A 71,087-nucleotide genomic window follows, 5' to 3' on the forward strand; every position below is an offset into this window, starting at 1 on the left:
AAGTGTGTGAGTGTGTTACTCTTTTGAATTGTGTGCGTGTCTACCAAGGGCATCATTTATCCAGCAGCCTAGAGGCAAAAACAACCTGCTGCCAGTATTGATGGTTGGTCCTGCAGCACCTGTGTGGATTGGGTTCAGAGGTCACCAGTCACAGGCAATCAGGAGTAAATGGAGCCTGTGTAACACTAGACAAACGGCTAAGAGCTTCAGAACAAAGCCAAGGCCGCCGTCGTGTGTGTGTGTGTGTGTGTGTGTGTGTGTATCACTACAATAGTCAGACTCCTTATTTCACTCAACCTTAGCCACCGTAACAGGATTAATTCTTGTTTATTTCCCAAGTGTCTGACCTTCCTGATGATCCCTTTATACTTAATTCTCCTCATTATTGCAAACCTCAACAAAAAAAAGTCCCATCTTTTCTCTTTTTGTTTCTTACTAAATAAAATGACTGCAGGGTGAGCAACTCAGAAGCCAAAACACATTCCCAATCCTTTTATCCCCTTAGTAAGGTTTAACACTCCCAGCTCCTACAGTCAGCCTCGTCCCCTGTTCATCCACAGACTAATCCAACGCAGTTTTATTGTCTTATTGACTCCCTGAGCCTGAATGCCAAGAATCATAACAGCTTGTGGGAAGCGTCACAAGGGCAAGCTGGCGAATTCGGAATCTCTGAGCGGGACGAGTTGAGAGCGGGGGGGGGCCTTGCTTGAGGAGGAAGACACATATCAAAGAGGTATTAAACGCACCGATCCGTCGTGCCTTAACTCACTCTTACATCATCATAAACCATCATCCAATTTACCAGCACTGTCAGAGAGGAACCATAATACATTTGCATAATGCAGCGTCTTCACTATGTTAATTCTCAACTGGACCATATGCAAGGCATTTCTTTTGTTTATGCTTATTCTACCTCTCTTTTGTGCGTGCACGAGAGCATTACACCATGCTAGCAGGTCGATGACTGTGGAGGATTATGGAGGTAAATGAGGCTCTCCAAAGCCCTCCAAGCTCTCCACAAAGCGGTGCAGCCATACCGCAGGGGATCACAGGAAGAGCAATAGAAACACATTACTGCCAAAATCACATTGCTACTGAGGGGTGTAAGTTACCCGGGAATGGATGGAGCACACAGTGGGAGAGGTGGTGGTGGTGGGGGGTGAGACTCAGCCTTTCTGCAATTTGCTTTTACATTTGTGATCTCTTTTTAATTTCTGGCTGTGTGAATTATGGAAGATGACTTGATCAAATTCTGCCCGGGCTGGATTCTGATGCAGAGCAGCACACTCTGACTGTAGACCTGTGTCTGCCTTTGTAAGTTCAAGCACTCCCTCAGACTCTCTAAAACTGTTTTATATCATCAATCTGTGGCTTTTAGTGACATTGTAAATTATATTGTAAATATATGCTAATGCTAAACTCACTAACAGGTCCATGTACCATTTTAATTTATGACACACTACCGCAAACTAACTACATCCAATCAACATTAGCTTTACACTGTGTGCATTACTAATTACTATATTAACATGCTAAAAGTCTAAGCAATAATAATAACCATGGCAAACATTAAACTATTAACTTACATGTTAGTTTTCTCATTTTGATTCAAATGCCTGTTACCATACTCATATTTAATGTCACACAGCCTAACAGAGCTGTTAGCAAAGTGGTAGATGAAATGCGTTATTGAAACCATGCAATACCAGCTTTTATCAAAGCTATGCTATGGCTGATGTTACAACAGGAAACCTCACACCTACACTATAAAGTGTAGTAAATAAGTAAAGTAGAGAGGCGCATTCTAAGGGTGTGGAGGTTTTGATATTGAATAAACTCACAACTCAACATGGGGAGTCAAGAGAGAATTTTTTATTTTTAATGTCCTTGATGTCATATTTTTTGGTTTGTTTTATGGCCCACAAATGTACTGTTTGGTTCAGTCTCACTTCTCTTATCAACCCTGATTAGAGCAACAGCAGGCAGCTGTTTTCAATGACAAGGTTCTGATAAACCCATCGTACACTCCCGTGCCCAGCACCAACCAGCAGACAAAGTTAAACACTAACTGATGAACAAAGGTTTGAGCATTTAACAGCTAAAAACACGGATGTTTTGTTGAAGAAGGCAAATATTGGAGCTGCATTCATGAGTTGGAGACCAACACAACATCAATGTAGTAATTGCTCAATATCGGCGGGTTGTATGTTTAAGCCACTTTTTATTACCATATCAATTTCTAAGGTGACCCTGAGATATTTGGATTGGGAAGGTTTGTGAATTGGGACAGATAATTTGGAGCAAGGTTTTTCTACAGCACATGGGTTTGCAAAGACTGACCCCTGGTGGTTTAACTACGCTATTAAAAGGCAGCATATCAAGCGCATACCGTCCCACAAACTAAGAAGACAACCCAGCCAATTTGGTGCGCTTCTCAGGTCAGAAAACATAACAAGCTTAGTTTCCCTTGCTCTGTCACATGTTGGCTCGTTAGAATGTATCGCCCCCTCCTATGGGAATCTCCACATCTGAGAGCTACCTTTGCAAATGTGTCCCATATTTTGTATTTCTCACAAGCAAATCAGAGTAGACTGGAAAAGTAAATGTGTTTTCAATAGTAAAGCATAATAATAATAATAATCATAATCATAATAACCTTTATTTGTATAGCACCTTTCATACAAGTGCAGTTCAGTTTAAAGTGCTTCACAGTCGACATCTAACAGAACATTTGATATTACATACAGTACAGTTAACAGTACAAGACATAAAAAACAAAGTAAATATAGCATAGAGTAGACATGTAAAAAAAAATACATTGAGATTAAAGGTACAATGATGAAATTGTGTATTAAAAGGAGGATTCAACACACAATCAGGTGACAGGTTAAAATGCATCGGAAGGCAGGGAGCAGGAGTTTGCTTCCTAAAAGGCTAAATTGTACAAATATGTTTTTGTTTGTTTTCTATTGAGCAGGCTTCCCTGATGACTGTAGGTATTTTGTTTTGTTTGTAAACTAATTTGGTCACCATCAGAGCAGCAGTTAATGCTAAGTGCTCTAAGTTGCAGTACAACTAATGTCCTTATTACACTCTAGCTCTACCAAACACACACACAAAAAACAGGTTTTACTTAAAGGTATATGTTTCCAAGTTGCTCTTCATCTAATTTGTGTCTTGTAATAATTTGGGTTTTAAGAAAGCATAACATCATGCACACAAAGAAATGTCGAGGTGATTTTATTAAGAGCTTATTCTTAAAGTGGTCATAACAACAAGTTAGGATCTTGTTTCCAGCAATGCTTCTGGAATTGAAAAGTATAAATATTTTTAAATGATTGTAGTGCCATCTGTTGGAAACCTAGGTTCATTACAGTAGCACCCTATCAGGGATAAACCATGCATATTTAATACATTTGCCTTGAATATTTTTCTATGTTTTCCATCTTTTGGATCAGCCATTGATTTCCTTTCTTTCCTTTTCTTTTCTTTTCCTGTATTTTGTCCATGTGTGATATGTGTATTGAGATCCCACCTGGAACAGGTCATGATTGGCATGATATCAAAACGTTCCTGAATAGGTGACCATAAGAAGTTGTTGAGTAAAAGTTGTTCAGATGCCATGATGTTCTGAGGGATATATGACCAAACACAATACAAAACACAAAACTCTAAACACACACACATGTGATCTTAATTAAATAAAAAGAGATGAATCAGGGATCATGAGAAACATGTAAAATGGTGATACAAGTTTAGTAATATTGACTTACTTAGTGTTTGGCTATACGCATCACAGTGTTGGTTACTAACTCACTATGCTTCCTTGTTAATATATTATCTGACTTAGTGTTTAACAAAACAAAACATAGATCAAAACTCAGCCTGATAGTAGGTCACATATCCATTTCTCTTTGGTCAGGAAATGAAAGGTCCAACCCCAAAATTAGTTTGTACATTATACTGGCATTAAACTGACTGCAATTTAACCTGTTTCATTGCTAAAGATACTCAGTTACACATAGGCCTACTCTTTGTGTTTTACGAGCCAGTTAAATTGATGGAATGCCAATACAATTAAAAACAAATATCTGTCAATAAAATAGGAAGGCAAGCAACATTGTGAACAGAGCTGTAATGAAAACTCATATTTTGAATGTGTTGGGACCATGCTGTTCTAAATGAACCCATTTAATTGAAATACAAAAACAACACGACCAATTGTTCTTTAACAAAAAAAAAAATCTGAATACTTAGAAGCTTTCTCTTTTTCCTCTACTGTGTTACACAGCCTTTTAACATAAAATGAGTAAAGGAGTAAGAAAGATGAGTAGAAGAAACCAAGTCCTGCATGCTGTAATGAAGCAGATGTGGTGACACAATTAGGGACACGTGTTATAGTGTTTCTCCACGGACCTGTGGGTGGGACCTAAGAGTTCTGTTTTGCTGTTGTGATTCATTCATAGCTGTGTAGTAGCAGGCTGCTAAGTGTGTGCTTGTGTGCGAGTTAAATGGAGAATAAAGTTTGGAGTTCCATATTAAACACACCGCCTCCGACTCCCATTCATCTGCTCCACACAGGGATACTTCAGAAAGGATGATGAAGATTAGATTAAATCTGAACAGAATGAATAAAGATTTCTTCTGAGGATTCTCATGTTTTATCACTACTGCATCTGCACTCACACATTTCTGTGTTCGTCCTCTGGTGTGGTGGTAAGCTCACACGTTAATACAACTGTATACTCTTTTGTCAGTTTGCAGAAAACTATGATAGTTGGTCCACCTTTTGTCCAGTGTGAGGGCTGAATAACATGATCACTTGTGCCTATTGCAATGCAAGTAGCCCTAGTAAAATGATTATAATCAGGCTTTTTTCCCTCAAACACAAAGATAGATTAAAACGATGACTATAACTAAATGTATTATGTCAACAAATTTCACTTAACTGTCTAAGGTAAGTTGAAAGCAATAACATTGCGTTTAAATAAAGAATGATAGGTGCAACATAATATTACTGCTTTCAACTAATCTAATACAGTTATGTGAATTTTGTTTACATAATACATTTAATTAAAATCAATGTTTCAGTTTTTTCAAATAGAGACTCAAAGTAGAAATACCTGCTGCTTAATTTTTAAGCATACTTTTGTTTAATCTGTCACTTGAAAGCCAATATTATAGAAGTGCAATACCGAATCACAGTACTACTACTAACCCTTTAACATTAAAACATGTGCCTTAAAAACACACGCTATTATGTTTGTCTCTACTTAAAATAATAGCCTAACCTAAAATAGTAGAGATCTCGTTAAACATGCATTTAAGTTGATGAAAAACAATGAAGAGTATGCTTTTTTTCAACCATGCTGCCTTTATTACCCATAATGCAATCCTATCATAGTATAGCCTAGTTTAGCTTCTAGCCTGCAGCAGAGATGACTAATTTGACTTCCTTAAATCCCAACAATCAGAAGTTCCCTATGTATAAACTTATAAAGCAAACTTTGCCTTAGAATTATTGGTAGCATGTTTTATTATTAAAGCGACAGTCAGACATCACATCAGTCCTCACCTCCTGTAGCACACGGTCATGTTTATAATCGTTTCCCCTTTAAAATATGTTTGGGAAGCGTCGATGCTGTTCTGTCCAGAGCTATGAGGAGGGGGAGAGAGGGGAGGGGGAGATAGTTCAGAATGACATATGCACAGGCAGATGATACCACACGTTTCTACCATGTAGACGCAGACAGACACACAGACACACACTCACACACACACATACTCAGCTTCATCTTCAAACTTGAATCCAGCATGTATCCTGCGCTGCTCTGACTGCACACACCGGCTGACGTGTTCGGATTTTTCTGCAGAGATAAACAAAAACATAAACGCAGGTAAGCATGTCACTCAGTTTTGGGCTCCTATTGCATCCTTTATTCTCCCCGCATCAATTATTCATGTCAGGTCTTTTTCGGGGAGGAACTTTCGATCTTGCAGCGTCAGATTACATTGACAGTTATGATGTATTATTTTACAGATAAGCATAATAGTAAAGGGTTTGCATGCCACGCAGTAGGCAGCTGTAAACAAACATAGCAGACATGCGGCTGGCTATCAGCACCAAGGACAGAACACCAGAGGCTGCTGCGTAGGTAAAAACCAGATGCAGAACTGCCAATACAGCACGCACACATGTGTCCTCTGTGATTTACAGGCAATAAAATCAGTCTATCAACGAGAGCATGTTTAAAGATTCAGAGCCAAAATCATAATCTCTTCTGCGTTGAGCTGTGAGATTGCTTTTTTTCTTTTCTGTTTACCTAGAAACCACAAGGTATGAGTTGGGTGTTTTCCTCTGTCAGACTTAAATACATGTTAACTCAGGACGGGAATACATCTAAAATACATAATCTATCATATTATCGTAAGGAGAATGACTACAAAGATGAGCTTTTAAAGATGTGTCAGGTTTTTCTGTGGCCCAAATTCATTTCAAAGGGCTTCAGAATACACAGAGCTCTTGAGGTGCTCCAGATTTGTACATCCGTTGGGCTTCTGCACTCATTATATTGACAAAACTAGCTCTTCTGTCTCTGTCCGCCACTAAACAGGTCAGTATTGTGCAGGGAAAAGATGTATCCGACAAAGCTCTGTAGATTCTTATCTCTGGCTATCCAGGTAGTTTTTTTTATTTTATATTGGGATATTGAAGATGGAGATGTACCTTGCAGTGCCCACAGAATTTAATATTTGGATAAATAGAGATTACAGCCAAATCTTTAACATACAAAATGGCTTGTTACTCTGGATAATGCGTGTAAGTAAGATTATATAATCAGTGGAGGCATCAATATTAGAGGCAGTGGTGAAGAAAACAACCTAAATTATTGTCTAGTGTGCATGTATTTTAATCTACCACTAAGAAACTGAGGCTGCACTGATAATAAGAAGTCTTCTTCATTAAGAAACCAATATCAGTGAACTCACAATTCCATTTAGAGCACATTTTTCAGCCTATGACGATGAAACATCTTAAAAGCTTTTTAATTATATCAGAACTAGATGGTACAACACCCCATTCAAGTGAAAGAGCAGCATTCTCTTTGTGACTAGTCCAGAAGGGAGAACTGTAAACTTGAAGGTTTTTCTTTAATTTGTCTTTATTTTCTATTCAGTTTGCCAGTTCAAAAATCCTAAAAAGTAGACCATGACCTGGTTACAGGATGAGCTTTGAAACTTGAGCTCCCTTTTTTTGGTTCACTGTCTTGAATGAGGCTCTAGCACTGTGAATCAGCTGTTCATGTTATTATCATTTACACAGCCTTCAGTCTGTTCAAGATATTAATTGGAGATTCTCTAAAGGACAATGAATTTGCCTCTGAAAATGAAAACATCAGGCTCCATTTTCTGCTTTGTCATTTTCAAGGGCTGAAGCAGAGCTAGTATTTGTTTCTGTGCCTAGTTTCTTAATGCCGAAACCTGTATCTTTTAAATTCCTACAGTATTTTTCTTTAATCATGTTGTATTATATTTGCTAAATAGATTCATCAATGATTGAAACATGGACTGTGATACCTTTTTCTTTTTTTACAGAAAATGGCTGCTGCAGGTATCCTTTTCACTTTGTGGATCACCACTGTGTTTACCACTGGACTCGGATGCCCTGAACTCTGTACCTGCACAGATAAATATGGCTGCCACTTTGCTGTATGCTCCTACAAAGACTTGACTGAGGTACCAGACGGTTTGCCTGCTAATGTGACGACTGTGAGTCTGTCCGCTAACAAGATCAGTGTGATACCGTTGGGGAGCTTTGACAATGTCACTCGGGTGACGTCGCTGTGGATGGCCAACAATGAGATCGTCACAATCGAAGAAGGGACTCTCGAGCCTTTGGTTCATCTGCGTAACTTTGACATCAGCCACAATCGAATCGTAGACTTCCCTTGGGAGGATCTGCAGAACCTCACAGGCCTGCAGCTGCTGAAGATGAACCACAACAAGATGGTCCACCTGCCGAGGGATGCCTTCTCCAACCTCAAAGACCTGAATTCACTCCGACTCAACAACAACAATTTTATGACGATAATTGATGGGACGTTTGATGGTTTGGTGTCTTTGTCCTACTTGCAGATTTATAAAAATCCTTTTGCATGCACCTGCTCCCTCGACTGGCTCAGAGACTGGATTTCAAAGGCTATGATCACGGTACCGGAGCAGAATTTAATCACTTGTGCAACTCCACCCAAACTTAGAGGGGAAGTGATTGGAAAGTTGCCTGAGTCAAAGTGCACAAGCCCGAATGTAACATTAAGAATCAAGCCAAATGTTCACAACAAGACTTTCTACGAGGGCGTTGCGTTAGTCTTGACTTGTGAGTTCACAGGAAATCCAAAGCCTCTGGTCATGTGGAATATTCAAAGCAAAAGCCAGAGGCAAGAGTTGGTTTTGTCCTTCACTGAGGATGACTCAGCAGAATCAAAGGAGGACTCCATGCTGTCCTATAATCCTGTCAAAGTCTTTAACAATGGCACTCTTATCATTTCACACATCAGGAAAGAAGATGGCGGGAACTACAGCTGCTCTGCCACAAATGAGTTTGGAAGAAGCGAGGCTTTGATGTCAGTGGACGTGGTGGCTTTTCCTAAACCAACACCAACTAAACTTATTACCACAACACCAGTTTTTACTAAAACGCACCCAGCTATACGCCACATAACAGGCAAACCATTGTTTTTGGATTCTGTGCATATCAAGAGAAAAGACTTCATTAAAGTAGTACCTACTTTCCCACCCACTGTGGAGATCAAGTCTTCTGAGGAGTCAACAACGTCCCCATCACATGCTAGTAAATGTGGCTTGACTGCTAACACAAGATACATTTCTAGTCATGTCTTTAATGGGAGTGTGGAAGATATCAAGCAGTACACATTTGACTTTGGAGTCATTGCATTAGGAGTGTCGGAAACAGAAGCAGCAGTGCGACTCAATCCTCTTCTCATACCGAGAGACATCAACCAATCCCCCAACACCGCCCCAATGTCTAATGAGAGTTTCCACAATGTCAGTGAAAAGCATCATGGCCTTTCTGCTGCTGGTAAAACAGTCTACTCAAATGGCTTGTATCTGTGCGTTGCTGCTGATCTCAAACACTCGGCCGTGCAGTGGTCGAGAATCAAAGACGGCATCTACACGTATCTGTTCAGTGGTTTACGTCCCGACACAAACTACTCCCTGTGTCTGACCTACAGAGGGGAGGATTGTGAGGTCCAGGTTCTGTTCAGCACCAGGAGGAGGGTGCCTAACCTGCTCATCATCATCTCCGTCAGCATCTGCCTCCTGACAGTGTCCACAGTGCCTCTCCTTGGAGCGACATGCTTCCACCTGGTGTACAAATACCGCAGCAAGACCTACAAGCTGATCCTGAAGGCAAAAGACCAGTATCACATGGAGAGGAACCTCGCCCCTAACTTCAGGGCATCTCAAACCGAGTCACGGAGGAAGATTAATGGAAGCCAGCTGGACGAAGAGGAGGGGGAAACGGAGAGCGGAGACGGGGACAAAGAGGCTGATACAGAAGAAAGTGTGATGACCGAGTCCTTTTCTCTGTCTCAGTGCAGGGGGAATTTAGACAACTGTGAGGTTGGGTCTGAGTTTAGTGATAGGTTACCTTTGGGAGCTGAAGCAGTAAATATCACAAGCAACTACAGTTATCCAAACCAGTAATTGTTATTATGTTATTGAATTATTTTGCCTTTTGGTAAACAGCATTTTTATTATTAGTTTATGCCAAAGGTTTTAATTAGCTTTAGCCTTGCAAAGGCAGCACAGACATTTTGCTTTGTCGGAAAAGACTCAATGTACTTGTTTTACTTGCAGAGCTGCATCATTCAGTCACTACAGAGGCTTCCAGATTCAAGGCTCTATCTAATAAAGGATTATCTTATTTTATGTTGTCTTATCAGGGGGATGTTTTCCAGACAAACATTTTAGTACAAGCTGAACTAGATACTGGCCCATATTTTTTTTGTAGCTGGAAATATCACGTCTTGTTGTTCCGTTCTTTCAAAGTAGGCAACTTATTTCAACTTCCATAAAGTGTCTGGATCCAGAGCTTTGCCAAAATACAAATAGTGATAGACAATCATCTGAAGCATGAACAAGATATGTTGTGTTTTTAAGGAATTGCAATAGTAAGAAATCCTGTTTTTTTTTGTAAAATATCTGTAAAATCTGCTTTATATATCTCAATTGATAATAGAAAAAGAGGAGGTTCAGAGTTCTGAGTACGAGATAACAAATTATTTTTTCATTTTTGCAATAATTACCTTCTCACTGTACATTATCCTGCTGAGCACATCACTATCTTGATGCAAAACATTGAATTCAAATTGATTTTTATAGAGTTTAAAAGGTGTATTGATTTGCTTTAAGAAATAGTGTAGTTGCTGTGTTACGAGATCAGAACTCGTCCATAACGATGGTCTGTTATTTATAGCAGCAGCCTGCAATAAAGAAATAACAGTCTGTAAAATGCCACAATCGACCAATCAGAATAGAGTATTCAACAGACATGTAATAATAAACATGTGTATAAGTAAACATAAAGGCTTATCTGTTTAATTGTGTTAAATGAATTTGACTAAATGTTCTTGAAGACCAAAACCCTGAACAGTTTTTCTCATCTGAGCCAAACCCTTAAGGAAGGAATGGAAATCTTACAAAATGTGTCATTATAAATGAAAAACCTCTGATTGCTGCCAACATGGTACCAGGATGAGGACTTTCTTCAGAGTGTACAAATGTAACAAAGCTTGTGTCTTAAATATAATGCATTTCAAACTGATGTCAACTAGATTTAGGCAGTAGTAAATGGGCTAACTGTAACTAACATTCAGTATATCAATATTCTACATTCTGTCATATAATAAGTGCAGTAGTTTGGAGAGGATTTGTTTTTAGCTTCATTGGATATATTCTATTATAAGCTTTAGCATATTGTAACTCAGGTAGGATAATAAGGAAAGCTTTTTGTCCTGTATTCAGGCTTGATTAAATCCAGCCCATGACAAAGGACTTGGGCCAATCAAAGGTCATTTCAAAAAGCTATTTGTTCCCATTGCTTCAGTAAAGGCTGTAAAGAAGGGGAAAAGTTGCTATGCCAGAATTGGCAACAATTGCCTGCATTGCAAAACAAACCAAAAAAGGAACACAAGTTGATCAAAAACAGAGTGACGATATACTGTAGGTGAAGAGTTGCAGAGAAAATTAGCTTATAGTTTAGCCTTCTGTGTGAACTTACTCCTTTGATACAGCCATTAACGGCAATGGTTAACAACATGCTAAACTATTGGCAAGTATATGGTTCTTTTTCAAATTCTGCCTATCCTGGGGTACAACATGGATTCAAACGTGCTAAAAGCTTGTGATGAATTATTTGTCCAATAATGCCAAAAATAACTCCCTTCCCCAGTTTGAATCTTCTCATGAGAGTTTAGGCGTTTAGAAAACCTGTGTTGTTTCAAGGAGAAACACATTGTGTCCCACAGCTATGAGCTTTTCAGTTGTACTGTGAGCAAGTCCTATGAAGAAAACTGTTCATGTTAAATAAAACTTAGTGTTAATAAAAAGCTCTCTTTGTTGCATGGTCAAATGTGGACAATCGATATTATCCTCCAAATGTACTGCGGGTGTAACAGTACGAGCCTCTGTGAAGTTATGCCTTGTTGTACCTCGGTCATGTGTCCATCTTGTCGTATTTCCAACAGTATTGTGTTAGGAGACCTGCATGCTGTCTGTTGTCCTGTATGCTGCGTCTTGGGTAAATATTCTTGACTTGAAAGTAACTTTAGGCCTGTATTTGTCTTAATTTGTTTTATACCCCTGTAATAAATGTATTAATAGGATTTACCAAAGTGTTTCAATATCCTTGCTAACTCTCCACTAACTGTGCCTCAATAAAGTTTTGACAAAGGAATACTGAATGATTGCTCATCCCTCAGTCTCTCTTTCCCTCAGAACCTATGGTTTTAAAAATAATCACTATATATTCTATAAAACAACACTTAATTAGTTGGCATATGCTTTGAATGAGGTTCAATCAATCCATTAGTTTTTTTGGATCGGATAATACATTGAATAAAAATGAAAGCAAGGATAAATAGGTCAAGTAATAAACCAATTCATCTCAAAATATTGGGAAAGCAAAAAGAGGGCTGTGTAAAAGCAAAACCCCTAGTAAAATAATCAATTCTTACACAGCTTTCTGAAAAAAACAGACACGCTTCAAACGATTAAATAATAAAGCAATACACATCGATGAATAAACACATCATTTTAATTTTAAAAGGAATAAAGATGAAGTCACACGTTCTGTACTTTCTGTTGCAGATCAAGGAGTTAACAAAAACAGACTATTTGCGTACATGCATTAAAATAGAATGTAGAAAATGTAACAGAAAAGTATAGTCAGTCAATTTGAAAAATGCTATGTGTTTAACGTCAAAACCTGTCATTATTCATCCCATTATAATTATGCTATAGTAGAAATTGCTTTACACACAAACTTCTGACAAATTATAATAAGATGTTAAAATGAACAGTCATTAAGTAGCATATGCTGCAAAGGTTAATATAGAACGTCATCGTTCAAAATGAAACTGAAAAAAAAAACTAACAAGCAACTAAAATGAAAAAGCAGTTTTAGAAATGTTCCTTACTTATCTTTAAAGGGCAAGTGTGTAGCAATCAGGGGGATATATAAGCAGAACAGGAAGACATAACCGGAGCCAAAATGTGTTGTTTTATTTACTCCCTGCCTATTATCAGCCCTGAACATTGTGCATGTCCATAATGAATTACTAAAAGGCCTCAACAGTACTGTACAAGCAACACAATACAGTATAGTCATTTTGTCATTCATATTATTTTCACTGTTTTTTGGGGAATTTCTTTCTATTTATTTATATACAGGTCAAACTATTGTATAGAGCCCTTGATGACATGTGTCTTTATTTAGCGGCATACTTGCCTAATTCAATTTTGCCTGAAGTGTGCTGCCGACCACACTGTACAGATAAAGGTAATTCATTCAGTTTTATCTCGGTTTGTTGATGCCTCAGTTGACTGGACTGGCTCAGTGGCAGGAGTAGCAGCCTCTCTCCTGCTGCCTTTATTGGATGTGCGGTTGGGGGTTCCATTCAGGATGCCCTCAGAGGTCTGCAGTGTTTGGAAGTGCTTCCTGGAACCCAGCAGGGATGGGTTGTTGACCAGTGTGTACACCAGTTGCCAGCGACAGTGAATCCTCCGACGGCTTGTAGCCTTGTTTGGCCTGTTCTCCTGAATCCCTGAACGCATGGACAGGCAGATCTTAGTTTCATGCCTCTGCTGCTTGATATGAATGTTGATTATTGACAAACTCATTTTCATTTTTATAAAACCTTATTTGATCCCAAAATAGTATTGTTGGAAGCACTGACCCTATCCCTAACCCCTATCCCTGTCAATGTGAATATCTAAAATCTTGGCTAGCAATTCTGAATTTAAATCTAGAAAAGAGGTTTAGGGGTCTTTGTCCTTTGTCAGGAGTATAGAATGACTTGCCCGAGCATTAAAGCATTCATTGAATAATTTAAGTAACAAAGGGGGTAAATGTTGGGTAGAAGAGGGTTTGTATTATATATGTGTGTCTGTTTGTTCAAGGTCCCTACCTTCCTCTGCGTCCCTTATTTTCTGTCCAGCTCTGCCTCCCTCCACCATCATGTCCAGAAGCAGGCCACAGAAAGCCTTCATCACCGGGTGTGACTGGCTGACCTCCACCTTCAGGAAATGGGCGTAGTGTCGGTAGGCTGGAATGCATGAAAGATTACAGAGTGTGGCTTAAAGCTGTCAGACAATTGTTAATCGTTATTTTCAAATCACTCAAACTGTAAAAAAAAATAATTAAAGATGATACCTGGGTCGTAAGACTCTGCAGTTCGGTGAAGCAGACTGATATCAATACGGCCGAGATGGATGATGTTGTACAAAGCTGTTATCACCATTCTCCAAATTGCAGCTACCAGTCCCATCATGATGTTGATCAGGAACAGCAGGTAAGTCAAGAGGAACAAACTCTCTCTGCAAATACCCCCGAGCAAATTCAGAAAACATCAAGACGGTTGCCTTTATGTTCTTTATACAGGTAAAGGGGAACACTAATTTCAACAATGTGGATGTGACACAAGATTCCAGAATAAGACGTTTCCTCTATTAAGACCTGGTCAGAACATGGATGTATTAAGAGAACTGGATACAGTGTTGGAGGTTTGTCCCCGTTCATTCCTTTGAAAGTTGCCCAGTGAACCAAAATATCCAGATCATCTGGATTATTAGGGCCTACTGAGCATGCGCACTTGCATTTTTGCTAAACCTCGCAACATTTTAAAACTTTCAGGACCTAATGATTGGAATTAGGGTAGGGCCCAATAAAGTCACAGACTGACATAGAAGTTCTAGTACCACTGTTTGGCCTCTAAATAAATGTATTTCAATGTCTGGCACACTTCCTAGAGGCTTTGATTAGAAACTATAACAATCAGACTGGGTCTAGCCAAAGAAAATGGTCCTATCCATTTCCACCGTCAATTGCTTAATCAACATAGTGTATATACTTCATCAACAAGCTTCACATACCTGTTGTTCAAGTCTCTTGTACCAGCATCTTTTTTGATGAACGCAAACTTAGCAGTCACATGTTGAAGCACAGTAACCAGGATCAGTGTTACCCAACCCGGCCTGAGACAGATCAAATGAAAATATAGAAGTTAAAAGTAATCAATGTTTTGATCATTAATGATAACATTTAAACGGAGAAATGTTGCCAACTCACCATGACTTTCCCGCAATTTCAAAAGCGATGATATTACGACCGTAAAAAACAGGGATAATGATCAAAAACACCAAGAACAAGAAGCAGATGAAAAACACTACCGTCTGAATAACCATACCTGTCAACAAAACACAGAAACAGGCCATTATAAGACCCATATCCAAAATTCATTTTCAAAGCATTGAAGACCAAAGACTGTCTTTGCATAACATCCAACTTATCACCCGTGTTTGTTCCTGAAGATTTTTACTAATATACGTTGAGTAAATGTGGATGAATCAAGATTTGGTGCTCTAGTGAGTATTTGAGGCAGCACACCGACAAGCGTTTTCCTTCAATAAAGTGAAAATCAGTGATGTTGTTTATGTGTTTTTGAGCTTTACCGAGGCAGACGATCGCAGCCTGGTATCCTGTCAAACCCATCCAGCAGACAATGCCAGGTTTAGAAGGACGGATGGTCTTCTGGCTGTTATAAATGCTGTAAACGTCTCCCTTATACAATCCTTTCAGGTTTGACCTAAAAAAATGTAAAGCATGTAATAAATAAGGTCAAGACCAGAAGACATGAGAATTTCATCTCAAGTGTAACGTTTTGGGTATGGATGGATGCATGGGTCAAATTAACACAGGGCTATTGTAAATACCCACGAAACCGCTGTTTATATTCCTCCTAAAATAATTTACAATGTTAATGTTAATGGATAAACCCCAAGGTTTTAGTGCACGTACCTGTGAAGTATCATGGACCTCATGAGCATGACAAGACTGACCAGACAAGAGAGGGTCATTGCACAGAGGTAGCACACTGACAAACAACATGGTGGAAAACAAAAACGGAATTAGTTGCTTAATTGTACAACAATAAACTCCAAGAAATGCCTAAAAAAGAGGCACAACATACCTTCCAGTAACCAAGTATAAAAGATTACAATTTGGACGACCTCCATCCTGTCGTCTGACAGAACAATCCCAAACCCGAGTAACAGAAAGGCAATGTTTTCATCAATACCAGCACGGACTATGTGAAGAGTGGGGACCACCAGGACCACCAACAACAATGCAACCTGAAAGATAAACACATTCCCTTACACACTTTTAAGTCATGCGCCAGCAAAGCAAACAGCAAAGCTTTATTATGTTTAAGAGGAAAGGTCATGATGTTGGTCTATGGAAAACTTACATGGTATATCGCCACAAGGGCGACACATGCTGATACGGCCAGTTTTAGTGGAAATCTAAAAACTGAAAGACAATATAACTTCTGTCACAGTTGAGCTTATTTCAGTTACAGCCATTTTAGAATCATTATAGGAAAACTCTTTAAATGATGGTGTCAACTTACAACTGAGTATGACTTAAATAGAAAATGGCCAACGTGAAAAATAGAAGCTCTTCTTGTAAGGGTGTACACACCTTTTTCTGGCATGTAAACATAACTCTTCGGCACCTTCAGTATTCTCTCTACCAGTGTTGGTTTGTCCGCAGATGAAGAGCTACAATATAAACATAGAGATAAAATGTACCTAATTTTGAAGATGGCGTATTATGGCTATTATGGTGAGTAAAACAAATACAATTAAGGAGATGGGGGAGGGATTCCAGGAAGAAATGTATATTTTCTGAGAATTAAGTTGTACATTTATAAGAAAAAAACCTTGGATATTGGTTAATTGATGTCTGCTTCATCTCTATTTACCTGGCATTTGAGGTCTTCTTTTTTAGAAGGGATTTCACATAGTCGGTGTAATAGCTGCTGTCAAGGTCCTGTGAACAAACACATTGTAATGAAATGATCACAATTTTAAGATGAAAAACACTGTCTGGTTTCCTCTGTTGAAAACATTATAAAAGTTAGCTTAACGTATAAACTTTAACAATTAGTCTTTAACAAGAATAAAAACTGATGCCCCCGAAAGGGCTGGTCTTTGATTTTATTCATGCCACAAGAATTTCCCTTTTAAACTGCAGAGAGATTAAAGCCATTGTTAAAACAAAAACTCTGTTGTATTTCTAAGTTTGAAAGGGAGAAAATATCACAACCCTCGTCATAATCTGCTCAAGGATGCTGAGTAAAACCCACCATGTTCCACTCAAGCTGCTTACAGTAATCACGGTTATGTTTTACATTGTTGAAATTCAGGTTTCTTCCTCAGTTTCACCAGAGAGAGTCTGAGATTATTTTACATGTTGGCATTTTCACATGTAGGATACACATATATCACAGGGCAGTCAAATGTTTACCTGGACAACATTTTTTTTTTGTATTGTCAGAATTTGTTCTCACCTCGTCAGTCTTTGGTCCTTTGACGAGGAGCAAAATAAACTGGACACAGATATAGGCGAGGCAGGCCAACTGAGGCAGACTTGCAAGCAAAGCGTAGTATTTATAGATCTGTAAGGAGGAAAATAAAGAGAGTTTGTTCTTGAGAGATGAGATCCAGTTAATCTTTTCTTTTATAGAAAAGATTAAAGCTGCAGAAGGCTCATCAATATTTTATATAAACAGTATTTTACATTTAAAGTCAAACCTGAAAGTTATTCTGCTTATAGCACTGTCACTTCAAATGCATATCACCAGACTCAGTTTTAGTGTCTTGTAATAATTGACAAACTGCAATTTTATTATTTGGTTTTAGTCTCCAAGCTCTTACTAAAGGTGTTTTTCACTGTGAAAGGTATATAGAGCAAAAGGTAAATATATAGAGCAAAAGGTAAATAGAGCAAAAAAGAAGTGTGTTTGTGTGGTGTGTTAAAAGGTTACTGTTTGCTATGTCTAACTATAAGATAAGATAATATAAATACTCTTTACAGCCATCAGCTGTGTTTAAAGCTTAGCCTGATGCCCAAAGTGGACCTCGAAATCAACTAATGCAATTTGAAAACTTGAGTTTAGCATACGTTTGTTTACATTTTTTATAATTGGATGTGTATTAGAGGGGACCTTAAAAAACGGGAGATTATGTAAAGTTGCAAACATCAGAGGTGTAGCTATAACTACAACAGCTCTGGTTGTAATAAGTCATTTTGGAAATCAAGGGGCTGCACTGCTTTGTGGCAATATTGGATTTTATTTCAATTTGTTAATCAATGTAATGAAAGCCCTTAAATTCACCGGGTTAGTCTCTGGCAGAAATTTCGGTCCAGTTATACAATTTATGAGTGTGTTGAAAAAAAGAATATGTTGTTGTTGGGGTCTCACCTCTGGAGTCTTTGGACAGTCGAACTTCTGCCATACAAGGACCGCGAAATGACCGAAGGAGAGGACCGTCCCGAACACATAACCTGCTTTGTGCTGCAGAGTGCAACAGACCATCAGAGGATAATACAGGATGGGGTAGTAGAAGATGGCAATTACCTTCATGTACTCTGAAAATCAAGGGACATAAGAAGAGGATGTATTATTCCCTGATGCGTTGCCTCCCATGGGTTACTCAGTATTGAACGAACAAAAAAAGTCGGAGCAAAGTCTTGTTCTAATTGCTTTAAGTCAAACATAAAAAAGTTCACCTTTCATCTCCTGTGGAGTATCTTTGAAGAAAGGCAGAGGGTCCGGGGCGATCACCAGCATTGACAGCTTGCTGAACAACAGCCCAAACACAGCCATGACCAGGCCTTTGTGCTGAGTCTGGTCCAGGAAGTTGGCAGGACTGTGTGATCAAACAGAAATATTTACATAAAAGTAGACAAAACCTACAGCCTAAAGTCTTATTTATGTCTAGACTTCACAATTCACCTGAAGATGGAGGAGGATCCTCTTGTGAATCCTTGGCAGAATTTGTTTTTCCTGGAGAGAGCTGCCAGGATTAACACGACCACCAGCTACAGGGACACACACAATTCATCAAGACCTTATAATGCTTGAATAAAAACATGTGCTTTAGTCTAACACTGGATAACCTCTTTACTTAAAACATTTTTCTTCATTTTCTACTGCTAAATGTCGTCTGGAAAGCCACCAGCTGATTGGTCAAAATCTACTATGACTTGTGGTTTCACTTTCTCAAAACCACCGCACTACCTCATGCTGTATTGTACCTCCTTAGGTACATAATGTGAACATTTTTGTGTTTCTTTTTAATTTGTGCTATGTATAGCTTTTGCCGGCTACAGTATCTCATTAAATCAACTTCAAGAAATAACAAAGCAAAGCAGCTTTGAAAATGCATTTGAAAGTTGTAATAAAGCGGCCAATCAGGCATGAAGATGTGCATTAGAAACTTATTTTGCAAAGAAAATACTTCAGACTAAGACGTCTTGTTATTTCTACTGCAGTGACCCAGTATTCCACATTATTTGCTGAACAGTGAAATCGGTCAATTTCTGTTCTGTGTGTAGGCTACAGTATGAGAAATACTCTGACCGAGGTAGGCTAAAGTTTCCTTCTAATTGGCTGAGAACAAGAAATGGCAAACATCATTAAATGAAAGGTCTGCCTGAATCAAAGGAAGGATGAAGGAGGGAAAAACTTTAGAACAAAGCCTCTTTGTTTTCTAGAGTTGTTTTAAGGTTTGCTTATTGAATGTTTGTGCTACCAGAGCAGAGCTAGCCACTTTGCTAGCTGTCTGTGGCTAACGTGTTGCTAATACAACATCTCATTATCTGTGAAATACATTATGGGCAAACTATGGTGTGTTTTCCTTTCTTATTTTGATATTTCTTTTTTAACTGTATATTTCTATAGTTATTTAATTGACATTACTTGGCTATAAAGGGTCACAACGCTAAATGGTTAGGAATACACTAAACCAGGGGTGTCCAAACTTTTTTCACCGAGGGCCACACACAGAAAAATATACGGAGATCTGGACCACATCGAGTTGAATATTGCCTTATAAGTTAAGTTATAAGCTAGCAAAACAAATCAAAGGTGGGTGAATAATGCGCGATACTTTCAAATGGTTTAAGGAAAAAACAACCTACATCCCGTCTGTCTTTAGGGTTTCATTTATTTTTGTTGGCAGCTCATTCCTTAAAACAGAAGCCTCAGATTGCTTATAATAGGAGTAAATATGAAGGCTCAATTTCAAGCTTATTATAGAAATAAGTTATTGGGCTTTTTTTTTTATCAACTAAGATTTGTTGACTGAAATTATTTGAAAATTGGGCTCATTAACACATAAATACTGTGTCATATATTTGAACATATATATTTGAGAAGTACAATATAAGACAAGCAACAGTTTAATTTGTGGGCCATATTCCATTATACTTTTAGAATTTGCTGAGGGCCGATTCAAAATGGCCTGCGGGCCACATTTGGCCCCCGGGCTGTAGTTTGGGCACCCCTGCACTAAACACATATGCAATATACTTACAGATACGGAGAGCACGCATATGTGGAAGAGCTGGTCGTCCGCTGTAGGGTCACATGGCAAAATAACTCTGATGAAAAAGGCAACACACATTGATATAAAGGAAAAGCTGAATTAAGGAGTTACATTTATATGATTAAATCTCTGAAAATGTTACAATTGAGAGCGATTACAAGTAAATCACTTGACACATCAGCTCTGACTTAATTATCTTCAGGTTTTATACTCACTCTTTGGGTGGTTGGGTTGGCTCTGCGTTGTTTGAGTACCAGTCTGAATAATCATAATAAGAATATTCAAAAGGCTCAAATTCCACCTTGCTGTTATTCATGGCTGCTGTTAGTCGAGTCAAACAGGGTGCATGCAGTGGGATGATTCAAGATCCAGAAGACTAGGGATCCTCCTCCTTCAGCCAGATACCCTCGCTCAGCGACCTACTGGTGCTGAAACGTGTCGGGACAGTTTGGACAAAACACCCAGAAACATTCCAGTTCAACAGAGAGCTCAACCCAGCAGATTAACAACTGCAAAGAGGGGAGTAAATGGAGAGAGAGAGGCTCAACAATACAGTTTGTAATAGAAAGGTGGAAGAGGAAAAAGACTTCTGGGGATTTTTTAAAGTTATATTGATTTTCTTTGATAGGAAAGTGAATCTTTATGATCCTGGTTTTGTAATTCAACTTCAATATGATCAAATCCTTGCCTTCTACTTTTTGACAGCTTTGATTAGTCAATTGAAACCAACTGAATAGGCACTCATTTGGATAATTTCCAGTAAACTATTGCTCATGCTTAAACACCATATTATTTTACATATTATGTTAGGATTCAATTGTTTTATTTATGTCCTTTTTAGTTGTGATAAATGTGTCCATTTGTGCTCTCATTCATTGTGATGGCACTTTTCTCTTTTACAAACCAAACATTTAATGCATTAATAGATACAAAATGTGTCTGCAGATTATATATCACTAATTGCAGCCTTATTTAAATAGATTTAATCTAAGAAAGTTTTAGTTAATGCATCAATGTCATGTATATTGTGTCTATTCAAATTAAACCTTTCTCTCTGACATTTTCCTGTTTTTGCTGATGAATTCAAACACCAAACTACCCAAACGTTAAGTTAAAAACACATTTCATTAATGTTCTTCAATCACCAGTATGATGTTTGAAACATTTGAATTTTATGTGTGTTGTTTTCATGTTGAAATAAAGCACTCTTGGTAAGATTAGGAAATGCAACGTGGTTTCAACCTGTTTGCCTCCCTCCGCCTGTTACTACAGAGACTAATCTTATAATAAGATGAAAATCTTTGATTTAAACAGGGGCAACCTTTGTGTGACGAGAGCTTAGGAAAGGCCAGAATGAGAATGTGGATGGTTTGACACGTGAGGTAAGACTTCAGATTAGATTCACTCCAAACTAATGTTTTATTTGTGTGATATCAAGAAAAAACATATAGGGCATAAAGGGGCAGATTTACTGGTCACCTGGAAAACAAAGTACACAGACCTTCAACCTTTTAAAACTGGAGCATAAAGATAGATTCATTGATTCCATTACATTTTGTTCTTCACTTGCATCTTGAAGATTATTTTAAGGTACATTTTCAGTAATTTGACACTTTTCCGACCACAGTTTTCTGTAAATAAGAGGTATCACATTTGAGATTTGAAAGGTTCTTAATCTTGATGTGTGAGCTGACTCATATGACAGAGGCCACAGAGGCCAACTGATCTGATCTCAGGATTTTCTGATTGAGGGCCTCAACTGCTGCTATTTATACATAAAAAGCCACCAATGAAATGCATACAAATGTGCTGGAGGCTCTTAAAGCTAGTACCACTTAAAAAGCAAAGCAAAGCTCTTTCCCAGATCCGTCAGTTAAGATTTCACTTGAAATAATCGCTTACAAAATGAAAGAAACCTTTATGTGTGCAGCTGTGCTCCTCTGATGTCTTTAATGTGTTTGAATCAGGGGGTAAAGTAATATTGAGTGACGTCTCTTATCAGACTGACATTTCATTGAGCAACACCAACAATCGCTACAGCCAGAACCGTCTGCTTCACAACTCATTTTAAAGTAGAGAACACTTTGTTTCCATTATATTATTATACTGTCACTATGCAGGTGTACCATCTGAATATCCTCAGCAGATCAAGAGGAAAACAGGAAACAGTCGGTCCTTTTCTAATTGATGCTTCTTTTTTTTTTTTACTTCTGTGTAATTTTTTGCCATTTTTGTCATTTTCTCCACCTCTTTGGTTCAGATGGATTGCCTTGACGTTTTGTTTTTGAAACATGGTTCCCAGAGGAGAAATCACAATGACTTCGATAATCCCCTAACTGGTCCCAGCAACCCTAGCTCCAGCTTTTTTGGCCATTAGGAGCCAATGTAAGGCTGTTGGCATCTTGGTAGTCTTGGCTCTAGAAGTGACATGTGAGGATAGAGAAAAGTACATCGTAATGCTTCATTTTTAAGGGACACAAAACATTACAGATAATAACATACAGGTAATAAAAACGGACAACCTAAACCAGGCAACACCGAGGTAGTGACATGTCAATCACAACATTGCTCTGCTCTCTAAATGGGACCAGGATTTGAAAAAAGTAAAACATGCTGTAATGAAGAACAATTGAAGTCATCAATAGAGACCATCAACCCAATGAGAAAATGTTGACTGAGGTAATAAAATAGGTGTGAAGTAGGGTCACTTTTGCATAAACTTCTATACAATTTGACTTCATTTTGCAACCAGTTGAGTTGCCTCCTGCTGGATCTTAGTGAAAATGCACATGAAGGCCCCTCAATATTGGCTTCACTTTTCAGATTGCTGCCTGATCTCTTGTCTTGTGAGGACATTTTACATTCCTGGTTAAATGTAATAAGCTGTTTTGCTTGTCACTAGCTTTCAAATGTCCAGACCATCAACTATAATTTCCTAAAGTGTTCATGAATTTTAAAATGAAAGATAGTCTGTGGCAACACAGAACAGCAGCATCAGTACTGTATTTTATTTAAATCTTCTTTGTATCCATCCATCTATTATCAAGATCCTCTCAAGAAAGGTTAATCACCAAAAGACAAAACTCATGTTCATATCAAAGAAAATCCTTTAACAGGCCCTTAAAACGAATCTGATTGTTCCATACTGTAATTGGAATTTATAAGAAGGAATTTCCCTTCTGCAAACTGTGTGTGTGTGTGTGTGTGTGTGTGTGTGTTAAAACTAGACAGAAGAGGGCAATGTTTCACTGCATCACAGTGTGTGCGGTTCTCAGTACATTCAATTTTCATCCATGCATTACAGCTGACACAAAATGAGCAATTCATGTTTTTCTTTCTTCAAACATTCCTACCTCTACTTCATGCAATGAACCTTCAGCGTTTTTATTATTGAACCTTATAACTGAAAGTCTGATGCCTTTATGATCTCTTGTGAAACTCTTTGTAAAAATAGTCAAAAACCATTTTCAAGCATTTTGTCTTTATCAAGGCATGAAAACATGAATATAACAGTCACATTAATGACAGCAGGGATACACAGTCCATCTATCACCAAACAAATAAAGATCTGCACTTCAGACACAAAATCTAAATATGATACAAATAGATATAGCAAGCACGATGATAACAACTGAACTCCATTTCCTTTTTCAGGATGATCTGATGTGAAAACAACAAACAAATAATAAAGTGGCATTTAGAAAAATAACAGCATGCAGAATCTCTGATATGTAGACAGTAATACAAAGCAAATAACTGTCAATTAACATCCCTCCGAACATGGAGATTATTAATGAGTGCATGGGTTTTTGGGTGATGGGTTTTAGTTTTTGAACATGTCACACAGCAGCTTCTCCATGGGAGTGTTTCCGATGGTCCTGTGGAAGAACAGCAGCTCTATCCGCTCTGAGTTCACAAAACGCAGAGAGGGAAGAAGAAGAAGCAGCTTTCCAAACCTGTAATAAACACAAGGAAGAAAAATATAATCAACAGGTAATAATACATGTATCAACAATTAGTTGCTCATCATTACATACACACAGGAGAACATTCCTGCCCACTGCAATGACACTTTACAACAATTCCCCCCTGGCTGACAACTCACCACTCCATAGCCTCTTGGCTAACTGGACATCACATGCACACGTTACACTTACACTTTACATCGTACATTTACATTATATGTTCAGTTAATATTCCATTACCTTGCACTATTCACTATCTGTATATTTCTTATTTTTATTTCTAATGTTTTGCTATGTTTCATATTGTATTGTATTTTGCTGCGGTAATGAACAAATGCTGACATTTGAACATCTTTATTGAAAAAACCTTTGTTAGAAGAATAGACAGGGCTGTTAAATTTAAATGTACTGCAAAACATAACAGGCAGACTCATGACACACTGTAGGTCTTTTACATCTTAGATCTTGTTTTCAAAGGTCACCTTTTTATTAAGTTTGGAATTATTTATTTGAAATGAGGCTGGCTCCAACCTGATTTAATTTTCTAAACAGAATTTAAAGGGTTTCCATACCAGAAACTGTAATTTTGTATTCATCTTTGCAATGCTCGGATTTGCAGAAGAGCAATCAATTAAAACATAATAGAAAATACTCTATGATTGTATTTTGAACTCAAAAAAGGTGTATTTATTTTGGTATCCATGCAGCACTGACAGGTGACATACCTAGCTGGTTGACTGGGGTAGTGTGAGCGGACGTGTTGTCCCAGCATCACTTGGGACTGATCCTGCAGGTTCTCCACTTGTTCTGGATCTTTCAAACCACGAGTCTCTGCAGAGGAGAGCAAACATAAATGTGAGTCACACAAATCTAGACAAACAGAGCAGAAATATACTAAAAGGATGGCTTTGCAATATGAGCTGGTGCCACTCTCTCCACATAACTACACTCAAATATATTCACAGCTGAAAAATGGATAACTGAAATGAGTAAAAACAATGAAGTCTCTAAAGTGATGATAACATGTTATGTCCTTATATCACAACCTGCACATGTGGTTGGTTTTACGTTACGTTTTATATATTTACAATGGTTTTTTTTAGGATTTTGGAAGCATATCTTTTGTGTATTTTGTAATCACATTTGTGTTTTATGTAAGATTCTCCTGGCTGCTAGGCATTTCATTCCAGGGTCCAAAGTTACATTTCAAAGTAAAAACTAATTATAAAATAATACAGTAGTAACATTAAGCTAATCATTTCAACATGTTTTAACAGGGTAACACCAGAGGAAAGTTCAAGAAAATGTAAGAGGTTCATCCTCTTTGGAGAATGAATATCCTGAGTAAATGTTATTGCAATCGTTTTGTATATTTCTATTATATGATTTAAAATTGATAAAGCTAGGCACTACAGAAAAGATCAGGGTAAAACTTTTGAAATTATAAGCCTTTACATCTTTTTACAAAAGTTATTGTTGCTTTGCAATAACAACACTTATATGATTCCTGAATGGATAATTATTCAATGTTTTGGCCTCACCTGGCTTGAAGAGCACGATTGCCTTGAGGCATGCGAACTCAGTGGGATCGACAGCGAGGGCCTTGAAGCGGCTGAAGACCTCCTGCAGGAGGCGCAGGTCCAGGCTGGTGTAGCTGGTCTTTCCCTGCATGCCGGGGCAGAGGTCCGGCAGGGAAAGCAGCGGGCAGCTGTCCAGAGGCAGAGACCACTGGATGGCACAAAGCAGAAAGAGCTCGCTCCACGCCTCCTCCAGCAGGATCACCTGGTGGGACACCAACAAGAGTCGTAATGTAAAAACTGTGATTAAAATGAGGCTTTGTGCTAAGCCTCACTGCTTAGTCTAAGCAGTTACAGTACAGAGATATATGGAAGCCAATTACTGCTAAAAGTAACATGTTGATGAATGATCATGTAAAAATGTATAAAAATGATATTACTCAAGCACAAACACAAAGTATGAATAAAGTTCTTATCATTTATTCTCAAAAAATAGTATTTCAAAATAAGAAATGTTTAACTCATAGTAGTATTTTCTTTTCTCAATATTCTATTTGTTCTACAACATTATCATGATGAAAAATAAATCCAAACTTAATAAAAAGGTGACCTTTGAAAACAAGATCTAAGATGTAAAAGACAGACAAATGGAAAAATCTAACAATTGTTGATGACCAAAACCAAAGGAAATTAAATGCCTAAAATTAGACTAAACTAATTTTCATAAAAAATCTTTAGTTGATCAGGTACCAATATTGACATTCTGTTCTTTAAAAAAAAAAAAAAATCCAGGCAGGAATGGGGACTCATAGTTTTGGAATAAAATTATGAATTAATAATCAACATAAACATTTGTCTTTCTACATCCTATTTCATGTCTTACCTGCAAAGTTATTCACAAATTAAATAACATAAAGACCTACAGTGTGTCATGAGTCTACCTGGTCTCTGAAGGGCAGGTTGGAAAACACGGGCAGGTTCTTGGCCCACTTCACCGACATGAAGAGCAGCCTGGCCGAGGTCTCGTACACGTTCTCTGAGCTGGACGGGTACAGAGCCATGTGGTACTCCGAGGACGCTCGCTCCGGTTCGTTGCTCGTTACATCGATGTTTTCGTCAACTGAAAAAAACAGAAATGTTCAAATTCAATTTTATTGGTTCATGCTAATACTAATGTAGCTGTAGACCTTCTTAAATGACATGAAATTCAATATATTAAATGTTTTTAGACAAACTCCTGCCTCCCCTATCCAAAAAATATACCCCTCACTTTGTTGTTCTGAATGGAAGGCTAGAATTTACCTACATGGCCGGTTGAGATGCCAAAACTGGGGCAACAAACAAATGGAATAATTCCACTTTCAAATAAATGATCTGATGTCAAATCAAAGCCTGCTCACCGTCCTCAGGCTCCAGCTTGGCGCAGGTCTCTGCCGTCATGAGGCTGGCCATGAAGCGGTGGTTATTTTGGGGACTGGTGCAGCGCAGAGGGGCCACAGAGGAGGTGATGGATATGGAGGAGGTGATGTGGGGCCACGTGATGACAGACGAGGAAGACGAGGAGGAAGAAGAGGATGAGGAAGAGCAGGCGGGCTCCCGCGTGGTTGCCAGGTGCTCCTTCTCAGGGTCCACGTCGATGGAGTCGAGGCGGACCTGAGCTGTGCTGCGGGGCTGCCGCTCGTTCTGTACTGCTGCAGAGAGGAAGAGGACAGGACGCGGGAGGAAAAGAAGGAAATAATTGTGAAATATATCTGTTATTTTGATTCTACCTGTAACAGTGCGTTAGCATTATCTAAGGTATTCTTTTGCATGTTAAAAACACTAACCATCCTTATTCATGCCCGCCTGCAGGCACTTCTTCAGCCGACACGCCTGGCACTGGTTGCGGTGAGCTTTGTCCACGGGACACATGCCTGTACTGGCCTGGCACCTGTTAACCCACACCCACAATAAAACAGTGTAAGTTATAAATACAAATATACAGATTAAAAAGATTTTTATCTGAAATTCACACTACTTTTTAGATGAAAACAAGGCCATCTTAATAACACTATTTTAACCCTGACCCCATAACACATACCAACTTAAACACACAATGCTGATTCAAATGTCTGTCAAGATGCCGAAATAGGATTGGATCTTCATCTTTTTAAAATATACATTGCTCATCAACAACTTAATTTGTATTAAAGTGATTCATGTAAAATGTCTCTTTTCAATAATTTTCAAGAAAACTATAGTGTATATTTTCAGTTGTATAAATTCATTTATTAAACTATGTGTTATGTAACCAACATGCACATTCCTGTTGTTGTTCTAAAAGAGCATGAACTTTAAAAAAAAAAGATACAATGTGTTGGATTTGCTTGATATTACAACTTTTATTGGCTAGAAATATGTATGGATAAATTGTTTTAAAGAGCATGCTGGCCTCCCATAATGCACCTCATAATTCAAAGAGGGTGATGGTGAACATTGGTTAATCTTGGTATCTGAAGTTAATAAGGAGTTGGAGCCTTTCTCTTGCCTGTAAATGAGCCTCCTCCTCACGCTGCGTTTGAAGAAGCCGCTGCAGCCGTTGCAGGCGTAGATGCCGTAGTGTTTCCCGCTGCTGGTGTCTCCGCACACTTTGCAGACCAGAGCCGGGCTCAGAGCTTTGCCCGGGGATGGACTCTTGGCTGTGAGTCAAAACACAGACACACACGGCCGAGCGGTTAGTGCCATTCATGTGGTATGGTATTGTTTCATACGTGTGCCTGCCATCTGTACTGCCAGCTCACTCTACTGCAACAGCCGGTGAGGCCTGAAAATCTTGTTTAGGTAATGATTATGAAATTCAAACAATAAAATGACTGGAGGCAATTCAACAGCAAACACAAACAATGCAGGGATACTGATATTAATCCAAATAAACCAATTAATTAAACATATATTAAGATGGCATCGGTTACAGTTGAATTATACTAATGATATTCTAGCTTTGTTCTAAGTAGATAAATGAATGTCTGTTGGCACAAAACCGTTAAGCCATATGTGATGTGGAATCAGAGAATCTTAAACAGAAGCTTGTAATTAAAAAAATGTGATGATTGTTAAATACTTCATAAGTCAGGTGAATGTGTAACTCTTACCTGCTCTGCTGTCGTCTGTCCCACCACTCACAGAAGATTCACTTGGGGAGGAGGACGACATCATGGGGATTTTCAAAAGGTGGTCCTCCATCATGTCTTTATTGAAACTGTCTCCAGGAGATGCAAAACAGGTAGCAAAAAGTTCTCTTCTCTGAAGTTTTCCAGATACAATTTCCAGGGTTGACAGACAAAAAGTTAAATCTCTTTTTGTGTGTTTTGATAACGTTGTCAGGCCTCCAGTGGTGTCCAGTTGGCAGATGGTGTGCTGAGCTTTTACTGTGCCGCAGCTTCTGATGTGGGGATGCAGATGGGCTGGGGTCCTGCCATGAGCTGGAGCTCACACTTGTTGCACATCAACAGGTTGTGTGTCCTCCCTCTGGCCGCCGGGGTCCGTCACTGTCTGCGGGTGCTTCCTCGGGGCAGCTCTTCAAAAGGGAGCCTGTGGGGGGGTTGCAGGGGGAGGATTAGCCCCACGCGCTGTGTAAGCAGCATGCCTATTTGTCATCCTCTTAATCTTTACTGTTCATCTACTGGATCAATCAGTCACATTGCCAGAACATTGGTGCTGATCGGATTTTGATTGTGTCTGCAAACAACAACAGAACAAAAACAGTAACAGTGAGAACTCCTCAAACCATCTGCTGGAAGAGTTGTAACTTTAGAGCAGTTCCCATGCAGCTCCGTCTCTTCGTGTCTCCTGGTGTCTCCTCCGTCCACAAGGAAAGTCAGTCAACACTCCTCCTTAGTATCTGCATTTAAACGGATGATTACATGAGGAGCATATTATTATATGTACCAGCCTCTTCAATTTGTATTCCCCTCTTTTTTTGCCTCTGAATACCAGCTCCATTTCCCCCTGCTGTATATTTGATCTGTGTGATTGCCTCTCATTCATAATGACCCCCAGTGTTTGCTGAGGACCTGCCCATTAACTCCCATTTTCTCTTTTCTTTTGACAAACTGAAGATCATCCACTTCTGTTTGGCTGCCAGAAGAAACAAGGTCAGAGGGGAAGTAATAGAGTTTTGAATGGCTGATGTTTGAACGGACATTCATTTAGCTCATCACCAGGGAAGAAGCTAGAATAATCATATGGCATTAAAATAGGCCTCGGTTTTAGGCTGCAGCATATGGGAGACTGGTGCAGAGAATATGAAACACACAGCTGTGTAATCACATTTAAATTAAATCGGCTGTTTGTTTGCTACAATGTAAATTTGGAGCAAATTAACAAGCACAGTTCAATATTGCTGTCTTTAAGAAAAGAAAAGCCTCAAAACAGAACAAACAAGCCTTAAAAAAAATACTCAATTGTGCGTTACAAGAAGAGTCACGGAGGATCTGTGTGAAAACAGAAATCTTTCAGTTTATAAATTCAAAGTAGGTGTCGATTAATGCTTCTGCTGTTTTTGACAGAATGAACGCCCTCAAATGCAATTCTGTGTTCAATTTTAATCGTTTGTTTTTTGCCACAGTTGAGCGATCTGAATCTAAAGGGGACACAAGCTGCCATGTTTGTGACATATCTGAGCTGGCATCTGTACTGTTGTTTGTTCCCTGCTTGTAACTGACTCATGACTGACACATGAACGCTTAAAGGATGTGTTAATGGAGTTTTCACGGAGGAGCAAGCCGAAGCCTCAATATCTGACAGATCATCGTTTCAACGTGCATTTGGAGTCATATTTCTTAAAAAATGTAAGTCTGTTCATTGCTGCTAAAAGTTTAACTTTCTTCAACAAAGTGCATAGCTCAGGGCAGGTTGTACAGTGGGTTTATCAGAGAATGTTTTTAGACCCACACCCAGGAACACCCTTGTTGGTGTAGGTACCTCTGCACAGTGGTGTCTGGTTGGTCTGCGCTCATCTTGAGCTCTCTGCAGGCCCCAATGAAATTTGTACCACAGTCTGACCTTAGTTGTTTGGCTGGTCCTCTTATGGCAAAGAAGCGCCTCAAGGCGTTGATGCAGCTTGAGGCGTCCATTGAGGCAATCACCTCGATGTGAACTGCCCTGGAGCTCATACAACAGAACAATATGGCCCACCGCTTGCTCTCAGACTGCGTTCCTCTTGTACGTCTGGTAGTGATGTGCCATGGTCCGAAGACATCCAGCCCCACATACGTGAAGGGAGGGCAGGCCTTGAGACGCTCTGGTGGCAGATCTGCCATTTGTTACTCCTGCATCCGTCCTCTGAGTCTGCGACAAGTCACGCATTTGTGAAGAGTTGAGTTAATGAGCCCCTTACTTCCCAGGATCCAGAGTCCTGCCGCTCTCACGGCGCCTTCTGTTAGGTGCCTGCCCTGATGTTTCACCTCTGGCCTCCTCCTCAGGTTGCGTTGAAGTGATTTAAACCGTCTAAGCGCTTGATCACGGTTGTTAGGCAACCGTTGTCTAGGCTGCCTGAACGGTATTGGAGCGACCCAACTGAGTGAATCATTTCTGTAGACTTCTTTGTCCATTATTCTCAAGATCTCATCTTCAACTGAAGGTGCCAGCCTGTTGTCTTGTTCGGTGCGGTCAAATGCATTTTGACCCAGCCGATCTCCTTTAGCCCTGCTGGGCCCTAAGACACCGTTCCTAGGCTCTTTGCCATGAATCTCTTCTCTGACATGCAAAAAGCTTGTGCAAGGTTGGAGGAGAGAAGGCCGACGACAATCAAACACTGTTGTTCTGTAAGTGCTGACATTTGGTTTGTGTGCGTTCCCTAGACAGACCTCTCCAACTAACACCCATCCTAGGTCAAGGCGTTGAGCAAAGGGGGCGTTGAGAGGGCCGTTTATTTGCTCCCTTACCTTATGCGCTCTAATTATGTCTCTACCAAGCAGCAGGAGGATCTCAGCAGTGGGGTCCAACTCCGGGATGTGTTCTGCTACTTTGACGAGGTGAGGTTGATGAAGAGCGGCGATCGGCGTGGGAATTTCAGCCCGGTTGTCAGGTAAGTCGTTACATTCAATAAGCGGGGGGAGAGGGATTGTAACTTTCCCATTGAGTGCTTCGACCATAAAATCTTCAGCCCTTCTGCCAAACGTTTCTACTGTGCCGGAACATGTTCTCAGTAGGTAAGGATAGGACTCACACTGAATGTTGAACAGGTCAAAGAAACTGGACCTAGCCAATGACCGGTTGCTTTGGTCATCTAAAACAATGTATGCTTTGATGGCTTTATCTGGACAGCTCTTGTGATACACCTTTCCTAGACATATCTTGGAGCATGACCGCCCAACTTGTCCTGCACCACATACTTCAGTGCAATTTGAGCTGACGACTTCCGTGCTGTCGTCATCCTCTTCTCCCTCCCCACCATTTTGTGATGAGGGTACAGGAGCCGTGTTTTGAGGTGCAGGGCCCGGATGCATAGCTGATACATGTTTTGTGCTGTCACACTCGGAACATTTCACTGATGCGGTGCAGTCCTTTGCCACATGACTATTTGAGCCACAGCACTTAAAGCAGAATCCTCTCTCTTTCAGAAAGTTTCTCCTTTCTTGAAGATCTTTGGCTCTAAAGGCTTTGCATTTGTTCAGTGGATGTGGCTTTGCGTGTATTGGGTAGCTCTTATTTGGATCACTGGAAGTGCTTGACTCTGCTGGGGAGACATGGGTCTTATGAACTGCAATGGGGTTCTTGGTGCTTTTAAAATGGGAACTTTCAGCCTTCAAAGAGGGCCCACTAGCATTTAAAAAGGCAAAGCTGGGATCATTCCTTTTCTTTGCCTCATAGCACATGAACCTAGTAAAGAAATCAAATGGTGGAAACAGTCCTCCATTTCCTTCTTTGTACCTTGAACCCGCAGAGATCCATTTTTCTTGAAGTCCATAAGGCAGCTTGGCTACTATAGGTTCAATGCCGCGTGCAGTATCTAGGTAAGACAAACCTGGGAGGTAGCCGTCTTCCTTAGCACACTGCACTTCCATCAGCAGATCTGCTAGCTCCCTTAGCTTCAGATTTTCTTTCACCGAAAGCCTAGGGAATTTGTCCAGACGAGTGAAGAGGGCCTTTTCAACTACCTCTGGTGCTGCGTAGCATTCCTGAAGACGTTCCCAGGCTTTCCTGAGTGCTATGTCTGGACTTGCTATGTGCACTGAACGTAAGCGTTTCACATGGTTGCTGGATTCTTTGCCAAGCCATCGAGTCATTAAGTCCAGCTCCTCGGTAGCAGTGAGACCCAGGCCTTGGGTAGCACTTTTATATGAAGACTGCCAAGCACGGTAATTTTCAGGTTGATCATCGAACTCATACAAGCTTGCACTCACCAGGTCACGTCGAGCTAAATATTGTGCGAGATGTTCAGTTGTGCGCACACTTTGGTCAGTTTTCAGCTGAGGGAAAAAGTGCGGAGCAGAAACATTCAAGTCAGTGTGAAATGTCTTTGAATTTATCTGAACATCCTCTCTGTCATATATGTCTGACAGTTTGACTACCTTTGGAACATACGCATAGTCTGGGCCATCCTCTACTACTAAGTCCACATTACCAGTGTTATTAGCCTGTGGTGGCTCATGTGAATAAACAGGAACCTGCTGGTATGAAGAAAAAGGGTTGTTTGGACTGAAACATAGAGTGGCAGCTGTAGCAGGCTGTAAAGTCTGAGGGCTAGCCTTCGTAGCTGCTCGCTCTGGGGAGCTAGTTTGGGCAAAATGAGCTTGGATGTATTCGCTTGTCCGCTCCATTTTAATTTCTTCTGATGGGCCCGTTTCATCCAACAGAATACACCTCTCCATTGTGTGAGCTGATTCCCAAACGGCTACTTCAGCCTCAGCAGCCGCTGCTTCACGGTACATGGCGAGTGTCTCAAGCTCAGTCTCTCTTCTTACTCTCTCTAACTCTGATTCAGCTTCTTTAGCTGCTTTATCCATTTTAGCTTTAGCTTCTTGTTCCGCATATGTAGCGCGTACTTTAGCAGCTGCTGCTTTTGCACGTGCATGGATTAGTGCAGCCTTTCTCAAAGTGGGTGCCGCGGCACACTGGGGTGCCCCCTGACTGTGTCAGGGGTGCCGCCAAAAGAATTACGTATTCTGACATAATAAAAAAAAAAAAATCCCCCCCCAAAAAAATATTTAAATTTGAATACATAAATAAATTATTTTACCTACTAATGGATTACTAACATTGTAAATTAATGTTGATAATGTATCTAATTTTTATTTAAAAAAATTAAAATGTAAAAATCTGACTCGCGGACCCGCCCACCGGGGTCAGATGGCAGCGCAGCGCATTGTTTGATTTAACTGCGAAAATACATTTAATTTCAAAAAGAGCAAGGAACAAGCAACGACAGCATGGATCGTTTTTAAAAAAGAAAAGCCCCACAAGAACCGGACATGATTGACTGTAACATGGAGCCTCAGCCTGCATGCGAGCCTTCGTCCACCAGCCCTGAGTCTGCATCATGGCTTGTTTGTGTAAGTGTGAGAGCGTGCCTGCGCTCTGCGTGCACGTCGACCTCTCTCTCTCTTCCTCTCTCATTGTGGATTATTGTGTGTGTGTGTGTGTGTGTGTGTGTGTGTGTGTGTGTGTGTGTGTGTGTGTGTGTGTGTGTGTGTGTGTGTGTGTGTGTGTGTGTGTGTAGGTGCGCGGATAGCACGGATGGAAACACGGATGGAAACAAGGACTATGATGACATTTTTTAACCTGCATCTTTTTCTTATCTTATTCATTGTATCTCATTTTATTTATTTGTTGTCATGTCTACCCCCTTTATTTTATTTTAACTGCATCCTGTACTTCATTTGAGTTCTCCTGGTCTCAATTTGTTGTTGAGTGCTTGCTTACTTCTTGTGGTTTTATGACATTTGTGACTGGTTTATTGTTTAGTGAAGCACTTCTGTGTTTTTAAAGGTGCTGCTAGATAAAGTTCCTATAAAGTTGTTATTATCATTATTATTATTCACAGTTCGTGTTGCACTTTACTGTCCCGTCTAAATAAACAGGACATTTGCATTTATGTTTAGGCTATGCAGTTATGTAGTGTCGTTTTTAATCATATTTTACATTGGGGTGCCTTGGGATTTTATGCACTTTTGAAAGGTGCCCTGACTGAAAGTTGGAAATGGTTAGTGCCTGTTAGTGGGCAGGACAGATACTGAAGAAAAGATTTTGGGAATTCAGAGAGTTCAACAAACCCTGTTTTATGTGTTGTCTGCGAGTTGAGGCAAACGTAGTAACAAATAGCAACTTGGGAAAAGACGGCGTCGTAGTAGAAGCTGTTTTGTGTTTTGGGCTCTTCCAACACATCCGCGGGGTACAGGGCACTGTTCTAGATTATGGGGGAATAGGTATAAGAAAAAGTTGTTGGGGCTCCTTTTAAAACAAAAATTAAGCTATTCTTGGATTTACTAGAATCCTAGAGTAACAACGTTAGAGGGAGCCTTTATAATTTTTGTTTACTTTCCTTACTGAAAATCGTCTTCCCACTGCAGCGTCCAATGGCCTACAGCTAAATGCAACACAATCAACCACAATAAAAGATTTTGAGGGGGCCCTCAGCGTGACAGTGAGTGCCATCAAAGCCTAGCTGTTGGCTATGTGACGGCAATGTAATTATGCGCTTCAGAGATAGAAAAGTCTCTCTCCCGGGGAACGAGAAAGGAAGAGGAGACAGGGAAAGAGTGCGCCCTAGATGCAATGCTTTTGCTGGCAGTCCCAACACGGGGTTTAAGTATATGTGAGGTCCTGTTCATTTTAAATGATCCTGGTCTTCATCTGGAAGTAGGTGGACGCGAGTGGAAACTACCAAATTACAACATCTGGCATTAATATCAAATGAAGGGTTTGTTCCAATTGATTGCATCTTTTTTCAATTCTATCCAGTCTTTTGTGGGCCGATGTAAAGGGCTGTGAACATAAGTTATCCAAATCATGGGGCATAATACACTCTTGTGCCTACAGTCTTTATAAAGGCTGTGTTGTCCTAGGACTTGGATTGGGCAGCAAGTAACCAGCTCAAGCCCGGAAGACCAGTCTCCTTCCCGAAAGGCCTATCCTGTCCGGGTCCGATTGGGGTTGCTCTAGTATCGTAAAAGGAACTGTCCCTTTTACTATTTAGCGTTCCTTTCTTCTTGCATTTCTATATTTTTGACATGGAAAAAATAACAACTCTCATCAAAGCTTTATGCGCTAATCGAGAATTTACTCTGAGCCAAATATTCTAGGTCACGACTCAGTCACTCGCAGCTAACTGAGATATCGTAATAGATTAGAGTGTACATTGTCTGCCTGGGCACTGCAACACCAGGCATGGGGGAGCCATTGCTCAAAAGGGTTAAACGAGATAAAACACTTTGTGTTACCAAGGGTTTTTTCGTGCAACAGTGATGACCTTCTAAGTTTACCATGTTTAATTGGTTGTGAGGTCAGTGTTCTGCAGCCTTTCTGTAGTTCACTAATTCCAGCTGAATACCGTGATATGAGTATTTCATGTTAGAAGGACACCGACTAAACCTTAGAATTACCCCTCCCAATTTTTCGTCTGGACAGTGGCTTAAGGTGTTGAAGATGGATTGCAAATTGATTTCCATTCAAATACGACCGACAGGGCAAGATGAATCGGAACACGGTTAGTGAGTGTTTGCAGGCCAAATCCATCCTGATTGACATGGAACACACTTGAATAACCTTATTGGATCCAACACCTGATTAGTTGTGCTGATACTGCTATCATGGATACATAAGCGACATGTTGTTACTGCTCTAAAATTTCTAAGCTGTCACGTGGTTTAGGGCACCATCTAATGTCAGCTCACTTGTCTGTATGACTGCAGCAATTACTGAAATGCTGTGGTGTGCCTTTCAAATGTCAAGCATGATTCACTGAGTGTAGCAGTTTGTCTTCAATGTTGAAATCCAAAAATGTATCCCGCAATAGAAACAGGGTCAGTTAAGGTTGCAATCCTGGACCAGAAGTTGTTCCTTGTGGCTGATGTCAGGAGTGCAATCCATGATCACGGAGAAGTATTTTGCTTTGTGCACTCTTCTTGCAATCTCCTGTAGGATTTTGTCTCCGACCAGCTGAATGATTTCGTTCTGAATGACTCCACTCAGGTAATGCACCTTTGTCTCTTTGCATTGTATTCGTCTGATGTGTTCATTCATTACCGGATCAAACTGTGCTAGGAGTTCCACTTGAGCCAGAAAATTCCCATTGTGGCGATCATACACGGTACTGGTAGTTCCTCTCAAAGCCTGGTTGCGTTCTGCCAGATGGGAAACTATGGCAATCACTCTCCGAATCACGCCTTTCCAGTGTTCAACTTCAAGTTGCATCAACTCCATCTGTCTTTGATCAATCAGTGTACTGGTTTGCAGTCTCCTCTGAAGGTCGTGCCACTTTTTCACATTGTCACAGTGCACCTTTGTGCACTCGTGTTTTTTTAGGCGATAGGAAAGGTTCTTCCATCCACCGTAGCCACAGGTCGTTAAGGCATTGTCACGCTCACGCTTCCCGAAAACAGTACAAGGGAAACAGAACACTCCATCTGTGTGGATGGAATACACCAGCCACGATCGATGTATATTCTCACCATTTTTCATGGTTCTTTTGTAACTGTCCTTGGTGAATCTTCGAGGAGGATTGTCTAAGTTTTGCGGGAATTCAATGTCCATGATTTGCACAGGTCCTTTTTTGACTATTTCACAGCGCATACTGCTTGTTAGGACACTGGGCCAACATCCTGGGTCATCACTTAATGTGGTGCTTGCAATACCTACAGGTACCCCAGTTCTGGATGGTGGGGTGGTCTCTGCCATGTCAATGTCATCTTCCTCTTTGTCCTCCTCATGAAGTGGAGATGGAGTTGATGGCACTGTTGAAAACATATAGTTGCAAATTAATTTATAGCACAATTGCCATGTGGTAAGTACAGCAACTAGGGAATGGTGATCTACTTGTATAATGCTTTAAAAAGAAAGGGTCATTTTAATACACTTTCATAGCACATGGGTGTTAGGTGATAAGTTGAAATTGTGCGGCTTAATGCACCTTCTGTTGAACCACTGCTGGGAAGTGGTGTGGATGCTTCCACTTGCTCCTCCTCAAGTCGTGATGGAGTTGATGGCACTGCTGAAAAATATGTAATTACAAATTAATTCATGGCACAGTTTCATGTGTGAAGTACGACAACTAAATGCTTAAGGTATGGTGATCTACTTGTGTAACGCTTTATAGCAAATGGTCATTTTAATACACTTTCACAGCACATGCTGCTATAACTTTGGGTCACTATGATAGGTGATAAGTTGAAATTGTGCGGCTTAATGCACCTTCTGTTGAACCACTGCTGGGAAGTGGTGTGGACGCCGCAATGTTGTCTTCCACTTGCTCCTCCTCATAAACATGTGACGAAGACGATGTTGATGGCCCTGGTGCAAAAATAAATAAATACATAAATAATATTCTTTTTATTTATATTGCACATTTTGCATGCATTGATCTCAACAACTCAGTTATTCATTAACATTAGTGAATGTCCCACATATTTGAAATGTCCAGAAGACTCTGTGGGCAAGTGGAATGAATACACACAACTATGACTTGAATTAGAAAAATGTAAAGTCATTTTGATAACATCAAGTGTGTTGATAGAAGGCACTAATAATAGGTAGAAAAGAACGTTACCTTCAGTAGCACCAGAGACAACACTTGGTAGAGCGGGATGAAGAAATTTCAGCAATGCCCCTTGGAGAAAGAATAAGTACTGTATGATTAGCTTGGTTATTTTTCAAATGCTTTTGAAATCCTATCATTTTACAGTCTGATAATTGTGGTGAAATAGATATTAAAAGCATTACACACAGTTCCTACTAGGCGGTTTAGTGGCGGTTTCTATACGACTACAGGTGAAGCACTGCTTCACCAAAAAAAAGTAAAAAAAATAATAATAATAAAATCTTACAATAATCCCGTTTTCACTGGTTTGAAAACAGAAATACAGTCACTAAGACGAGCTGTTTTCCTGAAATCAATTCTGTGAGTGGCAACAGCGCCATCCCCGCACCCGTGGTGTGTCTGTGTGTGTCTGTGTACTAGGGCTTTGACCTCGAACTTCGTTGTTCGAATATAATTCGATTGTTTAAAAAAATAAAGAAATTCGAACGAATTTTAGGGAGCCCTTAATATTCGAACCTATATGGGAATTATTTTTTATTAGTGTTGTTTTCAATTCAGATTCCAAGGTTTTTTTCACGCCTGGTGAAGTAAAACCGCGAGCTCATTATCAAGGCTATTATTGGTCATCTGGGCTCCTGTAGACCTATGACGTTGGCATCCTCCTGGTTCGCGCAATCGCGCTTATTTTAAAACAATATTCTAAAACAATGGCCGCGCCAACGACAACTACGCCTGATGAGGAGTAAGCCTTAACCTACTTAGCCTGACTGGCTTATTTTTTTATTTATTTTTGATGAGAACAGTGGATAAAACTGTTTGTGTTTAATCCAGAGTCTGATAATAATACAATTAAAAAAACCAAAACAAGTGACTGTGTTTTTCTTCCGAAAGCATCATTGACTGACTAGGTGCACGTCACGAAAGGTTCCTGTAAGCTCGTGTATTTCCGATGGAGCGTTAACTGTCATATGTGGGACCCACACTAATGTTGTACATATTACGGACACCCGCCATTGACTGATACACTGCCCTCTGGTGGACAGAACATCGAACTGAAGTGTGATACTAATATTGGTCTTACTGAAGACATTTAATGGTCAAAATTGTATTAATAAATATTCGAATACATTCGAACTTTAATATTAATAAACAAACGAACTTCGAATATGATTTTTGGGCAAAAGTCAAAGCCCTACTGTGTACTGTCTGTGTCCCATAGAAAAAGCTCAAAGCTATCGGTACAGTTTTTAACGGTGGTCCAGTGGTATTTACAGCTATCATGGAGACCAACAACAACAAACAGCAGAATAGGTTTAGAAAAGGATTAATTGACACTAAAGTGGCTGTTTTCTTCATGTGGCTGATCTGCGCCGGGATGTTAACCGTTAAAATGTAAATAAAGTAAGTAAATCAACCCAATGGTATTCTAGCAAAATTATTGTAAACTCCCATGTTAATCTCCTATTAAATAGCTAGCTACTACAGGAATAACTATTTCACTGGTTGTCTCAAGGCTCTAACGACTGAAAACATATGTGAAGTTTATTTAGGATATTAAGAGGAATTAATCGTTGATCAATTTGGCCAGCTGATAACGTTATGAACTTATAGTGAAGTCAAAGGTAGCAGTTTAAGTTTGGTTAGCATGCTAGCATGCCAAACCACTGGTTCCTAGCTAGTCGTCGTTACAACCTCGCTACTCTAGCAAAATATGGTATACCCTGCCTGGCACAATTTTCATGTTGATTGTGTATATTCTACTTACCGGTGTCTTGTTTTCTTTTCTGCTCCTCTTCCCTTTTCTTCTTCTTTTTTTGATTGCCGGAGAGATAATTTCGCTTCATTTTAATTTTTCACTTTTCACTTGCACTTGACGCTGTCGCGCTAATGCATGGGAAAGGGGGGCCCCCTCGAGCTGGGGTATTTCGACTACAATGTGTCGTTGCGCTTTTCGGACATCGCATGCTCTAGGGAGGCGCTGTTGCTGCCCTCGCAGTCGCAGCAGAGCCCTTCATATACAGATGACTGCTTATTATTATGAAGCTATTTAAAATCGTCATTGCTGTTGAATACATGACCTGTCTTATTGGTATGCATGTTGTTTGATTCATGTTGCATTTGTATCAGACTTTTCTTTGAATTTTGAAAAAAAAAAAAAAAAAAAAAAAAAAAAATCTTAACCTGTCGTCTTTGGGGGGCCTCCTCCTACTCGGGGGCCCTAGGCAATTGCCTACCATGCCTACCTGAACGCGACGGGCCTGCCCCGGGGTTAAGTCTGTGGTGAGGGTAATAAAACCTGGTTCTCTGGTTCAAATGAATCCTCCGTGTCCTCCTCATTCAGTTAGCTAGACAGCTGTGCGGCGGAGCCGCGAATGCTACAATAATTAAAACAATACAATGGAAAACATTAATTAATAAAGTAAATATTAAGTAGCCTAATTGATTTTCATATTTTTTTCAATTCATAATTGAACGTATCTTTGGGGGCGGGATTGTGAGAAGGGGCTGTGAACTCATAACGTTTATTCCAAATCCTTACTTGGGGCAACATATTACACAATACTGTGTGTAGGCCTACATTGGTCATTTTATATAAGGGCGGTGGTGGCAAAGTCCATAGGGACTTGGATTGGGAACAGCAAAGTAACCAGCTCAAGTCCCGGGAAGACCAAGTGCTCCCGAGGTATCCCTGAGCAAGGCACTATTCCCACACTGCTCCCCGGGTGCCATGCATGATGGCAGCCCATTGCTCCAGTAGGATCGGTCAAATGCAGAATGTAAAATGTGAATTTCCCCTCTGTGGAACAATTAAGGGTTTCTTTCTTCTTCTTTCTTCTTATATTTTTGAATGGAAAAAAAACAAAACAACTTCATCAATGACTTTATTGCTGCTAAACTCTAAGTAGAAAATTTACTCTGAGGGCCAAATTAATTTTGTTGTCAGCGACTTCCAGCTCCACCTTAACAAGGCCAGCATAATTGAAAAAACAATGAAGAAATCAGTTAAGTAGATTAGAGTGTGAACACATTTTGTCTGCCTGGGCACCAGCCGGAGTCACCAGAAGACATGGGGGGAAGAAACACAATTAGCTCAAAAGATTAAAAGAGCAGTAAAGACACACTTCTTGTGGGCATCTTTAGCCATATGGTGGCTACTCTCTTCATCCTTGGCCAACACAGTGTTGACCTTCGTAAGATTTACCAGTTAATTAGGCTTGTGAGGTCAGTGTTTCTGCAGCCTTTCTGCGAGGATTCACCTAATTACACACTGAATACCAACGTGGATATGGAGTCATTCATGTTTAAAAGGACAGCCAATAAACACGTTAGATACACCCACTTCAACTTAATTTATCATCTAGGACTTAGGGTTTTTTATGGTTTGCAAATGATTGGATTGAAAAATTGATTGCAACATAAAATACTCAAATACCAAGATCACGACAGTCAAGATTCTTAATCTGGACACTGGGTTTAAGTGTGTGTTTTAGGGAAAGGGGGGTCCCAATTTCCATCCCCCTGATTGCACTTGCTTTGAACCCACCCATCTTTGAACTCAACCTTTATTGTGTATCTCAACTACCTGTATAGTTTCTTGAATGCATCCTGCATGATTACAATGCTATCATTAGGATAACATCTTACAACAGACAGTTGACTTTACTGCTCTATATTTCTAAGGATAATATGTCACGTGGTAAAACTTAAAGACTAACCAGCTAATGTCCAGCTCATCTCTTCTTCATGTATTATGCAGCTTTAATTTACTTATAATGTGCTGGTGGTGCCTTTCAATATATCATGAGCAAAATGACCTCATGAGTGATAGCATTATTGCTTTATTATTTATTGAAATCACATGTATTATCCACTCAAATAATGCAAACAGGGTCAGGGTTAAGGTTTGCAATCCCTCCATTATTTACCTTGGGCATAATTACAAAAAAGGATAGGGGGGCTAAACATTTTAGGATATGTGAAATTTACATGATGCTTTCCTGCAGCTCTTCCTCATGGAGATCGCAATCACTTGGGCATTTGGAGGAAGAATTATATGTATATGTAGTTCTTGATCGCCATAAGACTTCATTGAATGATTAACAATCAAGATTCAGATTGCAGTTTTTAGTTCATTAGAAAGAAAATCACTGTCTTCCTATGTTAAAAAACCTTTTAAGATAAACTTGCATCCTCACAAAAAGAGATCACTTGTTCCTTGTTCTGACTTCACCACTGATATCTTTTCTCACGTAACAAGCACACATCCTATTGAAAATATTTCTATTGAAAAGAGTGAATAATGAAACACATAAAAAGGGGAACTCAAACATGCTCCCATACATCAACAACAACAAACAAGCATTGGTTTCCTGTGTTGTGTTAACTTGTCTCATGCGATGCAAGATCAGATCTGCTCTCTATGTTTAGAAGAAGACTCAGACTGTAGCCTGCTGGCCATGCCCATCGCAGCGTTATGACAGTTTACGTAATAATATTAAGCTGCTGTAAATCAAGTTTTACTCCAAGACTTGCTTACATGAGCAGACCATAGATTATGCTAACATAAATAGATTAGCACAGGAGCAGCGTTATAGTAGGATTCAAAGACTGATTAGAGGTGTTATGTAATGACATTATTAAGTATCTGTTGTACCTTGTACGGTACCTTGTACAGTACCTTGTTTGCAAAACAAACATAAACCTCCACCCACAAGTCTACGTCTAATAAAGAAGCAAACGTTTATACATACAATATATACGTATTTACACAGTGCTGGAATCTAACTAAGTACATTTACTCAAGTACTGGCTAACACTTGATAATAACCACCATTATTAAATGGTTTGTTTTTTCTTAATTGAAATAATTTTGTTTTTTAAAATAATAAATAATTGTATTTTCTAATAAATAGAACTGATATTTTTGTATGTTCCTTTATCATAGGTTGGTGTAATGTCAAATAAGTATTTTTGAAATTATATATTCAGGGTTTTGTCTGAACCGGGTAACAGGTGTTACTTTTGGCTTGCGTCCTCATTCTAAAATGCTGATTTTCGAATCTGATTTTTGAAGTGATACCAGAAAAAAATATATATATATAAAACATATGAAAACCGTGTCAAATATACCGTCAGACGTCACGTTGTTGTTTACGTCTGTGGTGCCCTCATACTATATTTTTTTAGAAAAAACCCTGATATATTTTTGTTTAGCAGAAACAAATCTTTAAAATTGTTAAAAAGTGATTTGATCTAAAATGATGGCCATGTTGGTTTAGTCACCTTTAATCACATTTGTTGTTTACACCTAACAACATACCTGGTTACATCATCGCCCTCACACTCAGTGACCTCGCAGGCCCCAGATATGCAAGAGGATAAAAGAAACACACACACACACACACACACACACACACACACACACACACACACACACACACACAAACACACTGAGGAGGGTGGAGATGAGGAGGGTGTTAAATCTGATTTGGCCAGTGCTGACGACTGCTGGGTGGCTGGGTTCTCACATCAGGCCTGCGTCAGTGTGTGTGTGTGTGTGTGTGTGTGTGTGTGTGTGTTATAACAGAGTGATAAAGCTGCCTTTGGGATCTGATTGTGGCTGCTGAGCCTCTTACCTGTGTGTCAGGTGTGTCAGATGGACAGCTCTGGCAGCAGAACTTCACCTTCCACATGACTCATCATCTCCCCGCAGATGAACTTACACTGGACTGTCAAGACAGAAAGGGTTAGTCTTATACTTACATATATATATATATATATATATATATATATATATATATATATATATATATATATATATATGTATAAGACTAACCCTTTCTGTTTTATATATATATATATATATATATATATATATATAATATAATATATGTATATATATAAACAAATATTAAGAGCATTTCCTATAGGTTACAACTGTTTGTTGTTGAGTTTCCTGTTTTAATAAATTAAATAAACCCACGTTTTGATTCACAACTGTAAGCCCCTCTTGAAAACGGGCCCTCCTGTGTCATTCAGGGGTCTTCCAGGTGTACTTTGCAGTCTGTGAGTAAACTGTTGGCAGGAGCTCTCTCTGTCCTGACCTAGATCTCTGACAGTAAACAGCTGCTTCCTAAAGCGACGTTGTGCTGCCATCAGCAGAACGGCCCGGAGAGATAAATGTCAGATTGGACCTCGGCTGAGCCTCTTGATGCAGCTCAGGGCCCTGTGCTTTGTTTAGGACATCCACGGACACTTGCAGCCAACTGCGGCTGCCAGCAATGTTTTGTTTACTGTCCTTTCTATTTATTTATTTTTAGCACATTTCGCATTTAAGGAATACAAAACCCCCCCAAAAAACTGACTGACAGCAAATCACATGATAAGCAAATTTGTCTTATTTCATTATTGCCAAACCCAACTTTAATATCATAGAATTAATCAATACTTGAGTATTTTTTTTTATAATACTATTACTTCTACTTCTACTTTAAAACAAATGTGTTCATTTGTTTCTTTAAAATAAATAAATACATATGTTTTGGTGGTTTCGCAGAGCTTGGAGCAGATTAAAGTTGCTTGTCTTTAAGTTCGACACCTATTTTCACCTGCTAACTCTACTTTTCACCTATTAAAATTTGGAATTTCTCATTGGCTGAATAAATCAAACGAATTAGACACAAGTCCGGCAGATGGCTATCAGTCAAAGACCTAATACACCTCGACCACTGCTGCTGCTGCTGCTCCTGCGGATTAGTTCAGATGACTTTAGATAAGATTAGGGCCCCTGTGAAAACGCAGAGGAAGCAAGAAGATTATAGCAAATGAGGTAATTGAAAAGAGCATTGATACATTTCTGTAAGCTACAATCAATGCTTTGTTTTAACACATAGAGGTGTTTACTGTAGTTGAAGGGGCGTCATACTTCCTACTGTATGTAGTCATTTCCAACCTTTTTTTATTTGTTGGTGTATGTTGCTTGTAGACAGAAGTAATTGGTTAACACAGTGTCTCTGCAGTCATATAATGTAGCACAGGGTGGACCATATAATGCAATTCTTTAATATAAATGATAGATTTTCCATTTTTTCAAAGATAATTATTGTTTTGAGTACTGTTATGGTGATATGTGTTATGCCTATATTCTATTGTTTGACATTTTAGATCAAAAATCGTTGATTAATGTTGGTGATTTACAAAAAATCCCTCATTGCCAGTCATCAAAATGTTTTATTCTTTTTTTGTTTATTTTTAAACACAAAGATAAATAAATTGGCAATCTTTTCGTTGTGAGACTCAGGAGAGTACAGTTACAGTGTTTACAATCCATGTTTCCATTAACAATAGAACCCAGCTTTAATGGGGCTCTAATACCTCACTCATCCCCTCACCCTCCGGCTCATCTACTGACCGCTGACACAGCCAATACTCCGGTTTAAAGCAGCTCTTTGGCCCTGCAGCTCAGCGGGTTCGTTAAGATTTCGGGGCAGAGGGTGGGGGGTGCCGCATGTTGGTTTGGGAGGAGGTGGGTGGAGTGCACGGGGTCAGGCCAGTGGGCAGCTGGGATTAACATGGACCCACCATCTGTCATCCAAATAATAATCAGAGGAAGGAAATCAATCGCCTGAGCAAATATCATACATTTGGAGATGTAAGGCAGTAAAATAAACTTACTGAACCAGAAACAGCATGGTAACAATAATGTCCTTTCTTTGGGTAATTTTATACCATATGTCCCAAAAAAGATCAGTGATTTACCTCAGTATGTCTGCATGTATGTAATAGACTGTGTTAACAACTTACTGCCCCCACATGGAACCTTGGTTGGGTCATTAATAGTAGCCCTTAAGCTGACCAATATGACCAATAATGGCCAGATTTATCTTTGAAGAACACAGATGCTGCTCCATATGAGTCATGCAAATAAAATGCAGAGCTTACGTCCCCTAGTTCAAACAGATGCCTTGTCTGGCACACTTTTTTCCCGCCTTTTACTAAATGCATCATATTGTTATCTAATCGGCTCAGGCATAATTAAAATGATATCCACATCCTCTCTTTTTCAACCATATTATCTTCAAAAATCCAAATCTCCAACTGTTGTAATCCTGAAGAAAACAATGTATTTCCATGGGGCAGCAGGTGCAGTATAAAGGGGCTTGTTCCCTGGTTTGCGATAAGATAATCGTCTAATAAGCTCATGTTTATAAATTGAAATTGTATAGGAAGCCAATATGGCCTAACACAGGGGAACATGGAAGATGCAGCAAGGGCCAGTTGCCCTCGGAGGTCAGCGCAGATGTCATTTATTGTTCTGCTGTGGAGTGTGATGCTGCAGAGAGGAGCGTCAGATGAGGATTAGTGAGTGGTGGCACATGTCAGGGAGTGAGAGTGTGGACTAGCCCAGGCGTCATGGGGCTCAGGGTGCAGACACACAACCGAGCACACTTTATGGCAGCACAGATACAGAGGAGAGAGAAGCTTGCATGTTAAGATGTCTGATGAGATATTAAACATCCTGTGCTTCCGGCAGTCTCCTGCAGGCCAGCGATATGTGTACCAATAAGAGAGTATAAGATAAATCGATGACACTTTTGAATCAGTACAGGTTCAATACATTTTTTTTGTTAATTAGCTAATTAGCCTATGATCAAATGGTCAAAATGTTGTATGATTTACTGTGACTTTACAGCAAACAAACTTTCTCTTTGTTTCTGGTTGCCATGCAATCTGTTTCTATTTGTTTCCAACATCTAACCGAAGATAAGCTTCTTATACTTCCACACAGGCCATGTTTTAGCAAGTTTCACCAACCCTAAAAATATTTTTTGTACGATTCAAGTCTATTTTCTTCCATTTTATGCACATAACTACAGTGGTTGCTTATCAAGGCCTGATTATACTGGAGACGTTTGTTAATGGTCTGTCCCATACACATGTAAAGGACCAGAAACAGAACAACTGGTCCTTGTTTTTGCGTAAAATGATAACTTCATAGTGTTGCTTTGTGATGTTCACATTAAAAGTGAAAACAGATGTGTGTGAGAAGGGAACGCGTTTAAACTCTGCTTTAAATTCTCAACTTCTTCAATTTACAAAAATTGAGATTCTGAACTCTCTCAGAGCTATTTTCATTATACTAACTTGTGTAGGAGCAGTGGCATACTTTCTTACCTATTGACTCGGTTTTATCGTTTAGGACATTTGTTATCTTGGGATATGAATTCTAATGGAATTAAGTCCACATCTCTACAGCACAAGGAACATTACGCAATAAAAACACATTTCTGAGCGATACAATGGTCCTCAAGAGGATGAACACCTTTGATGTAATTGTCTTTTATCAACTCCAACTCCAATCTTGTGTCTCAAGTTGTTAATCATGACTCCAAACATGACCATTGCTCGAACAAACGAGTATTTGCCCAGATATCTGCTGGCTACAACCAAACCTTGTATACCATTTGTTGCCATTATTGGTTGTTGCCATTATCTTCTTCAGACCAATGACCAATGGATTACAAGATTGCACAAGCACTGTTCATTTAGGCTCCATTTAGTATATTCTGTAGTACATTAAACCTGTATTAAACACACCACTTTCATACAGTGATAATGATCATGAACTACAGCTAATTTCTCTCTATTCACTATGATGTAGCTTGACAAATAATGCCATTCTCCATCTTGGATTTTTGCAGCCAGCTTCCTCAGGGAAGTTTGCAGCCAGTCATGCCAATGCCATGTAATCAGGACGGGAACTCGAGCTGTCCTTCAGCAGGTCGCTGAGGCCCCACTCATTATCTTATCTCCCATTGTACCCCACTGTAATTCACCCTCTCATGATTGATGATGTTGCTGTCTGATTACACCAAGACAAAACCCCCCCGAGATCACCTTACGTTCCTGTGGCCAACTCCGCAAGCTCCACGAGGATCGCACGAGGGGATGATGGGGGGTTGGTGGCCATGTTGAGCTGCTGTCACATGCACGTCAGGTTTGTATTATTTCTCACCAAGAATCAGCACCATGTTGTAAATTGTGACAAAGAAATCTTATCCGGTACATTCCTCAATAGCCACTTTATCAAAACACGTTTTCCCCCTTTCTTGGGGAACAATGACAATGTGTAGGTGACTCATCCTAGGTTGTTTTGCATCTTAATTTTCTATACGCACCTAGCCAGACAAAGTGTTCCAATAAGGAGCTTCGTGTGGTGCGTCACACAAGAAAGCCTTAGTATAAAACATTTAGGCTGAAGTCTCCTCTGCTTCAGATCAGGTCCCCGACCTGCCTTGGACAAATCAGATAGGTAACCTGTGCTCTTTTTAAGTGAGACAGTGAGCCTCGTCTCCCCATGCGGCATGTGGAGACAGATGCCTCATTATCCATGCCACAGGGGACAAAACAAGCCCAGGACCCGGTGGCCCCCCTCTGCTAGCGTTCAGTTTCCAATGCACCAACACGGGGCAACGTTGGATCGACGCCGGGCTGCGCTCATCTCTGACCTCAGTGAGCGCAGGTCGCTAGCAGAGTCACATTAAACTTTTAGAGAACCCAAAGGTCCCCGTCAGGAGTGTTAACAGCAGCATTGTCCTGGCTCCCCATGACTCAAAGGGACGAGTGTAACAAGGCACCCCCTCCAGTGGTCAGGGCCGCCCCCCTGGGTCCACAGATACAGTGACACCCTTCAAATCCATCTACAGCTCCTTTGAGTATCAGATAGAGAGACGGAGGAAGAAAATTCAAGAGCAAGTGGCTTATTTTTTTATGCGTAGAGTGTAAAAAGTCAACAGAGCCGCAGCAACACAGGCAGCTGCAAAACAAACGTGTGTGTGAGCACAATACAGTCGCCAACTACAGTGAGAAATTAGTAGGTGTAGGTGCAGGATCAGGCTCAGATGATGGGATTGGCACTGAGACTGCTGATCACATTAAAAGGTGCATTCTGCCTATCAGGTCACACTGCTAGCTAAGAGTTAATAAATATATACTTTAAATGTACTTTAAATTAAAAATATCTTGACATTTAAAAAAAAAACATGTTTAAGAGTAACTAAAGCATATATGATTAATGCAAGTGAAGTAAAGTTAATTATTCAGTTAATTTAGAATAAAAAATAATATTCATAACTCTGATTTATTCATTTTGGTTCTTCATTTTTGGCATAATGCTTCCTCACAATGCCCTTTAATCCTAAAAAGACTTAAATTCGATCTTAAATGGGTGAATACTTCGCCTCAAAAATAATTTAAAAGATCAAGAAAACACTTTAAGTTTTAATAATGTTATTTTAATATCAAAGTCTCCACTGTTTTTGTTGCTTCTCTTATCACATATTTGGAGCAACTGGCGAAGGCATCACACGCGTGAGATCTATTGAAGGTGTTTCATGCTCCATAATATCTCGGTCACACCACTGGACCCCTACTGTTAAAATTACGTCACATTTATCCCGGATCGCAGGATGTAATATTTTATTAGAAACAATGAAAACACCTGCTGCAGAATGTGTGACATACCTCCAACATGAGACAGCTTGTTAAATGAGAAAGCAGAAAACTGTCAATAAAAATTGCTATCTGTTGGTAGTATTTAAATCCTTTTTTTTAAATCAACAGTAGCCTACCAATAGATTATAAGTAAAATTCCTGTTTGAAAAAATATTAGTAAAAATATTTTTTCTGGAGAGAAATACCTTCTTTAACTGTTAAATGAGTATAGTTTATGTTATTTGATTATATCTGAAATGGTAATTCATCTACTGTACTTTATAAACAGTTAGGTTGTTCAGTTCTTCCCCTCATAAGGGAAAGGATCCTGAAATAGTCACAAGATAATCTGTAAAGACAAATGCTGATTAACAGAAGAGGAAAGAAGAAGAAAACAGGATCAGAAGATTTTAGATTATTTTTTGAAATGCTGGTCTGTTTTACCTCGTTGGTCCTCATGCAGTCATTAAAATTAAACAACCAGAGAAGATTGAAGGGGAATCTCTTTTTGTTGAAAACTAAACTAACAGACCGCTAGCGAGATACTTGCTTGCTTGTTTTTCAAGACCCATGGAACAATTGGTTTACAATGTGTTTTCTTTGAAAGCTTATCACATGTTTTGATGCAAGATTTTAATCTTAAGTGACTTTAGTTGTAAGATTAATGCAGTGGACAACCAGCATTCAATAGTAGTAAAGTACAGGGACCTAATAATTGTGCCTGCAGTACAGAACTGATGTTGATTGGGTTGGCTCTGCAGACGAGCAAAATATATATATATTTTTCATTCTAGGGAAAACAGAAAAACATTCTCTAACTGTCATCACAACTAAATTAAGCAAATAAAAAACCTGAAAAAAATCCAGTCCAATTCCATAGTATTAATATGTGGGTAAAGTTGCAGGTGCTTTTGTTGTGGCCGCACTGTCGAAACTATTCTGAAGTGGCTGAAATGTTTTGACAATATACATTATATCAATTATTATAGGACTAACTAAATTAAAGATAAATTAAATGTTTCTCCCAAATATTTATTCACGCAAAAAGGTATTTGGACCATCATGAGACACTTAAACTGTCATTTGAATTAAATCAGGTATAAAGATGAACTGACTTGCAAAATTAATTTCAGAATGCATTATGGTTTTTAATAAATAAATGTACAAGAATATATATCTTTTTTATACACACATTTATTAAACAACAATGACCAATAAGAAAATAAACTTTCATTTTAAAAGATCTGATATAACGGTGTTTTATTAATAGTAATTTGATATGTTTAATATTGAATCATTTTCTGTTACGTTTAATAAAATCTGTAAACTGATTTGAAAGTGTGTTTAAAAGTGATGTTACCTAATGTGAATGATGGAAAACAGCATCATCAGGTAAAATTAGGGATTGCTGTCATCTAGTGGTTGAGTGCTGAATCTTCACCATTGATTTAACAGCAACATAATCTGAATAAAGGAGGAGTGGAAAGGCTTGACCTTAACTCATCATGTAAACACCTGCGACAATTGAATATATGCAATGTAGAGATGATTGTTCCTAAAAATCAAACCTTGAATTCACCGCTCCTCTATCAGTTGGTAGATGAATTGGATACGAAAAGAAGCTTTTAAAAATCTTAAATAATTCATTCCTTTTGCTTAGCTGTCTTTGTCACCTGACGCTGCAGCAGGTACACAAACACGGCTATATTCACGACAAACTGGATAAGGCCTATAGAGGAAATGCCGTAGTTCACATACAGGAAGCCGCCAACCGTCGGTCCTACTGTACGAAGAAGAGATTGGACGGATCCACACAGTCCCAGCATGGTGCCTGAGGACGAGAGCAAAGCAGGTTCAATATACAACTGGATAAAAAGCGGGCCTGTAGTTTTGGATTCTTTTTTGTTAATTTTGAGCTTTAAGCACATGACATGACACTGAAGCATAAAGCATTAAATTGTTTTTTAAGCAAGTAGCGCAGAAGTTATCAGATCTAGTTACAAATTAAGTGAATAAAATGTCCCTTGGTGAAATGTGAGCAATGGAAAGAGTGCCTGCTGTAAATGCTTTTATGAATGCTGTGCAAAAAGGATGCAGGATGACTGACCTGTTTCCGAGGACGGTACATTCTTGGTGAGCATGGTGTCTGTGATGACATTAAACATACTGAGAGCAAACATCATCGGGATGACAGTGAGGCAGAACTGGAACACATTCTGCATGTAAGCCTGCAGAAAAAAATACATGTCAAAATAAAACAATCTGAGCAAGAGATGTAGGATTTGTTATTTTATTATGCCAAGTACTAGAGCCAAAAAAAATATTTTATCTAAGATGTACTAATAAAACCAAAAATGTATATGGGATTGATAGAACATTTAGGTTTACATTCATGGTCCCCAGAAGATAAAGTCTAATGACTATGGTTATCTGCTGACTCTACCAAAACTGGTAGGTTCACATTTGTGGCTTAAGTGAAATATTTCAACCACTATTAAATGATTGTAGAAGAAATACAAAATGAAACAAGATGTTAGGAAATTATAAACAAGGAAAAAACATACAGATTGCCTAATTTGGTTTCACCGAGCTTAAACAAAGTTGTTTTCTCAGGTATTATAACAAATGGACCGTTGTAGTTTTTTAAAATACACCCAGCCTTTAACACATAAGCCTTGCATTTGTGCGTGTGTGTACCTGAGCAAGTCCCACCAAAGAAGAAATGCCAATAGAAAGAAGCAGCAGTGAGCTCTCAGAGTAACTCGCTGTCAGCCGACCGATCACTCCTCCTTGAATAACCTGAACAAACAGGATTTATTGACTTTGTCTTACAGATAGCATCATGAGTGCAAAAACATAAAGCACTGAAATCATCTGGTCTTGTACTATGATATGCGTGAGACTTACCATTGAGGCTATACCAAAATAAGCCATCAGATAGCCATTCTGCTCAGGTGTCAGCTTGAAGAACTCCATTGCAATAATGGAGAACATTACTTGAAAAATGCCTGAGGGAAGAGAAGAACCGTACTTCAGAGAACAGAGGATTTATGAGGGAAAAACATGTGCGCTTCACACAGAGGACATGTGTTTTCTTTGGAATCTCAAAGAAGCTCTCACCTGATGGTAAACCTGCAATTATCTTAACGACAAACATTCGCATCACACCAGGAAACTTCATCAGTCTTGTGATCTCTCCCATGTTGAATATTGACTTGCTTTTGTTCTCACCTGCAGTCAAATCAAAATTAGACAGTAAATCTGTGGGTACAATACCTGTTAGATAAGATATAATCTATGACAAACAAGAGAGGCTTGGCCACTGTCAAATATGTTTTGATGGCAAACGGGAAAAAGAAACAAATAGAGCTGTAGCTCATGCAAAATTGCCTTAAAAAAAAAAACCTCAGAAAAAACACAGTTTTCCAACCAGAGCTCCTTTGTAGCATAGTTTTTTTTATGCTTTTCCCCATCATCAAACCAGACCACAAATAACCAGTGCAACCCAAAATCACAATGTGTCATTTTGTAATATCAAGTTAGTAATTAATATAAATAAAGTATAACATATGTTGAACACTTTGTTTGAGTGGAATTACAATTTGAAAGAGGCATATTTTAGGAAAAATCTTAATTTCTCCAAATATTACTTTATCTTACCAATAAAGGTTCATAAATATATTTAAATTAAATTCAAACCATGATGGTAAATTGTACCTCACAGGGACTAAAAAAAGGACATCAGAATAGTGTTAAATGTCAGTTTATTCAGAAGAAGACCAGGAAAATCTCTAAAGTTTTTTCCCCACAATCCTTAAGTCGGACTGCATCTGGACTTTACTGGGTGTTGGTGGGAGTTGGGACCCCTTTGACTTTTCTTCTGACGACACCTTGACTTTCTTTATCCTCTTGGTCACTCTGTTGTGCTGTTTTTCACTGCGCTGCGCCTTTATGATGTCAACTAATTTAGTCCCCACTTTTTCAGTCAGACTTCTGTACATGTTCCTCTCTGCTGTTACTGCCTTGAGCTTCTCTTTCAGGTCCCCTAGCGTGGTCTGGCACTGCTTGAACTGCAACACTACCATCGTCATTTTTTTCTTCAGCTCCTCACAGTGCTTCTGTGTTGCCCTCAGCTCCTCAGTCTGGGTGAGCAGCTCTTTCTGTAAAGACTGAATCTTCTGATTAGGTACCTTTTGTCTTGGTTTTTTGATTTTGCGAGAACCTTCTTGGATTATGACTCTTTGTTTTCCCTTTCCATTTTCAAGAGCATGTATTCTTTTGCTCTCTTTGAATTTCTCCTTCTCTGTCTGGAGATCGTCCTCACACTTTCGGAGCTCCCGCCTCTGTTCCTCTGCATTGCTTTCAGTGATGCACATGTCCTTCTCAAGTATCTGCTTCTCCAGCTTGAGGAATTGGATTTCCTTCCTCTGCTCTTTGCACTGACTGTCCTTCTTGTTCACGGTTGATTGCTGGTAGCAAATCTTTTCACGCAACTCTGAGCATTCATTTTTGCAGCACAGCAGAGCATCATTCAGACTGTCTCTCTCTTTGACCACCTGGTCCAGCTGTTGCTTCAGGTGTTGCTGCTCTGTCCTCTGGGCGAAAGCCCCATGCTTCACTGACTTGAGCTCTTTTTTAACTGACTCAAGCTCCTGTTTGATCGTTTCATTTTGTTTATTCTCTCTCTTCAGCTCAGTTTCCTGGAAGGCCATCTTCTTACCCAACACAGACAGTTCATTTTTGCACTGCAACAGCTGGTTCCTCTGCTGGTCTCTGTTTTTGACCACATTGTTGATTCTTTGCCGCTCTGCTTTAAACTGCTCACAATCAGTCATCAAAGATTCAACCTTCCTCTTGAGGATCTCGTTCTGCTTCTCAAAAGCTTGGTTTTTCTTCTGCATGCAGAGGAATTCCTGTTGAGCATCGGGAAGGATGGATGACAGGACATAATGATGATAGGCTGAAATGGTGCCCGTCTTGTTTAAATTATTTTCGTCAATGTCAGGTGCCACTTTGTTCAAACTCTCCATCTTCCCTGTAGACCTCTGTAGAGTAACCCTGGATATCCAAACGATATTAAATGTATAGGTTTTAACCGGGTTTTTTTTTTTTACCGCATCTTAAACGCGAGGTCTACTGTTGTGCAGCCAGATACTTCTGAAGAGCGCTGAGGCAGGTCGCGCATAACGTTGCCTAGCGTCCATCTGAACTTTTTCATTGTGTTGTTTTTTAAAGTTGTATTCAAATACTGTTCTTGGGACAGTAGTGTTTTCACTGGAAAACGGTGTTTCTACCGCTGCATTGCTCCACATGTGCTGTGTGTTTGTCGGACACCGGCAGTTGAGACAGAAGAGCGTCTGATATCGTGAGACATTTTAGCAGCAGTGTTCATAACATGAACATGGGTGACACACTGGACAGATTTTAAAGTCAGGGTAACGATAGACCCGCACTGAAACCAACTTAACCAATTTAGAACGTCCCATCCATATTTGCCGTACACTTGTGTTTACGGAAGTAAAGATATCTCGCGGCTGTAATTGGTTGTTCCTTGTCACATGACAAGCGGTGCCCGCTACTGCGTTCCAAAAGTTGAACTACTTTCAACTCTGGTTGTCATCAGTCAGAACACGTAGTGCAAATGTAACTTTTAGTGACTGTGATGTAAAGTCATGCAGCCATAAGGTAGTTTGTTAAAAGGCAATAACATTAGGTTTTTACTGCTAATGTGATGTTGGTCAGTCAGTGAAGCCTGCTCGCCACTACTTTCTAATACCTGTATACATAAGCATGAACTTCATACATGTAATATTCTGTTCTATGGACATGTGATTGTCTACATAAACAGAAGAGTCGGACTACTGCTCTCATTCAGCGTGTGCCTCAACCTGCGCACATTCATTACGTCATCAACCTGAGACCATCAGCTCAGTGGTCAAAGATCTTGTATTCACACCAAGATGTTAGAATACAGATTACCAAAAAACTGTGAACATTAGGTGTATGAAACAGAAGTGGGTCTTACTGTCTTTGTTGGTTCCTGTAGCTTGAGCTTTGGTAGATTTGGGGATAAACTTTAAAACCAGCAGTAAACTGAAGGCACTTCCCAAAGCACCAAAACATGCAGTAAACGTCTCTCTGGGAAAAAGAAGTGTGAGCGGAAAAATATAAGGACATTTTATATAGATAGACAGAGATGTTGTATAAATAGTTACAATTCTACCCACATAAATATTATTGAAACATCTCAAAGCCAATCATCATATTAGTCTATCCGTCATGGTTAGTTAAAGTCATTATAGTTTATTTTAAGGCCACTTGGGTTCAAGACAACAACCTGTTAATACGATTCACATTTTATCAATTTATGAAGTAGTTAAAAAAGATGAGCTTTATGGGCTCACACACCCATACAGTGACACTCACCCATAGCGCGTGTTAAGCTGGCCTCCCAACGTAGATCCTGCAATCATTCCGATGCCAAAGCACAGACCTATCTTTGATAAAGCTGCTGCCCGTTTATCAGGTTCTGAAAGGTCTGCAACCACCATCTGAGATGCTGCAGAGAGGAAACGGATGAAGACATACAAGCAAATGGTAAAATAAATTAACATAGAAATTGGGTTAAATATTTCAAGATTTCTGCATATTGTTTGTAATACTGATCACCACTTGATATCAACATTTTCACATCAGAATATTATAAACACTGTTTTAATGTATTAGGAGTAGGTAATTAATATAATAACAATAATAATAATACATTTTATTTATAAAGCGCTTTTCTAAAAACTCAAGACACTTTACATACAATTCATAAAAACAATTAAAACAACACAATATTCAATAATAGGTCATTAGCTGAGCTAGTAATTCAAATAGAACTTCTTCAGAGATGATAATAAGTGACATCTATTGAACATTTCTCAATGGCAGCAGGGAGTGTCTTAAAAGCCTGTGTTTTTAAGATATGTTTGAAGATACAAATGATGAATATAGTGAGCAGGATTGCAGAAGCGTGGTGCTCACCAGGTAGAACATGCATGAAGACTGTGGGGACTTTGTGGAAGAACAGCATGGCAGGATTCGATGCTATGGCCAGCAGCAGAAAGAAAACGATTGTTGCAGAACACGACAGGGACAAAGCTGTCCGGGCTCCGAAGATATCTGCAAACCTGCCATCAACAACAGCACCCGCATTTTCATCTGGACAAAACATTTTAGGTCCAAATTTAAAACACATATATCTTGTCTGTGTGGTTCTTACCTTCCAAACATAGGACCACCAACCAGCTGGGTTAAACCTACCATGGTTTGCAAATAACCAAGCCATAACGTGTCAAAACCAAGTTTCTTTGCCAAATACTACAGAGAGACATGATGAAAGAACAGATACAAATTCACAGTCATGGCATGTAAACAAGCTCACTGCAGGTTTTATCAGGACATCAGTTGATTCTTACAACAGAGTGTTGTATGTATTTGACACTCATTTCGCCTTAGACATTACACAGGTGACCTCAGTTTTTTAATGGATATCATGTCTATTATGCTACATTAGGATGGTAGGAATGAAAAAAATATCCTATGTTTACAACTTGCTCAAACGAAACCATACTGCTGTTTGCAGTTGTACTTCATTGCAGTATCTGTCAACCGTTAACTCAACGGTCATTGTTACTAGTTTGCTTTTGATGAATGGCTCTGAGCTATATTTGAGAAAGGTGGTGGTGACGATAGTAGTTCAGGCATTTCACTGCAGATTTTCTTTTCAGTGCAGTCAACATCAAATTCATATTTTTAAGAGATTGGTCCATGTTTACTTTTTAAATACTTACATCATGTCTTATCAATCCCATTTCTGCCATAGTTTGTTGTATACGCTAGTAAAAAATGTAAAGATCACAAGACTTTCTGTGATTGTGATAATTTACTTTTACTTAAGTGAAGCGTCGTGCTTTAATGTGGAGCTTTTATTGTAATGCAGTATTTTCATATTGCAAATAATTTATTCAATTATTTTAATTGATACATAATCTGAATAACTTTGTTCTGGCACTACTCTATATCATTAACAATGACATATGCTAACCTGCCTACATACATGAAAATGATTGATTTAGTAATTGTAAGTGCTCTTTACTGATATTAAGTATGTCATTCATTTAAGAATGCTACATTTGGGAATGCTGTCCTTTCACTTGTAATCAAGTAATTTCTCACTGAGGTTATCTATCCGCTTACAATGCAGAATGAAGCTGCAAATTCATTGAAAAGTAGAAAAGACAGCTACTGTTAACTGTATAGTGCACATCATCACGCCTACACATAATAAATACGACGAGCCATTTGTCAGCACTCATAACAACATCAGTACATAACATTTATACATTTGCTGGGTTTCCAGAAGCGTTTTTGCAATAATGGCATGCACGGAAAACTCAGCTTCCGGCTCTTGCCATTAATTACATACTCACAGGGGTGATGGAAAACTGTAAAAACATCCATGTGATGTCCAAAGTAATGATGAGGTAAACAATGTTAATAATTTTCTTCCTTTTCGGTTGGTCTATAACGTGAGCCTGGATGGGAACGGAAGCTTTAGCGGTTTCCTCGGCTGTTTCTCCTCTTGAGCTCATTTTGCCTCTTGTATAAAACACACTTTTATAACGTTTGAGTTACCACCAAACGAAAGCTAACCCTCGGTAGGAATAAAGCTGCCAGACTTGTTCGGTAACAAAGCCTTTGACACAGTGAACTTTCGCATAATGTAGCTATCCTGAGGTTAGTTGAACTTTGGAACCGAACATTAAGGCGACAAGGAGGCGTTACCTTACTACTGCCTTCCCAGTTCCCATAGTGACTGTCTCCCTCATACAATCCGACCCGGACATCCTGTATGTACTGTAAATGTGTAGGGGGGTGTATAACGTGTGGTCATTGAAAATGTGTCCTGATATATGTTCTTCATAGTAAATGAGCCAAGGTCATTGACTCCCAGTTTGAAAAAATAATTAATCGTATCATTTTTTGCTTGATAAAAATTGTAACAGGTCCCACACCCGAACACCATAAGGGTTAAGAGCTTCAGCTTCTTTTAACGAAATGCATCTTTAAATAAACTAGTTGACTAACTTTTCACCAAAGAGTCCAATTATTTTTAGAATTTTACAAAAAGTCAATCAGAACTTTTTTTCACAAAAGTAAAATGCTACTTGATGCAACAATATTATCTAGAAATATTTTGACGATAATGTATTTAATTCGCCCTCTTGTGGTAGACTCTGGTGATACTGAGGTAAAATAACCAAATATTAAGAAGAAAAAAAAGAATAACATTTGGACCCAAAGAGTTTAATTATGCATTCTTGTTGGAGAAATGTTATACTTAATGAAGCATGTGATTAACATTTTTACACTTTTGACTTCACTATATGGTCAGTTAAATAACCGAACAGAAATATTAATTTACAGTATTCTCTTTATTCTTTATTCATTGCAGTCTAATTCATGTGTATGAAATGTGTTTACTGCTAAAAAAAAAATCAATTTCTAAACAAAAATGATTTTGGTTTGCTCTGGGAATGTAGAGGAGATAAGCAGAAGACTATCCTAAGGTTTATGGTTAGTATGATGAAATAGGAGACAAATTGATACAATTACTTAGCTATAGGCAGGATTTGACATCAAAGCTAATTTCAAGACAATCATTGATCCAAACGCAACAAGTGTGATTTGCATACTAAAAGCTTTTTATTGAGAATGAAAAAGAGAAATTGTTTTTCATGTTTTTGTAGAGATTGAATGAATACCTGCAAGTTATTGGGGCTCTGAACACAAGCACACTTGAGCAAATAAATCGGTGGGAAGGAAAAACTTAAAGCCCAACCGTTTTAGCTGTAATTACTGCAAATTATTTTGCCTGTAACAGTAGTTTAGTGGTCAGTGGTCAAAGCGCAAAGGAAGACATTTGCAAATGAATGTCAATCATTTTACCTCATTACCACCACATTATAAATATATAAATCCTGCCGTACTGTCTAAAGGGGATTCAAATGGCAAGACTATGTTGGTTATTTAATCCAGTAAATAAAGAGTTTATATCAAAATCACAGACATCTTGTTGTGACCAGACTGTATACATAAAAAATGTATACCCGTTCTAGCTACTTGACTTTAGCCAAACAATTCAATGTACAAAATCATCATAATGTACTGAAAGACCAATCTTTATTTCAAGGGTTTTATTCTTTTAAACTAAACCCAGAGTTGTGATATATTAGTGTTACTAAAACAGTATTGTCCAGCAAAAGAACCTGAGCCACTGCTGACAGTTAACTTTACATTTTGTATTATCTATAGCACTTATTATACTAATTTCCCCCCCTCATATTCAAGTATAGATCAATTGAGACTGCATGGTGCCCAGATAGCTGCATTGACTGTGGAGAAACCCCCAGTCTTATGGACGTCTCTGTGTGTTGGTTTGGCCGGAGAGGAATGAGATGGATCCATCTCATTCCTCTCCGACCTCGAGGTCTTTCCCTGCGAGGAGAAGGACAGCACCAGGCCTGATGAAGGAGGACCTGCAGATCGGCTGCTTCTGTAGCTTATCTGCCACAAGGATCGACGTTTTGTGTGCTCAGAGATGGTCTTCTGCTTACCTTGGTTGTAACGTGTGGTTATTTGAGTTATTGTTGCCTTTCCATTATCATTAATGACTTTGTCCATGCTCCTCTGACCTCTGGAATCAACAAAGTATTTTCGCCCAGCGAACTGCCGCTCACTGGATATTTTCCCTTTTTTGGACCATTCTCTGGAAACCCTGGAGATGGTTGTGTGTTATTATCCCAGTAGATCAGCAGTTTCTGAAATACTCAGACCAGCCTGTCTGGTAGCAACAACCATGCCACGTTCAAAGTCACTTGAATCCCCTTTCTTTCCCATTCTGATGCTCCGTTTGAACTTTACCAGGTCGTCTTGACCATGTCTACATGCCTTAATGCATTGAGGGGCTGCCACAAGCAATTGAACAGGTGAACCCAATAAAGTGGCCAGTGAGTATTTGCAACGTCACAACAAAGGGATGGTTGTTTTTGGCAAGAAAACTATTCAGTATGCAGATCTTTGTTTTCACAATACTGTAAAAGTGTACTTTCTCAATGAATGTCCCCTAGTACTGATCAAGATTAACGATTAAATCTCAGAATATCAACTTTTCCTTTCCTCCATGGATGTTGTTTTTTACCCTCGGAGGAGAAAAATGGTGATGCAGGAGTGTCTTTCAAGCATGTCCTTTCCTAACAGAAATGACAACAAATATAAAACGTATGACATTGTTGCAGAGCACTTGTGTTATTTGTAAGAGGTGTGTTTGTGTTTTAGGGGCTGTAGATATAATCATTCTTTTTATTTTAATATGCTTTTTAAATTCAGCTGTTTACTACAAAAATAATCAGATTATCAATGAACAGTATGAAGTTGTGTTCATTGATAAATGAACCAGGGGCTCTTTAAAACATATTGTTTTTTAAAGTCGGGGGACTTTTATTTTGAAGCTTCTCATTTAGCCCTTTAATCTTATTCTGAAGTGCGTAAACGCCCCTGCTCCCGGAAACATGCTCCATCACATCCCCTCTGTTGTGTGCGTGGGGGTTGTCGGCAGGCTGTCTGATCAGGACCTAGGTTCACAGTTTAAGTAGATTTCTCCTCATTTTATGGCATGTAGATATCAGAAAGCACAGAGTTACAATGCAGATCCTCACCCCTCATGTTTACTGGGCTCAGCGGCACGCAGAGATCTTCCTCCGGGTGGAACTGAGCGATGCAAAGGTAACCACATCAGCTTGAAGTCGTACAGACCTGTCGTTCACTGATAAAAACAAATGGTTTAATGTCGTTAAACTATAATATATTAATGCTGTAGGCGTAGCAGTGGCTTATTCATGTTTCAAATATCCATATGCTAACGGCTAGCCTTACCGTTAGCTACCGTTACACTGCTATATTGACCTATGACGTTTATGTGTGATACCCAGAAGAAAACTGATCGTGCGTAGTGTTATGCATTTGTTCTACGTCCAGAAAATATATAAGTATGTTTTTTACGCCAAAGACACAATTTAACGGGAGTTGATAACGATATGTTTTCTGTCAGTTTATATTTAAGCATACAAGCTGTAAATTATAACTGGACCTCATTGTTAGTCACTACTCTCCACTGCTATCAACTACTACTAAAAGAAATACAAGGATAGCAAAGTCAGAATAAATCATTCAATTTACAAAACCCAGCTCCATACAAGATACATTGGCATGTATGTGTTGTAGTTACATGAATTACTGGTTTTATTCCTCCTCCTCCTCCTCCTCCTCCTCGTCCTGCATCTGTTCGACCATTGTCCTATAAAAGATGCATGACTTGTAATGGTTGTTCTGGATCTTGTTTAGCCTCTTAGGAGAATGGCTCAATGATGACTGAAACAAGCTGACGTAAGGCCAACTTGTCAATAAGGAAAGACTTAATATTAAAAAACATAAAACGTGATTCAGTATAATGCTCTAACAATCATTGACACAAAATTACAGCCTATAAAATGCAAAAAAAGTTGAAGCAACACCTTCCTGCATTACGAAAAAGATATCGTTTTAGATTTTAGATGGCATATATAGTAAAAGTGTATTTTCCTGGTTTTAAAGGCTCTTTGTTGACAGTAAGGAACAAATGTAATATCAACCAGCTTATCCTTAAGTTCACATTGTGTGCATCGTTGGTTGTGACGGTTGCTGTTGTGTTTTTTAGGATCTCGACATCAGTGTACAAGAAAACAACACTCTTCAGTTCAAAGGTCAGTATTTACATGTGTGCTTGTAAGGAGGAAACACACTTGCATAATGACAATGTTGAAGCAAAACCTTTTTCATAATATTCTTTAAAAATTTCACATGAGTTTATTATTATGTTTTATTTGTTGACACTTCCTATTGTTCCACAGCACAGGGCCATGGAGCTAAAGGAGATAATAAATACACATTCAGTCTGGAGTTTCTGGAACCTGTTAGAACTGAGGTAACAATATTTTATTCATCTAATGTGTGTTTAACTTGATTTCAATATTTATGGCTGTCCAATTAATTTAAATGTAATTGAAATTCCATATGGACTGATGCAATGTCCATATGGCAGGAAGCCCAATATTTTGTAAAGGCAAAATATATGAACACAGAGTTCTTATTAAAGTATTGTTGTGCTGCAGAGATATCTTTAAACCGATTCATACAAACTAAATAACTCCTTGTACTCCCTGATACACATCACTCATGACATCACGATCATTAATATATATGTTTTAATGACAATTTATTTCAAAGTCAAAATGTCACTCAACTTTATTTTCAATCTTTCTGTTTGTGTGTACAGATAGAGATTGAAATACTGTCTTTCAGAATACAGAGGATTAAAAAATACAATTATATATATTTGCATACTTTTGCATAATTGTGCTACAGTGTTTTCGGAAGGGCGTTATTTGATGTGTTTTCCTACAGTGTATAATATCTCTTATTAAGTGTTGTCACTTGGCTTCCAGCACTACTTACAGATATCTAGAAATATATACAGCTCCGGAAAAAATGACCACTCCAAATGTTTTCTTCAATCTCAATGTCTACAAGTATGGCAGCCATTCGAGTGTTTGTGGAATTTCAACACAGAGAAAAATTGTCAGTATGTTTTAGAATACAATTTTAAAAAATCTAAAAAACATGTAACTCAAAGACGTACCTATAAATAATAAAACAAGTGAAAATGATAATGCTGAAGTGGTCTTAATTTTTTTCCGGGGCTGTATTTAAAATAAAAATAATTGCCTTAAACTACAAACGGCAATGATTTCAGGGGCAGAAGAACCACTTGGGGGGGCTGCTCCAACCACTGCCTTTAACAGCATGATCATTTTCAGAGCAATTATACACAATGGCACATTTCATACAATTTCTCCGTATAATGACTGCATGATAATGCCTTGTAGATATGATTGAGTAAATGTACCTACAAGCAAACTGTGGTTAAGTTTATTCAAAATGTGTTCAAATGTGTCACTTAAGCACGTTATTTTCAGTATTGGATATAATGTGGTTTCCCAAGCTACTCGCATTACGTCGTTGCCTTCTGCTTTTCTCAGTTACGAAACCTGATATACATTCTAACACCTGTCAGATCAACCATAAGTCCACCCAGCGTCAGGTGGACATCAAGATCAGGAAGCAGGAGGAGCGATGGTGGGACCGGCTGACTCTGCAGGAGAAGAAGCCTCTGTTTCTGGCTCCGGACTTCGACCGCTGGATGGACGAGTCGGACGCCGAGATGGAGCTTCAGGCTAAGGTACTGTGCAAATAAAATTAAGTCCACACTGAAAAGGCTTTTGACTCCTAAGGCAAATGAGTAGATGAACTGGTTTTATGGGATTGTTATATTTTCAGTTAGGACAGTTGGTGCTATTTTTAGCCCAAGCTCAATTCTTTTTAAAAAATACAACGCATTACTGTTCTGTTCTTCACTGGGATTTTACAGTAATGTGAATCCCTTTTACACATTAGTAGACACAGCCACCATCCAAGGGGATGTCTATTTGTTTGGAAAAACATAGCAAATATTACAGGAATGCTTGTCAATTTGCCAAAAGGATTCAATAAACTCTGTGTTGAATAAAAGGTGAGGAAAGCAACATTTAGGTGTTCTAGAAAATCGGATCCCCCCTACTATTTCTCTGAATGGTTTGACTTAGCGTATATCAAATATTGTAAGAATCCAGCACACTGTCTAATTTTTTATATATATACAGTGGGGCAAAAAAGTATTGAGTCAGCCACCAATTGTGCAAGTTCTCCCATTTAAAAAGATGAGAGAGGCCTGTAATTTTCATCATAGGTACACTTCAACTATGAGAGACAGAATGAGAAAGAAAATCCAGAAAATCACATTGTAGGATTTTTAATGAATTTATTTTCAAATTATTGTGGAAAATAAGTATTTGGTCAATAACAAAAGTTCATCTCAATACTTTGTTATATACCCTTTGTTGGCAATGACAGAGGTCAAATGTTTTCTGTAAGTCTTCACAAGGTTTCCACACACTGTTGCTGGTATTTTGGCCCATTCCTCCAAGCAGATCTCCTCTAAAGCAGTGATGTTTTGGGGCTGTCGCTGGGCAACACAGACTTTCAACTCCCTCCAAAGATTTTCTATGGGGTTGAGATCTGGAGACTGGCTAGGCCACTCCAGGACCTTGAAATGCTTCTTACGAAGCCACTCCTTCGTTGCCCTGGCGGTGTGTTTGGGATCACTGTCATGCTGAAAGACCCAGCCACGCTTCATCTTCAGTGCCCTTGCTGATGGAAGGAGGTTTTCACTCAAAATCTCACGATACATGGCCCCATTCATTCTTTCCTTTACACGGATCAGTCGTCCTGGTCCCTTTGCAGAAAAACAGCCCCAAAGCATGATGTTTCCACCCCCATGCTTCACAGTAGGTATGGTGTTCTTTGGATGCAACTCTGCATTCTTTCTCCTCCAAACACGACGAGTTGAGTTTTTACCAAAAAGTTCCTGGACATGTACTGGCTTAAGCAGGGGGACACGTCTGGAACTGCAGGATTTAAGTCCCTGGCGGCGTAGTGTGTTACTGATGGTAGCCTCTGTTACTTTGGTCCCAGCTCTCTGCAGGTCATCCACTAGGTCCCCCCGTGTGGTTCTGGGATTTTTGCTCACCGTTCTTGTGATCATTTTGACCCCACGGGGTGAGATCTTGCGTGGAGCCCCAGATCGAGGGAGATTAGCAGTGGTCTTGTATGTCTTCCATTTTCTAATAATTGCTCCCACAGTTGATTTCTTCACACCAAGCTGCTTACCTATTGCAGATTCAGTTTTCCCAGCCTGGTGCAGGTCTACAATTGTGTCTCTGGTCTCCTTTGACAGCTCTTTGGTCTTGGCCATAGTGGAGTTTGGAGTATGACTGTTTGAGGTTGTGGACAGGTGTCTTTTATACTGATAACGAGTTCAAAAAGGTGCCATTAATACAGGTAACGAGTGGAGGACAGAGGAGCCTCTTAAAGAAGAAGTTACAGGTCTGTGAGAGCCAGAAATCTTGCTTGTTTGTAGGTGACCAAATACTTATTTTACCGAGGAATTTACCAATTAATTCATTAAAAATCCTACAATGTGATTTCCTGGATTTGTTTTTCTCATTTTGTCTCTCATAGTTGAGGTATACCTATGATAAAAATTACAGGCATCTCTCATCTTTTTAAATGGGAGAACTTGCACAATTGGTGGCTGACTAAATACTTTTTTGCCCCACTGTATATATATATACTGTATATATAAATGATATGTAAATATACTGTATATGTTTGCAAGATTCCCGGTGCTAGACCTTTATATGGCACCTGTTTGCGTGGACTGTGTCAATAGGAAAGTCGCAGTAGCTAATCATTATTATGACATTTAAATCTTGTTTTATGTGGTAATGTAAAGTGTTTCATAACAAAAGAAATGCAGAAAATAATGTTTTTATGGTTTGATTTCTTTCAGGAGGAAGAGAAGATAAACAAGATAAGTGTGGAGTCGAGAATTCGTAAAGACCGTGAGTCACACTGAGCTCTTAAACTCCAAACAGAAACTCACAGGAATATTTCTCTTGTGTGTTAGCAATATTAGCATCAGCTTTTTGAGTTATATTCTTCTCTTCCTCAGCATACCTTGGGCTGAAGAGAGGCTACTTGTTTATGTACAACCTGGTGCAGTTCCTGGGATTCTCCTGGATCTTTGTCAACATGACCGTTCGACTCTTCATTCTTGGTCAAGGTTTGTATAGGAATAAGTGAAGTTTATAGCCAGATCAGAATTGGCCAACTGTAAAGGGATGGACAACATAAAGATAAAAACCTGGAGTAAAACAAACAATTGCCCTCTTTTGTAATAGCTTTCAAATTCCATGGGCTAATAATAAATAAGACATAATTAGCCCCACTGTGCAGTAAAATAATACCCACAGGAGGTCCAGAAACAGAGAGAGAAAAGATAGAGCTCTTTTGTTTGTGAGTAGCGATTCACCGATGAGCTCATTTAAATTGAAACAGGAACACGGCTACGCAGCAGGGATTTGTTTTGCAAATGATGAGGATTATGAATAGTCGCTTATGCAACGTGCGGTTTAATTGTATCTGTCTGTTTCTCTCTCCCTTCACAGATTCGTTCTATGATACCTTCCACACCACGGCCGACATGATGTATTTCTGTCAGATGATGGCTGTGCTCGAGGTCATAAACCCCTTGCTGGGTCTGGTTAAGACTGGATTTCTTCCTGCTATGATACAGGTAGAGAGAATCACTTCATTTTTTATTCTGATTTCAAGCCTGATTACGTAAACACAAGCAATCCCTAAACATTGGAGTAATCAAAAAGCAAACTTACCTTACGTTAGCTGGTGTAAGTTTTCATTCTTATGGTTCAAAGCATGTGAAAAGCTGAATAATATGTGATATTTAGACATCCCGTTCCAAAACCATGGGCACAAATCTGCTGAATGCTCCACTCTTCAGGTGTAAGACTTTCTACGTGCTGCAAGAGTTTCAGTGACCTAGTTTACAATCATCATTCATTTTATCCCTATGACCTGGGTATGCTAGAAAAGAACCAGTTTGTAGGATGTGATGCCTTTTGCTCTAATTAGGCTGACCTTGGGCGAGGGGGGTCTATTATGCTTTTTGGGGTTTTCCCTTTCCTGTAGTGCAGCTTTTATGCATGTAAATAGTCTGCAAAGGTTAAAACCTCTGTATGTAGGCGTGCAGCGTTACAGCAGGGCCTGTAACGCAGCGGGGGAGGTGTTACAGGTCCATCCATTTCACTATGTAAAACTAGCGCTTCTATTGGCTAGCGCTCTTACACACTTTGTACGTGATAGGGTAAGGGGCAGGACATCTCTAAGCGGTTGAACAGTAACAACAGAGCCGGCCAGCCAACCAATCAGAGCAGACTGGGCTCTGGTTTCAGACAGAGGGTGAAAAGAGAATCAGAATCGGTTTTTTTTACCAAGTACGTTTACACATACAAGGGATTTGCTTTGGTATATGTGTTGCATACAAACACACAGAAAGAAGAATATGTAGCAAATAGAATAAAAATAGGACATTTTTTATTTTTTATTATGACACCTATTTTAAGACTTTTATAACAAATTAATTATTATTATTATTATTATTATTATAGGGCCCCTTTAAATATGGGGCAAATATTGCTAATTTTCCAACAGTTGTAAGACACTATTGTCTAAAGCATCACATTATACGCATACTGTAGCATTAAAATTTAACTTCATCTTAATAACAGTATCGAAACTCTTTTGATGGTGCTCTGTTGTTGCAGGTGGCAGGGAGGAACGTCATTCTGTTCGTGATCTTTGGCTGTCTGGAGGAGATGCAGAACAAATCTGTTGTGTTCTTTGTCTTCTACCTGTGGAGCACCATCGAGATCTTCAGGTCCGTCACACCCCCATCCTCCCCTCTCTGCTCAATCTGTGTGGTTGTTTCCTGTAACACAGGCTCTTCCTTCTCCACATCAGGTACCCTTTCTACATGCTGGCCTGCATCAGCACAGAGTGGAAGCTGTTGACGTGGTTGAGGTACAGCCTCTGGATCCCGCTGTACCCGCTGGGGGTCTTGGCTGAAGGTTGGAGATTAGAATACTGAGAGAACGGTGGCATAGTCACATTTGGAGGTTTACACTTGAGTTGTTGCTGACTGTGTGTCTTTTTGTGCCTGTTTTCAGCGGTGGCCGTGATCCAGTCCCTGCCCATCTTTGATGAGACGCGTCTGTTCAGCTTCCCCATCCCCGCGCTGCTGGGAGGCTCGCTGAGCTTCTCCTATACTCTGCAGATCTACCTGGTCCTCATGTTCCTAGGTGAGACATCCGTTACCATCGACTGTACACAATAGTTTTACGCTTTTAATACATTAAATTACATTTAATTTAGCTGATGCTTTTATCCAAAGCGACTTACTTTACAATAAATGTAATAAACCATAAAGATACAAAATCATTTAAGTATATTCACTTTAAATAAGCCAAACCATTGTAGGTGCATGTGCATTAGCCTCAAATGTGTTAAGCCCTTTAAGTGCACAATGTATTTGTGTGTGTTGGGTTTAATGGCCAAGATACAAGCAAAACGTCTTGGTTTTCATTCTGTGACGAAGCGCAACTCCTAATGTAAAGTGGGTTCGAATCCAGCCTGGGACCATTTGACGCATTCATCCCCTCTGTTTCCCCCTTTCAACACTTTCAGAAATAAAGGCGCTGGTTGCCCCAAAAAACCTTTATAAACTGAAGACAACATGTGCTTTAGTAGCTGCATTATAACTGAATGTCTTGTAGGCAGTGTCCTTATTATGTGCAATGAAACTCTTTGAGTTAAATAATGAATTACTTGTGTAGTGGTGTGGAGAAGGGCCTTTCAGGGTGTTTGTGCAGCCACCCGATGAGACAAACATTACAACTAGTCTATCAACTTCACACTGACAGGTTTCTTCTCTTCCCAGGACTCTTCATCAATTTCCGGCACCTGTACAAGCAGAGGAGGAGACGATTCCGCTCGAGGAAAAGGAAAGTCCAATAACTCATCAGTCTATTTTTAAAACACCCTGAACTGCCATCCTGTTACAGACTAAGCAGAAGTTTTCTTTTCTTCCAATTGCCTTTTCTCCTCTTCTACACATACACTGACCTGAAGGAGGACTTTTCTCCTTAATCCTCCAATGGGTGAACTTTCCCCAGACCACATCCTGTTTATCCTTCTGAAACAGCACTATAACACACATCACCTGAAAACACTATACAGGTCCATCCAGTGCTTTACTACTACTGTGCTTATTTTCTTTAAAAACATCCATTTTTTTATCCTTGTCTGCAGTTTGATTATTACTAATATGTTTTATTTATTTGTATTCACTCTATGAACGTGGGAGTCTTTTGTTCCACAGTTTCTGTGAATGAACTGGCTAAGGCAGAGTTTTCCTTTTTGTTTTATTTATTGCTCTAGGATTATTTATTCAAAGATCGTCTTTATTGGTTCAAAACTAATATTGTTTTCAATTATCTTTTAACCAATTAAATAAAAATCACTGATCCACCCTCAGTGATGTAAGGTAGTTAGCTAAACACCATGACTCTTGAGAAATGGTAAGGTGTGTGTTCCAAACACTGAGCCTTGTATGACCCTGTCAGTCAGCCACTGCTTTGATTATTGAAAAAGCCATGCAAATTACTGTCACAAGGAATTTTTTTATGAATATCTTTTGGTGATACAATACACAGTCATTCCTACCTGCCTTTACACTACCTGTACTAACTATTAAGCGTACACATTGTGACCTACAAAGAGAACATGGGACTGAAAAGTTATCAATGAAGTGTTGTTTGTTTGCTTTTTATGGATTTTTTTTTGTACCCTAAACTAAAAATACAAATGGCAAAGTAGGAGATATTGTATTTAAGGATAGGAATGGAGGGTGAAGAAGGGCTTCATAAAACAGTTATCTTTATATTACTTGACAAATGCCTTTTATTGCTTTACTGCTGTAATACAATCTCAGCTGAGTACATTTAGCCAGTTCTGTATTGACAGCACCTCCAGAGTCCAGTTCTCTCTTCTTTAAAGCGCCTGTGTAGAATTTATAAGAAATGTTCAACTTGGGTGCCCCTAGTGGTCATTTTGATAAATGTAGCAATCTGAAGGAACGTAACAAGCACATCGTTTTTTTCGCTGCAAGGAGACACTGTTGATGTGTACTGCAGTGTGCACAGATTTTCAGATTTCTCCACCATCAAAAGCTTTCACTACCTTCATAAACTCAACTTTTTGTTGTTTGAACTGTGGATGTTGAGGTCAACTGACAATAATGGACAATGGGTCTAGGAGGGGAAAAAAATAAACTCCAGATGCACCAAACATCCTTTACGATCCATATCTGCTCTTACCCAGGTGTGACAAATCCCCCAGGATCTCAAACTGGAGAAGTGTGGCAGACGGTTTATTATTAGCATATGTACTGACGTGTTTTGCCGTGTGCAAATATTCCGCCCAAAAACTGTGAAACTGAGTAAAGAAGCTGAGCAAACT

General features: G+C 39.2%; 5 protein-coding genes across 6 annotated transcripts in view; 2 read left to right on the forward strand and 3 right to left on the reverse strand.

Annotated features, from left to right (window-relative positions):
• Positions 1-5,714: 5,714 nt before the first annotated feature.
• LOC134862838 (immunoglobulin superfamily containing leucine-rich repeat protein 2-like) lies at positions 5,715-11,965 on the forward strand. The gene is made up of 2 exons (XM_063880935.1): positions 5,715-5,897; positions 7,597-11,965. Exon 2 carries the CDS (start codon positions 7,600-7,602, stop codon positions 9,727-9,729), a length of 2,130 nt encoding a protein of 709 aa, XP_063737005.1. The 5' UTR covers positions 5,715-5,897; positions 7,597-7,599; the 3' UTR covers positions 9,730-11,965.
• A 357-nt stretch (positions 11,966-12,322) lies between these two features.
• Positions 12,323-20,640, reverse strand: LOC134863465 (receptor for retinol uptake stra6-like). The gene is made up of 17 exons (XM_063882002.1): positions 20,415-20,640; positions 20,188-20,254; positions 18,606-18,691; positions 18,380-18,519; positions 18,072-18,238; positions 17,157-17,264; positions 16,569-16,636; positions 16,286-16,365; positions 16,053-16,114; positions 15,774-15,936; positions 15,602-15,677; positions 15,256-15,389; positions 14,873-14,990; positions 14,677-14,778; positions 13,958-14,121; positions 13,713-13,850; positions 12,323-13,349 (listed from the first exon to the last, which is right to left on the reverse strand). The coding sequence occupies exons 1-17, from the start codon at positions 20,513-20,515 to the stop codon at positions 13,090-13,092; spliced, it is 2,034 nt and encodes a 677-aa protein (XP_063738072.1). The 5' UTR covers positions 20,516-20,640; the 3' UTR covers positions 12,323-13,089.
• A 2,900-nt stretch (positions 20,641-23,540) lies between these two features.
• Positions 23,541-29,240, reverse strand: LOC134863366 (photoreceptor-specific nuclear receptor-like). 2 transcript variants are annotated; one of them, XM_063881855.1, is made up of 8 exons: positions 28,813-29,240; positions 28,209-28,359; positions 27,508-27,611; positions 27,082-27,369; positions 26,623-26,801; positions 25,706-25,946; positions 24,890-24,995; positions 23,541-24,155 (listed from the first exon to the last, which is right to left on the reverse strand). In XM_063881855.1, exons 1-8 carry the CDS (start codon positions 28,904-28,906, stop codon positions 24,023-24,025), a joined length of 1,296 nt encoding a protein of 431 aa, XP_063737925.1. In that variant the 5' UTR covers positions 28,907-29,240; the 3' UTR covers positions 23,541-24,022. The 2 variants fall into 2 exon arrangements, with proteins under 2 accessions (XP_063737925.1, XP_063737924.1); XM_063881854.1 differs by having other exon boundaries at positions 23,543-24,155; positions 27,082-27,372.
• A 21,846-nt stretch (positions 29,241-51,086) lies between these two features.
• Positions 51,087-58,741, reverse strand: slc22a18 (solute carrier family 22 member 18). The gene is made up of 10 exons (XM_063882153.1): positions 58,388-58,741; positions 57,178-57,275; positions 56,940-57,085; positions 56,337-56,469; positions 55,936-56,048; positions 53,031-53,141; positions 52,818-52,918; positions 52,608-52,709; positions 52,018-52,138; positions 51,087-51,741 (listed from the first exon to the last, which is right to left on the reverse strand). Exons 1-10 carry the CDS (start codon positions 58,547-58,549, stop codon positions 51,554-51,556), a joined length of 1,275 nt encoding a protein of 424 aa, XP_063738223.1. The 5' UTR covers positions 58,550-58,741; the 3' UTR covers positions 51,087-51,553.
• A 2,792-nt stretch (positions 58,742-61,533) lies between these two features.
• Positions 61,534-71,087, forward strand: part of LOC134863792 (very-long-chain (3R)-3-hydroxyacyl-CoA dehydratase-like) — a 10,090-nt gene continuing 536 nt past the window's right edge. The window contains exons 1-11 of the mRNA XM_063882504.1: positions 61,534-61,742; positions 62,713-62,758; positions 62,906-62,979; positions 64,129-64,293; positions 66,502-66,553; positions 66,664-66,774; positions 67,160-67,287; positions 68,336-68,448; positions 68,532-68,638; positions 68,738-68,869; positions 69,508-71,087. The exon at positions 69,508-71,087 is cut by the window's right edge and continues 536 nt beyond it. Of these exons, the coding sequence (XP_063738574.1) occupies positions 61,662-61,742; positions 62,713-62,758; positions 62,906-62,979; positions 64,129-64,293; positions 66,502-66,553; positions 66,664-66,774; positions 67,160-67,287; positions 68,336-68,448; positions 68,532-68,638; positions 68,738-68,869; positions 69,508-69,584 (1,086 nt within the window). The 5' untranslated portion in view covers positions 61,534-61,661 and the 3' untranslated portion in view covers positions 69,585-71,087. The remainder of the gene's footprint in view (positions 61,743-62,712; positions 62,759-62,905; positions 62,980-64,128; positions 64,294-66,501; positions 66,554-66,663; positions 66,775-67,159; positions 67,288-68,335; positions 68,449-68,531; positions 68,639-68,737; positions 68,870-69,507) is intronic.

This window comes from Eleginops maclovinus, chromosome 4, assembly GCF_036324505.1.
Source record: "Eleginops maclovinus isolate JMC-PN-2008 ecotype Puerto Natales chromosome 4, JC_Emac_rtc_rv5, whole genome shotgun sequence".
Taxonomy (NCBI): domain Eukaryota; kingdom Metazoa; phylum Chordata; class Actinopteri; order Perciformes; family Eleginopidae; genus Eleginops; species Eleginops maclovinus.

Excerpts from the sequence above, each read along its gene's own strand:
- LOC134862838 (XM_063880935.1), top strand. The coding sequence starts at position 7,600 with ATGGCTGCTGCAGGTATCCTTTTCACTTTGTGGATCACCACTGTGTTT.
- LOC134863465 (XM_063882002.1), bottom strand. The coding sequence starts at position 20,515 with ATGAATAACAGCAAGGTGGAATTTGAGCCTTTTGAATATTCTTATTAT. Across the intron at positions 16,637-17,156 it reads AAGGACCAAAGACTGACGAG|GACCTTGACAGCAGCTATTA; the intron begins GTGAGAACAAAT and ends GTTTGTTCACAG. Across the intron at positions 15,937-16,052 it reads CCCTTGTGGCGATATACCAT|GTTGCATTGTTGTTGGTGGT; the intron begins GTAAGTTTTCCA and ends TTTATCTTTCAG.
- LOC134863366 (XM_063881854.1), bottom strand. The coding sequence starts at position 28,906 with ATGATGGAGGACCACCTTTTGAAAATCCCCATGATGTCGTCCTCCTCC. Across the intron at positions 27,373-27,507 it reads GGCGGGCATGAATAAGGATG|CAGTACAGAACGAGCGGCAG; the intron begins GTTAGTGTTTTT and ends TCCTCTCTGCAG. Across the intron at positions 24,996-25,705 it reads AATCGTGCTCTTCAAGCCAG|AGACTCGTGGTTTGAAAGAT; the intron begins GTGAGGCCAAAA and ends TCTCCTCTGCAG.
- slc22a18 (XM_063882153.1), bottom strand. The coding sequence starts at position 58,549 with ATGAGCTCAAGAGGAGAAACAGCCGAGGAAACCGCTAAAGCTTCCGTT. Across the intron at positions 52,919-53,030 it reads AATTGCAGGTTTACCATCAG|GCATTTTTCAAGTAATGTTC; the intron begins GTGAGAGCTTCT and ends CTCTTCCCTCAG. Across the intron at positions 51,742-52,017 it reads TGTACCGTCCTCGGAAACAG|GCACCATGCTGGGACTGTGT; the intron begins GTCAGTCATCCT and ends TCTCGTCCTCAG.